At 41.2% G+C, this 72,089-nt stretch overlaps 1 protein-coding gene and 2 non-coding genes across 3 annotated transcripts; 2 read left to right on the top strand and 1 right to left on the bottom strand.

Annotated features, from left to right (window-relative positions):
• Positions 1 to 18,129: 18,129 nt before the first annotated feature.
• On the bottom strand, positions 18,130 to 18,927 carry LOC141587982 (uncharacterized). The gene has a single exon (XM_074409442.1). The coding sequence runs from the start codon at positions 18,925 to 18,927 to the stop codon at positions 18,130 to 18,132; it is 798 nt and encodes a 265-aa protein (XP_074265543.1).
• An 18,045-nt stretch (positions 18,928 to 36,972) lies between these two features.
• Positions 36,973 to 37,079, top strand: LOC141589489 (small nucleolar RNA R71). The gene has a single exon (XR_012520426.1). It is a non-coding gene; the product is annotated as a small nucleolar RNA R71 (small nucleolar RNA).
• A 17,790-nt stretch (positions 37,080 to 54,869) lies between these two features.
• LOC141589000 (small nucleolar RNA R71) lies at positions 54,870 to 54,976 on the top strand. The gene has a single exon (XR_012519961.1). It is a non-coding gene; the product is annotated as a small nucleolar RNA R71 (small nucleolar RNA).
• Positions 54,977 to 72,089: the final 17,113 nt, after the last annotated feature.

Raw genomic sequence — 72,089 nt, 5'->3', positions numbered from 1 at the left:
ACCCGGCCGATGCCAAGAAATCCCGATTTTGGAACCCCAACGCCTACTGCCAGTATCATCGAGGGAAAGGGCATGATACCGAAAATTGTTTCAAACTCAAGCACCTCATTCAAGACATGATTGAGAAGGGAGATTTGCCTATACCCCCACCAACTAAGCCGAACAACAAGACGAATCCTCCGGGGAATTCACGCCATCTCTGACGATGAGCCGACCCTAGACTGCTCTCATCTCATCTTGCCAATTGACGACGAGGTGAATGTTCTGGAAAAGGACCCTTCAGACGGAGTGTTCGTGTTCAGTGTTGCCACAATGCTCACTATATTTCAGCAAGTTGAAGAGGCCATAGCCAGCCTCTTTGAGAGAATCACCCGACTCGACGACGCCTACCGTCGACTCATCTTCAATCCCCCAACACCGCGTCCGAGGGAGAATTCCCCAAGCATTCAAAACTACCCACCCCAGGATGGATTGCTCCCGCGACCATTCTGGCATAGACCTCACGAAAATCACCCTCAAAATAACTACCCTCAAAATAATTACCCTCAAAATAACTACCCCCATAAAAATCGCCCTCACAAAAATATTCCCCACAAGAACTACCCACCGAGGAATACCCCTCCAAGGTATCCTCGAGACCCTGAAATTAACGGCATATGGCGGGATGATGTTGAGGATGTATATGTCATCCCGGGGAAGGAAAAGCGGATGAAGGAAATCGGACATCTCACCCGATCCGGACGTCCCTATCATAATCCGAGCAACCTAGCGGTCGTTTCAACAACGAATGACCAAATCGTCCCGGAAGCGGACACTCAACCAAGGCTCCCGAGAACTCAATCCTGAGACAACTCCAGAAGGCAAAGGCCGAAATCTCAATTTGGCAACTGATCGCAACGTCTTTTGAGCATCGACAGGCCTTACTGCAGCCTTGGGGAAATTAACCATGCCCTCCACCTCTTCCCCAGAAGAAATAGTGGCACACATGATGAGAGACGCCCCTAATCTGAGTAACCAGGTCATCTTCTCCGACGAGGATATCCCCCTGTTCGGAGCCAATCATAATCTGGCTCTGTACATCACCGTACAATGCCTCCAGAAAAATATACCAATGGTCCTCGTGGATGACGGTTCCGCCGTGAATGTCATTCCTCTCAAAACTGCCCACAGGCTGGGTATCAAGGAATCTGATTTAATCCCAATAAATCAAGGAGTACGCGCCTACGACGGCACTTGTCGCAAGGTCGCTGGGCTAGTCACTTTAACCGTTGCAACCGGGCACTAGAAAGGCAAACCAGTTTTCAAGTGGTCGACATCGACGCGTCCTTCAACATGCTCCTGGGACGTCCCTGGATTCACGCAGTCAAGGCGGTCACATCAACGCTCCACCAAAAGATCAGGTTCCCCTTCAACGGGAAAACGATCACGATCCCCGCTTCCCCAATCAAAGCAGTTATGAGGAGGGGGATAGCCTCCCAAGCCAATGAGGAGGACGACAATGAAATGTGGGGTTTCCAAGCCGTAAACGCCATAACTGATGAATCGGCGACCTCTGAGTGTAACTCGTTCACCAACCTCACGGTCAACCGTATTATGATGCGCCAGGGTTACTTCCCGGGTTTGCCGCTCAATCCACTAAAGGACCCTTTGCCTCCCTTGAAACAGGATAAGGTCCCCAACATTCCCTTTGGGCTGGGATACGAACCCACTGACAAAGATATCCAGGAGATGAACCTCCTAGTCGAAAACGCAAGAAGCATGGGGTTATCCTCCGTCCCCACCGCCTGACTCTCAACGGATACTTTGTCCCCGAGGGAGAGTCTGAACTCTACCACGGCTTTCCAGAGCCAATCTATGACTCTGTGGCCAGGGCTAGATACCCGGGAGTGGAAGTCTTCCAGGACTGCTACTTTATCCCCGACAACATCGAAGCTGCGTCAACTGAGTCCAAACCGTCACCATGCCTCGACGGACAAGCTGTCACACTCCTCTTCGGGGAAGATAACATCAAACACCTCGACTATGAGGACATCATCAACATTGTCCTGAAAGACAATCAGTTTGATCCAACCGCCTTGATCTCCGATCTCGACCGGAGAAAGCTACCCGTATCGGGAGGAAAACCATCAAGTGGACCGATCGCCAAGGCCGCATTCTCAAGATAACAACTGGAGAAGGCCCTATGTTCAAGGAGGGAAGTGAGAAAGAGTCTGAGTCAGAGTCAGAGTCTGAGTCTATCATAGCTCCTAACACTCCGGATGTCCCAGTCAAGGTCCCCTTCCCACTGTTTTATCACAAAGTCGTGGCTGATTCAGAGGCTGAGTCTACTAAGGTCACCCCCACTCCCATGAAAGGTGACAACCTGGAGCCTGTTCCAGGGGCCACTTCCTCTGTTGTGTCGCCTCTGACTGACCATGAGATGTCTGTACTTTCCGAGCTTTTCGCTCGTGTCAACTTAATGAACGTTAAGTTTGCTTATGACTCGTCTCAATTTAACTGCAATGCAATTCTGAATGATTATGAGGAATTTGACTTGAGTGATTATCCAACTCACTTAGCCAAAGAACTTGACAAGCGGGAAACCAGAACCCCCATCATTGAGGAAACCGAGCCTATTAACGTAGGGACCGACAACACAACTCAAGAACTTAGGATATGGACAACCCTGGACCCCTCGGAAAGACAACAGTTCATTGACCTCCTCCACGAATACAAGGACGTGTTCGCCTGGTCTTACAGAGATATGCCTGGGATTGACAGCGAAATTGCAGAGCACCGGATACCCATTAAACCCGGAGCTAAACCTGTGCAACAGAAGCTACGCCGAATGCGTCCTGAGTGGGCCCTAAAAATCAAAGAAGAAGTGGACAAATAGTTCAAGGCTGGATTCATCAAAGTGTCTGAATACTCTGATTGGGTGGCCAACATTGTGCCAGTACCAAAGAAAGATGGAAGAATTCGGGTTTGCGTCGACTTCAGAGATCTGAATCAGGCGAGTCCAAAAGACGACTTCCCTTTGCCACATGTTGACATTCTGGTAGACAACACCGCCGAACATGCTTTCCTATCATTCATGGAAGGGTATGTCGGGTACAACCAGATTAAAATGGCTGAGGAAGACATGCACAAAACTGCGTTCACTACACAGTGGGGTACATATTGCTACACGGTCATGCCTTTCGGACTCATCAACGCCGGAGCAACCTATCAGAGAACCGCTACCACTCTCCTACATGATATGATGCACAAGGAGGTAGAGGTATATGTCGATGACATGATCGTCAAATCAAAAGAACAAGACGGCCACATCAATGCCCTCCGGAAATTCTTCGCTCGTCTGCGGAAATATAACATGAGACTAAATCCTCAGAAGTGTGCATTCGGGGTCACCTCCGGAAAACTCTTGGGACATGTCGTCAGCAAAAGAGGCATTGAGATTGATCCAACCAAAATCAAAGCCCTACAACAAATGCCTCGGCCTAAGAACGAGAAGGAGATTCGGGGATTTCTCGGTCAGGTCCAGTTCATCAGCCGGTTCATTGCCAAGCTCACTATGATTTGTGAACCAATATTCAAGAAGCTTCGGGCCTCCGATCACACCGATTGGGACGAGGACTGTCAGAAGGCGTTCGACAGGATAAAGGAGATCCTATCCAAACCTCCTGTCCTCATGTCACCTCAACCGGGGATTCCTCTATCCCTAACTGTTACCAACACAGCCATGGGAGCAATGCTAGCACAAAAAGTTGGCAACGAAGAGCGAGCCATCTACTACATCAGCAAAAAGTTCATTGAGTACGAGACGAGGTATACCCAACTGGAAAAGACATGCCTTGCCCTAGTATGGTCAACAAAGAAGCTGCGGCATTACATGCTCAGCTACTCAGTCCACATCTACTCCAAGATGGACCCGGTTAAATACATCTTCGAAAAACCCGTACTAAACGGAAGGCTGTCTAGATGGACACTCATGCTGTCCGGATTTGACCTCAAGTTCGTACCCCTCAAGGTTATCAAGGGAAGAGCAGTCGCTGATTTCCTAGCAGAAAATCCCGTCAACGAGGATCCAACGACCGACACATGGTCACTTCCTGACGAAGACATCCTTTATGCCGACTCCGACGCATGGGACCTATACTTTGATGGTGCATCTAATATGAGAGGCTTCGGGGTAGGAACCCTTCTAATATCACCAGAGGGAGAACATGTTCCGATCTCGGTCAAGCAAGACTTCGCCGTCACCAACAATGCCGCTGAATATGAAGTATGTCTCATCGGCCTACAAGCAGCCATCACACTTGGCATCAAGAGATTGAGGGTCCATAGCGATTCCTCACTCATCATCAATCAGGTATCCCGATCATGGAAAATCCGATCTGACATCCTAGCTCCTTACCAAGCGAAGATCAATCAAGAGGCCGAGTTCTTCGACCAAGTCGACTACTTCCACTTGCCGCGAGAGGATAATCAATTTGCTGATGCCCTGGCAAAGCTTGCCGCGCTCGTCAACATACCCGACGACATGACATCGATGCCCCTATGTGTCGAAAGACGGAGCAAGCCAGCTCACATTTGTGCCATTATCGACGACGAGGAAAGCCATGATGAACCTTGGTACCAAGCCATTCTCAATTACAAAACCAAAAACGAATTCCCTCCCAACTCTGATCAAAGAGGACAAAGAGCCATCCATTTACTTGCATCACAATTCGTGATAAACCAAAATCAACTTTACAAAAGAACACCCCAAGGAATTCTCCTCCTTTGCATTGACCATCACAAAGCCAAAAAAGTCACGGGAGAGGTTCACGACGGAGAATGTGGCCCTCACATGAGTGCAATGATGCTTACACGGAAAATCATGCGGCTAGGTTACTACTGGACAACCATGGAAGCCGATTGCCGTAACTACGTCAAACATTGCCACAATTGCCAAATCTTCGCCAACATACAACACATACCACCATCCCTTTTATACACCATGACATCACCTTGGCCATTCTCAACCTGGGGCATCGACATCATCGGGAAAGTCAACCCGGTAGGCACCAAGGGGCATTGCTTCGTCCTCGTCGCCATCGACTACTTCACCAAATGGGTGGAAGTGCAGTCATATGCAGTCTTGACCGCCAAACAAGTGGCCAAGTTCATTCAAAACAACATCATCTGCCGATATGGGGTACCCCATGAAATTATCAGCGATCAAGGCTCTCACTTCTGGGCAGAAACTCAAACCTTGTTGGACAAGTACAAGATCAAACGACATCGATCATCCCCCTACCGTCCCCAAACCAACGGAGCGGTGGAGGCAGCGAACAAAACTCTTGTTACCATTATCAAGAAAATGCAAGACAACTACCGCGATTGGCCGAGCAAACTCCCATTCGCACTCTGGGGATACCGAACCTCCCTTAGAACACCGACAGGCGCCACACCCTTCTACCTAGCAGACGGTATGGAGGCGGTTCAACCGGTAGAGTTAGAGGTCCCTTCTCTACGCATCCTACTAGAGAGTCAAGTCCCTGAGGCGGAATGGACCCGTCGAAGGTACGAACAACTCACTCTTCTAGACGAACGGCGACTCAACGCCTTGCACAACGTCCAGCTATACCAACGACGGATACAACAGGCATTCAACAAGAAGGTCAAACCCAGAAACATCCAGGAGGGCGACTTGGTCCTCAAGTCAGTTCGAGCACCATTACCCGTCGATCCGAGGGGAAAATTCAAACCCAACTGGGCCAGGCCATACCTGGTCAAGAAAATACTTTCGGGGGGCGCAGTGAGACTGAGTGACCTAGACGGGGAGGACTTTACAAACCCGACCAACCTAAACCAACTCAATAAATACTACCCTTGAGCCCTATCAACCAACAACCTAGCCTAGTTTTGCAACTAGCAACCACCTCAACCCTTTTCAAGTCAAGTTCCTCAATGTGTTCTGATTTGAAATTGCATGTTTTATCGAGTCTAAGCTGCGGCACCTTGCCCGTTTCGAATGTCCTTTGATCCGTCAAAGGCAACATCCATTTGCACTATAAAAACAAACCCCCTGAACTACGACCATGGTTTGATTTCACCTCTTCAGGTGAATACGTAGGCTGTCCCTCTTATGCCTGAGGGATACAACCACAAAACCCAATTCAAAATTCACAAAACATTTCGAACTACGATCATGGTTTGATTTCACCTCTTCAAGTTGATATGTAGGCAGTCCTTCCTTACACAAGGAGGATACAACCATTCCCACAATAAAAAAAAACATCCCCATCAAAAAAGAGAAAGGGAAAACCATTCCCTTTCCCACAAAAATACAAAAATGAGCCTTTCTCCCTTTCCAAAAAATACCACTTTCCCAAGTGCAGTTGTTTAGGACGATTCAAATTGAATTGCCTTCACCAAATGGATGGAAGAAACAAGCGTTCACAATTTTCGACACGAGCAATCCTCTTATTTAATTAATAATGGGAGGGATTAGAATTTCAACAACAAATAGAGCTCGACGAGTCTACAACTTATCAAAGCTAAGATGTCAACTAACGCACCTCACATAATAAAACTAGCACAAAACACACAACAACTAGCTAGTACAACATAATAAAAACTCACAACAATAATACAACATAATAATAGAACGGGTAATGGAGGTCTTCACTCTTCCATTCTACCGTTGCGTTTTCCTTCGGGGTACATCTTCCCCTTGTTCTTCTTGTTGGCCCGCCTAGCATGGACTTCTCCCTCGGAATGGATCCTAAACGGATCTAAGACGGCGACGGCCTCCGGTCTGGCACAAGACCCCATATTCGACCCAAGACTGGCCAATGCACGGCCCACCATATTCTTGAGGCCGGAACTCCTCCTCTTCGGTGGTCTCATCACATCGGAGGTAGATCCATCAACATACTCCTCAACGAAGGCACGGTTGGCCTTGCCAACCTCTCGGTATTTCAAGTCGACAACCTCGTCCTTACGAAATTTGGATCTCTCTTCCAAGGACGGAGCACGTGACCACTTGACATAAGCAGGGGTCACCCATGTCGTGGCAACGGGGTTTGGCACCTCCCAAAGCAGCCGAGTGGCCCACCACCTTTCAAAGAACTCCACAAGCTCGGAGTTCCGAAACGCATTCTCTTGGACAAGAATATCTTGAGCGGGCACCTTTTGTTGACGCCCCATTTGCCTCATGAGCCTTTCGGGATATATGAAGGAAACAACCTTCAAACCCACCACCATCAAATAACGAGGACTAGCACCCGAAGCGGGCAACCCCGTGAAGGACCTCAAGTGCTACCACGGCACCACCCAACGGATATGAGGACCACCCTCCTCCGCCAATCTTGCGGCCCAATAGGCCTCGGTGGAAGCAAAGCTATCCGGGTACAACTTCTTCCTCATGGTAAGATGACGGAAGGAATAAGAAGAAGGATTAACCGGAGGCTCCACATACCTTAGCCTCTCCAATAGCCACACTTGAAGGATCCTTGGCGATCCGAAAGAGGGAGCTTCTCCACAAGAGCCTTCCTTGTCCAAAGCTTGGATAATCTCTCCAAGCACCAACCATGATGGATCTCTACCATGCTTCATTTGCTCAATCACATGGATAAGGGTCATGCTACCATGGCATTTCGGCCCCTCCTTCTTCAAGACATCAACGAAGAGGTACACATGGACAAGGCAAAATGCAAGAGCCCTTCTCCTAGCCACCTCCGAGACATTAGCATCTAATCGATTTGAAAAGATGTTGATAAGAGCCAACATATCCACACCATGTGGGGCAAGAAGAAAGTTGACTTGGCTTGTGGACAAGCCCAACATGGAACGAAATTTCTCCTTGTAGCACAACCGATTCGGAGGAAGCACCGGAACACAACCCGGCCACCCACCAATGGCTCCAACTTCTTCGGCAAGAGGACAAATTTCACCTTTCGGGAAAACGAAAACATGATGTTTCGAATCCCAAAACCGAGAACACGCTTCAAGAAACGAAGGTTGCACCTTGACTTGACGAAGCACCAACAATTGACCAACTCCCATGCAATCGAGTTGATACTTCTCGGGAGGCGACAAATCCCGGCACCATTGTCGCAATGCATTCTCGAAAGCATCCATGAAATATTTTTGTGAAAGAGGAAGAGGTTTTGTAGAGATGTTTTTGTGTTTCGGATGATGAAAGAATGAAGCACAAACGTCCCTATTTATACAAAATGATCAGCGCATTTTTCAGAAAAAGAGGAGAGCCGGCTTCCATCGCCAAGCTGCTCGCGCCTCTTTGAGGCTTCTCAAGGATTCCCGCTGTTGACTTGTCTCTTTCAACATGTGTTTTCTCCTGACACCTCAAACCTCCTGCCAGGAACCTCGCGCCTCTTCGGGATGATCCGGGAAATTTTGTGTTTCTTCACACTCACATTTCCTTGTTTTCGCGTTTTACGAAATCCGACACGGTTTCCATGACGCAGCTTTAAACATACGGATTTTGCTTTCTTTTTTTAAAGGGGGGAAGGGCTAGTCGCCCCGATCCGCGATGGATCGTTTCCACGTCAGTCGAAATTCCAAAAATTTTTCGCTTTTTCGCAAATCATAAATCGAAATCGAAAATTGATAACACGACATCAATTTTCCTCAAAAATTCAAGCGCTCACTAATTCGAGTCTTGACCTCAAAAGCCCAATATACTCGCAAAAAAATCCTTTTCTAAAAATTCGTTCCTGACGGTTTGAGTTTTTATATTTTTTTCTCGAGTCAATTTTCAAAATTTCAATGCAAATTAATTCACGACACGAGTTAATTGCTCAAATTTTCAAATCAATTCCTTTTGAATTCCAAACGCGACGATTTGTCACGGAATTTTTTAAATTTGAATTTTAACTTCAAGTCATCTTGGTTAATTTTGGTTTTCAATCAAATGCTTTTACGTGTTTACGTTTGTGCGTATGTGCTATCTGCTGCTTGTTTTTCTATGCTAACAATGCAAGAACTAGTGCAAAACAAAAGGAAAATCAACAGCCGACAATCGCTCCTCCGAAACACAACACAAAAAAAGCCAAAAATCACAAAACAAACCACAATCCAAAAACACATATATACAAACCACCTTACGCAAAATACATCAACAAACGTCTATCATACAGACACTAGGCCTAAAACAAACGTCTGTCATACAGACACTAGGCCTAAAACAAATGTCTATCATACAGACACTGGCCTAAAACAAACGTCTATCATACAGACACTGGCCTAAAACAAACGTCTATCATACAGACGCTGGCCTAAGACAACGAACTGGGGGCTATCTGCCACCTACCGAACTAAACACTCTCTATCCCCTCAAACGGAAAAGAAAGAGAGCAACAGGGGAAACAGAGGAGCAACAGCGAAAGCAGAGGAGGTTACCATGACGATAACCCTCCGCTCCTGCTCCATGACAAAAAAGAAGACAGTGTCTTGTAGACTTCGGATGATGAGGAGGCCAAGAACCATGATGCAATGCACCATTCCGATACTGAACCCCACTCATCAGCCACCCTGTCTATGAGCCACAACGAAAAGAACAAACCGGCCATGTCAGCCGCCTATCCTCTTCTACGGAAGCATCCTCCACCACTGCCTCGAATACGGAAGCCTCCTCGGCCGCTACAGCTCCTCCAGGATCGACTTCCCCCTCAAAAGCCTCAACAACGGACCCCATCGGTCCCAGACGATACCCTGCGATCAATAAAAAAAAAACAACAAACAAAAAACATCAGCCGAAATTTCGGCATTACGACGGCATGAAATGGATAAACCCAAAAACCAAAAAACAACCTGCAATACAAAAACAAGGGGCAATCACGCCCCCAAACCACTCACAAAAAAAACACAAAAATGACTCGCCCCTCTTTTCAAGCAAAAGACGAGTCAAAACCACAAAAAATGGCATTTCAAGACCCATACAAGGTCTGCTAACAACCCAAAATACATTCCCGACACAATGGGGATTTTTCTACGGTTCAAAAAGGCAATTCATGCGCTAATTTGAGCCCAAACCGGTCAAAATTCAAAGACGACCGCAAAAAGGCAAACGTGATTTTATCACGCTCCAAGGTGACCTAAAATACCAATAAAGTCCTTTTCAAGGCAAACTGACTCAATTCAAGCCCAAACAGACGCTTATTTTGTCAGACGTAAGACCGTCGCAAAAGGCAAAAATCCAATTTTGCCCACAAACACCCAACGAAGGTCCTTAAATGGCAAACACGGGTTTTCCCAACTACAATGCAACCTAGTGGGACCCACTACCCAAGAAAGTAAACTTGGCATTGTGAAATGAGGCGGTTTCTCGCCTCACTCACGTTTTTCGAGCATAGGGAGCGGGAACGGAGACCAAAATGCAAACTAAAAGCACCCCTATACTCCTAAACAGGTTTCTAACCTAATGCAAACATCAATTTCACTCGAAATTGGCTCAATCAAAAACGCCCAATTCGATTTTTTAGGGCAAAATTTCGCCCTAATTCAATCAAGCTAAAATTGACAAATTTGAAAGGATTCAAGAGGGAATACTTACCTTGAGATGACATTTGTTGATAATGGCACAAGCAAAAGCAAGCTAGAAGGTCCTTTAATGGCGATTTTGGCGAGATTTTGAGGTTGAAGATGAATAATCATCCGCAGCTCAACCTCGCGTCTTTTTAACAGAAAATAGGGAAGCCGGCTTCTATCGCCAGATGGCTCGCGCCTAAACCAGGCCTCCCATTTTCTTTATCAGCGAAATTTGGGCTTTGGTCCAATTTCCCATAACAAACCTCAAAATTTTCGTTGACGATATTGAATATTGTCATTTCCTCGAAAACAAACAAAACCAGATAGTGAAAATTCAAATTCGCTATTTTCAAAAACTTCAAGCAAACGGCGATCGAAACCGCCAACTTCAAAAACAATAGCGAAAATTCAAAATCGCTAATTTCCCCCAACTTCAAAATAATAGTGAAGATTCCAAATTCACTATTTCTTTCAAATGTCAACGGCGGCACATAAACCGTCACTTCAATCAATAGTGAAGATTCCAAATTCACTATTTCCATCAAATGTCAACGGCGGCACATAAACCGTCACTTCAATCAATAGTGAAGATTCCAAATTCACTATTTCCATCAAATGTCAACGGCGGCACATAAACCGTCACTTCAATCAATAGTGAAGATTCCAAATTCACTATTTCCATCAAATGTCAACGGCGGCAAATAAACCGTCACTTCAATCAATAGTGAAGATTCCAAATTCACTATTTCCATCAAATGTCAACGGCGGCACATAAACCGTCACTTCAATCAATAGTGAAGATTCCAAATTCACTATTTCCATCAAATGTCAACGGCGGCACATAAACCGTCACTTCAATCAATAGTGAAGATTCCAAATTCACTATTTCCATCAAATGTAAACGGCGGCACATAAACCGCCACTTCAATCAATAGTGAAGATTCCAAATTCATTATTTCTTTCAAATGTCAACGGCGGCACATAAACCGTCACTTCAATCAATAGTGAAGATTCCAAATTCACTATTTCCATCAAATGTCAACGGCGGCACATAAACCGTCACTTCAATCAATAGTGAAGATTCCAAATTCACTATTTCCATCAAATGTCAACGGCGGCACATAAACCGTCACTTCAATCAATAGTGAAGATTCCAAATTCACTATTTCCATCAAATGTTAATGGCGGTACATAAACCGTCACTTCAAACGCTATAGCAAACTCAAATTTGCTATTTTATTTCAAAATTAGAACAAACGACGATCAAAACCGCCACTGCAAGTTCGAGCCGACGAATGATGAAGATGCCAAATTCATTATTCTTTCAAATACCAGCAGGGGGCTTCCTCGCGGAACCCGTTCATTCTAAAAATAGTGATAGTGAGAACCCATACTCACTATTTCCCCAGCGACATCATGAGTTTGCTATTCTCAAAACAAGCCCAATCGACGCGGCTACTCCCATGGTCCATTAACCGACCTCACCACGGCTGGCGAGCCTTTGTCCGCACCCTTCCAAGGACAGATCCCGAAGATGCCTCGGGTACATTTCCTTGTCTCGGCTGGCGAGCCTTACAACGCATCGCGGCTGGCGAGCCCTCCTCACATACGCACCGCGACTGGCGAGCCTTTGTCCGCACCCTTTCAAGGACAGATTCCGAAGATGCCTCGGGTACATTTCCTTGTCTCGGCTGGCGAGCCTTACAACGCATCGCGGCTGGCGAGCCCTCCTCACATACGCACCACGGCTGGCGAGCCTTTGTCCGCACCCTTCCAAGAACACATCCCGAAGATGCCTCGGGTACATTTCCTTGTCTCGGCTGGCGAGCCTTACAACGCATCGCGGCTGGCGAGCCCTCCTCACATACGCACCATGGCTGGCGAGCCTTTATCCTTAACCTTCCAAGGACACATCCCAAAGATGCCTCGGGTACATTTCCTTGTCTCGGCTGGCGAGCCTTACAACGCATCACGGCTGGCGAGCCCTCCTCACATACGCACCGCAGCTGGCGAGCATTTATCCGCGACCATGCAAGGACATATCCGAAGATGCCTCAGGTATGACTCCTTCTTATGGTTGGCGAGCCTTTGTACGTAGTCTAACGGACTTTAAACGACCCGCACGGACAGTCGACAGACTCTAAAATGTTCCCGACAACAGATCTTTGACTCGTACCCTCGAGTCGCCTTGGCGTCGCCCTTCCCGGCGGCAGGTCCTTGGCTCGAATCCTTTCGAGCCGCCTCGATGTCGCTTGGGTCTTCAGGTTGTAATCTTCGATTGACCTGGGGACTCTACTTTGACTTTCGCCCTGTCCAAGCCTCAGTAAAAGTGGGGCTCAGAGATACCCGATCTGCCGAGACTCCAACAAACACCCGATGATTATCGGACTACAACATGTTTTGGGATCGCAGCGTTTGATCAACAGTTTGTGTACAACTTTACGTCGGAAAACTTAAAACGATTTCGAAAACAAAACATTTCAAAACATTTCAAAAATACATGGTGTGTTTAATGCACGGCGACAGGGTCGCAATGACACTAACTAAAGTCAAAACCGACACCGGACCAAAAACCGACTCAAAAATTCAAATCCCGACTCCAACAACGAGTCAAACACAAAAAGAAAATATCTCAAAGCCTTCTACGCAAAGTTTTCCCGGAGTCATGTTGGTCAAGTACCAAACATGTGACTACAAAACCTAGGATAGAACAAATCATGATTGCGTTTGTTGTGATAGTGACAACACAACTCGAAGTGCCGCGACGTGGCTCGCGCCTCTTTGAGCAGCCCAGGTGGCCACGTCGCTCAAAACTCACACAACCACTCATTCTTCTATAAATACCCCTCAAATGCCACCCATTTTCGAGTTACGCGAGTGTCCGCCCCCTCTTTCTCCCTTAAAATTCTCGACTCGACTTCTAAAGTCACAATCCGACGCGTGTTTACGATCTACCGATCGTAAACACGAGCCTTACACATTTTTTGGTACCGTCATCGTGCATTAAACCACTTGAACTACCACTTCGACCACTACACCATCACTAAACTTTTAAAACACTCTTTTTACTTACCAAAACGGTTTTAAACCGAGTTTTTTCCGATCAAACGAGTTGTTACACTTACGTCGGTCACTCGCCATAACCAAACATGTAAGTATGAGGGTGTAAAAATCCTCTTTTATTATGTTTTCATTTGTTTCATGACTTTAACATGCTAAAACATGCATAACATGAACCAAAACATGGGATAAACGAGCCAAAACCGATTTTTGGTCTGAGGCAGAAGCCCCTTAGGTCGCCAAATGGCTCGCGCCTAAATGGGGTGCTCAGACCAGAGATCAACCGTGTTTGTTCTCGTCATTTCCCTCAACCCATTTTTCATATTTGTAATCGGTTTTTACCATTTCAAGTATTTTCGAAACCTTTTGTTTCATTTCACATATTTTAACCATAAAGCATTTTTCACCCTTGGTTCTTCATACCATGACGGTTAAATCCGTGTTTCGGTGATAATATTTGGTTAATGACATTTAAAAGGTATTTTAAAGCTTTTTATTTCATTTCTTTACATTTTCAAACAAACATATTAGTCACCAACACAAAATCATCCTTGGTTCTACATACCATGCCGGATTTTAACCCGGGTACGATGACGAGTATCGACTAATTACATTCAAAATGGACTTAAAACAATTAGTCCATAATCATTTTCAAAACTATTCATGTCAAGTTTGTCAAATCGAACCCGGCACCGAATATTATCAAACAATGATGATTATTCGTGTCTAGTTCTTCAAATCAACAAATGCGGTCTAAACGACCCTTTCAAAACCAAACCGGGTTCAAAAACCCATTTTTAACACGTTTTATAACGTTTTCTAAACAGTCAGAACACGGCATACAACCGTTGGCTAACCCGCGCCTCAAGCAGGCCTTTTCCTTTTCATTTCAAAACCAGAGGGAGGCCCCTTACACCGCCGGCTGGCTCGCGCCTCTTATAGCCGTCTGGTACAGGGCCTGTTCCCTTCCAGCATTAGTCTAGGACGATCTGGACTCCGGTTAACCCGGATATAGGACGGATCAGATGACTATTCGATTATTCCAAACCATATTTGCAAAATGCCTTACTAAGACAAATGGATCATGTTATGCACCCTAAACCTAATACGGTAAATGGATGTTTAATTTCCGTCTTGCATGCAAATCAATCATTAATCCAACTCGACATCTTATACTTGATACGTGGATTAAATCAACCGACTTAGAAAGCTCTCACATGTTAGGTTTAAATTATTGGATGCGCATTCATGCATTTAAACCGTTTTATCAACTTTTGCATTCAACCAACCAAGATCGATCAGTAGAGGCCTCTAAACGTGGGCGGGATTGGGTGTCTGATTAAAGGGCTTCCCAATACGTACCTTCACCTCTTACTCAGAAACTTTGGATAGTGGACGACCTTATCCAGGGCGTACGAGAGTCATTCTAGAGATAGGATGCTAAAGAGGGACGATTTCCTTATCTTTAGTACCTATGTCAAACGCTGCTTTGTGCTTCGATTTGACCGAGGTATAAAGTGGAATTCGAACGGGTTTCAAGCATCCCACAAATGCTTGGTGACGACTCCGAACATCTCTAATCGTTTCGAGACCCTTACCGATACGAAACCGACCGATCTAAAACGATCCGGTCGAAGGCATTTTTACGCCGCCGAGCGTGACTTTCAAAAGACCGCTATACGTCCACAGATTTGTTGGGCGTGTAGGTGGGCCATGTTCCACAACTCCCTAATTCTATCTCAACCAACCTATATTGACAACACGGGGTGCCTAAGAAACAAATTCTAGGCGGGAAAGGGGAAGTATGTAGCTATACTCCCAAGAATAACACGACACACACAAGATTCGACCTAAAATCAAACCTTTGACCAAAAGGAGACACAAGACCGACTCTCACGGGTTTCACTAGTCACTAATTGAAGAACCGGGTGATTTTTGTGACAAAAAGTAACCAAAATCACTCTCCTAACTCGACTTGCGAAGCATGCCCGCAATCTAATATGGTACTATTTCCAATATCCGCAAGATAAATGCCAAATGATGCACATACAAGAGACAATCGGGTTGTAATGGGGCTTGGGTTAGGTGAAAAGGGATCGGTACAAACACCGTTTTATGACATGTGAGGCTATCGGATTGAGTAGTCGACACATCTAACCGATTCACTAAACTTAACCAATGCAAATGAATTCCTTCACAAAATATGACAAGATTGTCATTTCCAAAAATTATTCAATCCTCTTCAAAACAAACTCAATTGGCAAATTACCAACCCTTTATTTGAGACAAAAATATACATTCTTTTCTTTTTGCTTTTTCATTTCATTTTTCTCTTTTTCTATTTGTATTTCTTCTTCATTTTTTGTTTTTCTATTTGATTTTCTTTCTTGCATTTTTCACGACTTGTTCACCTCTTATTAGACAAAAGTAGCCAAAGTTGCATTTCACTCATGTGGCATTAAGATCATACACCCCAAGGAGAGTCAAAGTTTCAACCCAAATATACTCCACAAAAGAACCACAATGACGAACTACTCAACCAAGGCGAGTTGTTTATGGGATGTAGTTATTTTGTTGGCAATAGAAATGATAAGGCTTAGGCTCAAAATGGGTTGAAAAAAGGAAACAATTGACTCAAGGGCATAACAAAAGCTTATTTGGGCTATTGTGAGGTTACTTTAATTGAACAAAATAGTCTCAACATGCACAGCGACACTTCTACGGTAAGGAATGAGCACCATACTTATGCGTTTTGACATGACATACCACGTAAGGAGAACTACTCTCATGACCTAGACGGGACCAGTTTGATGGACCGGCCATATGGAGGCTCTATCCTCATATTTTAGTAGCTATGTCGAGCCTAGGTCAAGTCTCGGGCCTAATATGGTCTCACAAGGTGGTGGCAACTTGGTTGTTAAGCTAGACTTTCGGGTTTTTGCAAGCAAAAACCCTAACATGTGTCATCAAGAGGTACGAGCTATCAAGAGGGAAATGACATGGGCAAAACAAATTATCATCATTGGCAACATATGCCCTCCACATTTAGACTCCCTATACAAAAATTTACAAACGAAATGCAACGTGTATGAATGTAAACTACACATATGAACAAGCTATGTGAATGCAAGAGTGAACACATATATACATTTCTAGTCTAAATGCAAACAATATCTAGTCCTAACAACACACCAACAACACACACATATCCAAAACGGTTCCCAAAGGGAACATCCACATCAAATATCCCGTCCTCCTCCATGCTTATATATACAAAAAGAAAAGGAAGGAGAAAGGAGAAAGGATTGGAAGAATTTTACCAAACGTCTTCTCCGATGCTTGCATGTGTTGTCAATCAAATTGGTTAGAACAAATGCAATATATATAATGTAAACGATGCAAATTTTTTGAAATCTTTGAAATTTTTTCAATTTTTAGGCATTTTGTATTTTTCACAAATTAACAAGCAAATATATACAAATATAAACAATATGCACAAAGTGGATATTTCCCTCCCCACACTTGAAATTTACATTATCTCAATGGAACAAAGTATAGGGAGAGAATAGAAAAAATAAATAACATATTTTTGTTGGTTTTTGAATTTTCCAAAATGTAAGAACATGTTTTTGATTTTTTTGAATATTTGAAAATAAATAACATGTTTTTGGTATTTTTTAAATGATGGAATTTCCTCGCCACACTTATTTATTTACATATTTCAAATGGAAATAAATGTGTGGAGGAAATTTCGAAATAAAATACATGTTTTTGAAGAATTTTTTAATTTTTTCAAATTTTTAGTGGTTTTTGGTTAATGAATGTAATGCATGAATTATTCTATATGCTAAATTTAAAGGACAATGCAAACTACACTACATGAATGTAAAGAAAGCTAATTTAGATTAACTTCTATTCGATTAAGTAAACTATATGCAAATGCAAGCAAAACATAAATAAAGCAAGGGAAGAGAATACTAACAATATGGTGGTTCTTAAGGGACTCCACCAAACCTCTCATCCAAAATTTTGTTGTTTGAATCCTTTGGTGATGTGTTCCATGTCACACAAAGCTCATAGTAACCGGTCAAAGGCCATAGCAAAAGCCTCAAACAAGCAATAGTAGCACCAAGCTATAGCATACCACAACCAACTTCTTTTCCAACACTTCTTTTCATAGTTCCTTTTACCCTCCTTGGCTCCCTTTCTTGGGTCCCTTTGATAGTTAGACCTCTTAAACTTGGAATGGTAGTTAGGTGGTAGGAGGAACGGAATCTCATAAGTTTCACGTATTTGAAAACTCTCTTCTTGGTCACCAAGGTAAGGAGATTGGTTGGAAATAGTAGGTGGAGGAGTCAACTTCTCAACATTGAGGTTCATGATATTATCATTTTTATCCCCATTTTCTTGACTCTCCTTTTGAACCGAACTATTTCCATTGAAGGCCGCCTCCAAGGCATCAATTTGAGCTTCCCAATCACTTGAAGAGTTATCCAACCAAGGTGCATCTTCTAAAGGGCTTGGATTATATGAATCCGGGGAGTTTAAGAATTATTCAATCTCATCATTAATTTGTTCTTCAAATTCATCTTTTTTTGAGTCATCTTTACCCAAGTCTTCCTTTACATCATCAACTCCCAACACACCATCAACTCCATCCCCCTCCTTGGTTTGACAAACTTCCAATGGGTCCAAATATGAAGGCTCAAGATTATGCTCATTCAAGTAATCCTCCAACACATCCACTCTACAACAAGAGCCACTTATAGAAGGAGATTTCATGGATTTTTCCAACGAGAATTCCATCTTGTCATCACCAACTTGAAGGGAAAGCTTCCCATTCTTAACATCAATCATTACACCCTCGGTAGCAAGGCATGGGCGCCCTAGGATGATTGGAATTTTGGAATCCTCGGGAATATCCATCACATAAAAGTCGCAAGGTATCACAAGTTTTTCCACTTTGAGTGGTACATCTTCCACTAGGCCAATTTGATAACTCACTGATCTATCCGCAAGCTGCAAAGATACTCTTGTAGGTGAGAACTCAAATCCCTTCAACTTCTTGAAAATCTTGAGAGGCATTAGGCTAATGCTAGCTCCCAAATCACATAGGGCCCTCTCTATTTGAATGGAGCCAATTGTGCATGGGATAGAAAAACTACCCGGATCTTCAAGCTTTTGGGGCAACTCATTTATTAAGATTGCACAACATTCCCTAGACAAATTCACCGTTGTTGGACTAAAGGAATTTTTGTTGGAAATCAACTCCTTTAAGAATTTTCCGTATGCGGGTATCTCCTTGATGGCATAAAATAAAGGCATGGTGATGTTCACACCTTTCATCATCTATATGAATTTTCCATACTTTTGCTCAAGCTTTGCTCTTGCCAACCTTTGGGGAAAAGGGATTGGTGGCACATATGTTCTCACGACTTGTTGCTTGGGTTCTTCAACAATCTTGGTAGGTTCATCAACTACCATGGGAGTCTTGTGACACCCCCATATACCAAGGAGCCTTTATAAGACCTTCCCTAGCATATAAGGACATCACCATCTCGGTTTCCCGAGGAAAGTAATCATCAAAGGTCAATAAAAGAACATTTATAGTTATTTTACAAGCGGTACAACCAAACTACTAATACAAGAGCTACTACTCGTCAAAACTATATAAACTACTCCGGTCATTACTCGTGAAGACTTAACCTGCCAAGACTCCAGCTACCATCCAAGACAGCACCTACTAAGACTGACTGCTCACCATAAGGGATCACGACAGACACAACAGAAACAGACAAAAGACAAACCACACAAGGTCAGCAACTGAAGAGACACACTAACCACTGGCAAAACATTACAGTACAACAACATGCACACAAGCCACAACTCCACCAATCAATCACCATCACCGACTGTCTACTGGACCAGCCCTGCCAGTGGGGGACCGCAACCCTACCCACCAAATCCCCGCTTATCATACCGGGCGATAAACCCTGTCCCATTAATGTGCACATCCCCTCCCAAGGCGGGTTCCACGGAGGGCGAAACTAGAGCGTGAAGCCACTCCCGCAAGTGACTCCACTCAGCCGAGGACGCACCTCGAGAACCACAGACGATCAAACAACAACAGCTGCAACACTGTAACAACGACAACAACAACAACAACAACAACAACAACAACAACGACAACAACAACGACGACAACAACAACAACAACAACAACAACAACAACCCACCCCATGACAACCAACAGAAAATGAGTAGGCGAACCTACCTCTAGCCAACCGCAGCAACTCCTCGATCAAACACAGGACATCAACCATGCAAGTAATCCCTATACAAATCGCATAAAAGCCTATTACTACCATTTAAATCCTACAAGGAACAACAATGACAAAGATGATGATGGTGACATACCTACGCATCTCACAATGGCGTTAAGACCGCTACCCGATTCAAGCAACTCATCCTCAAGGCACTAGCATCCTCAAAGCTCCCATGGAAGGAATTATGGTGAAGGGAAAGGAGGGAGGCGACATCTAGGTCTGAGGGAAGGAGGCAGAAATGATTTGCGATTCTAACAAAACACGATTATAACCCTCGCTGAAAAGACGCTACTCGATCCAGTAACTAACTTACTCGATCGAGTACCCAAGCTACTCGATCGAGTACCACTCATCCTCATATTCTAACAAGACACTAGGCATCTCTGGCACGCACTTCTAAAGACCATCACTTGCTCCCAAAGGTCGGTCAACGGGTCCCTAAAAGGGCGGGTGTTATAGTCTTCCCCCCTTACAAAGAACTTTATCCCCGAAGTTCGACTCATCCCCCCCAACCTACACGACAAGAAACCCAAGGTCGACACCACCGTTCTCCCGACACAGGTCCACTACTCTCTAGAGGCATTATTCCACTATGTCATCATCATCAACTGTCCAACACACACCACATACTCGAGCTTCTGCAAACCACTACTTGAATTAAAAATTCACAACATGCACCAACACGACCAACTCGACTAACGTTTATACTACTGTGTCGAACTCTTCAGACACGCATTAACCTAACCACGAGACTATACTTTCACCGGCCAACAACTACCAACATAAAACATGTCACACAACGATCCTATTATAGATTCCCAACAATGTATGATTCATAGTCGCACAACGCAAAACTACCGATGACAACTCATTGTAAATTACTCATCTTTTATGAACATCATCTCATTGTAAATTACTCATGTTTTACTTAAACATACAATTTACTCATCAAAACGATTAAAACAATTATAAACTCGTACTTGAAATGTAACAGCGACATTATAAAACATTACAAACATACGGTAAAACATTACAAATAAACGGTAAAAATTGTTATAATTTCGGCTTTTTCTTTTGCGACATTACTCTTTCCTCTAAAAAGGAACTTCGTCCCCGAAGTTCACCATCAAAAAACTTTTCTGCCACTTAACCTGACACATACTGCACCTTGCCGACATTACTCACTAATCACGATTAACATTGACTTATATACACCTGCTACTTTATGAGAATGATTATCAACAACCATGAAGCACATGCAAACCTTACTATGGAAAGTCCATAAAGTAACTAACAATTATTTTTGGTAATAAATAAGTGAGACTCTCTTGTAGACGTTGAGGATGTAAAATGAATGCATAAAGAACAAACCAATATTTTTCACAAAACATCATTCATAAGTCAAGAACGCATCCAAGCAGAACTAATAAATCGACCCAAACATGTTACTAACCTTCAATAACCATGATAGATATCGAAATATGCAAAAATAAAAGCATTCAAACAATTTAATTTTTGAAAAGGGCCTGTAACAGTGCTACTCGATCGAGTGGATTAGGCACTCAATCGAGCTGGCCCTACTCGATCGAGTATCTTAGCTACTCGATCGAGTAGCCCGAGATCAGAATACCCCCTAACTGCCACACCTGCAGCTACTCGATCGAGTGAGGGGCATTCGGTCGAGTGGCCACAGGTCAAAATATCTCCATATCAACGAGACACAAGATAGATGACCACATAACTGCGAGTCGGGATGAATATCTGACCACAAATCCTGTAGAACAAGTCTAGAAAAAGCAAGTACGGCCTTATGGCCACCAATACAAACCAAATATGATAAGTACGAAGCAAAACAAACTAATATCCAACACAACCGCCAAACATAACAAAAGGAAAAAGGAGTATCACTCCTGCTACTGCTGCTCATCCATGACATAATCCTCATCTCCACCACCACCACCACCACCACCCGAGGTGCCTGCTCCTGATGCACCCAGACCCGCATCACCACCGGCTCCAACATCTGGTCTCACGTACCAAGGGGTCAAGCCGTCATAGGGGTATGACTGAGGTGCTCCCCATGTGGACGCATCCACCCCGTAGGAGTGGAAAACCACGTTGTAATCCCCAACTCCCCTCCACCAAACCAGATGCGGTCCCACGGTCCCAATACCCTAAGTATACGCCATCTCATTCATGTTCCGGAGCGTCAAGGTAGAGGACACTATCTCTGCCAGGTAGCTCTCACGTGTCTCCGGGGTATCAAGGTAAGGGTAACAAGGAAACGGGTGCTGTTGTGGTGCTGCCGGCTGTGGCTGTGTCTCAGCCATCCTCTCCCGCACTCGGCATGGCCCTCTCCCTATCCAAGGTCGATCCTCCTCATCTCTCACATTCTCCCCCTTCCTCGGCTCAGGCATGACTCGGAGGATCTCCGGGTCGATGAAGTACGTCTCCTCGCATGACGTGTATCCTCATCCTCCTCCTCCTCATCAGAATCGGCAGCTATCACTGCCGCGGGTAAAGGCTCCGTCGGTGGGAGGTGCTCAGGATCGGGTATCTTCATCCAACTCATCCCCCACACCCTCCATGCTAGACTACCATCCTCTAAAGTTCTCAACCATTTCAGGTCGAGGAAATAATCTCTGTCCATGGTAGGCACCGGGGTGGCCAAAGGAATGTACTCCGAGGAAGCCTCAAAAGGAGTTAGCTTCTCAGCTAAACGGGTGGCAATAGCACCGCAACTCAGAAACCTAGTGCTAGAGGAGGCCATCAAAGCAAGACTGGCACACACGATAGCGGGAGCACTAAAGATCACTCTCTTAGTGCACTCAGGGTTGGGGTATGCCATCAAAAGCAACAGCTCGTGGGAGTTCAACTTGCTCATATCCGATCTCTGGTAAAGAAGGCACGACATAGCACGTAGAAAGATCCTTAAGGTGATATGTTGCACATCATTGATTAACATGTTACTAGCAGTGGGATCTGATTTCCCGGTGATACAGGGCATAAGGCGGCAAACTCCACACTAAGACGGTACGTCACGAAGGGCTCCCTCGACAGGCTTAGCCAAGCCAAGGTGAGAGGCAAACAGGTCTATGGTCAAGACAAAACTGGTGTTCATGAGGCTGAACTGCACAGTCTGTTCCACCGGCTCGTATTTAAACGAGCTCATGAACTCAAGGGTCATAAAAGCATACGAATGCTTCCGTAAACGGTATAGCCCGGTGAACCCCAAGGTCTAAAAAATCTGACGGACATCCGTCTCAATACCCAGATCCTCTAAGATGGTCGTGTCAACACAACGGGTCGGTCTCATTTGATGGGACTGTAAGGCCACGAATTTGTCCCGTTGGGTGTAGTCTACAAATACCGCAGACGGGTATTCAGGAACAGGTGGAACTACCGGCCCACTCCCTTCCCCAACTTCTGGCTGGGAGGCCCTACCCCTCTTGCTCTGTCTGGTCCCTACTGTTGTTCTCGGCATCTGTTTCAACATACAATCTCAATATACCAGCACACATACACTAAAACATACAAAGCATACATGTTTGGTCATGAAAGAATCATCTAAGTACACACTATCACCGACAATCCCCAAATTACGAGTAAAATTTCCAATTCTTATAGCTCAAACGGTCTCTACAGCTGTGAAAATTTTAACATAATTACATGAATTAACTCAACCACAACTATTTTTAGAACTCAAACTTTCAAAGCATATTCATATTCCACCCAAATTTGCAATTATATGAGACGAATTTCAGTCTGGGCACTTTTAAAACGGAGTTTTAGGACCAAATTTGGGGTGAATCACAAAAATCAACCCTATCCATGATACATACAACATACATCACCCAATTTTTATCCTTTTTCATGTAATAGACAACCAAAAATCAATTCAATTTACCAAACCCTAAAAATTTCGGTCACAATTACATGCAATTTCAATTTGATTTTTGCATTCTTAACAATAATAATCATCAAGGGAAGCATCTAGATCACATTACAACAATTAAAAGCAAGTTTTCTCACATATAAATCGATTTTTCAACATGTTCTATCATCCTATGTGATTTCAATTAACCAAAAACATTGAAATAGAGTAAGCATTCATACCTTAATCAAATAGAAAGTAAAAGAACAAATAGAAGCAAGAAAATCAATGGATTAAAGTACCACAAGTATCAAGAGGCAAGGAATTTGAGAGGAAAAGAGGTTAGGGTTTGCGAAAATATGAGAAAGAATGAGGGGATTGAACAAAGAAAAGGGTTTTGAACCCACAAACTCTCCGGTACTGTAGCCTTACTTGATCGAGTAAGTAGGGTACTCGATCGAGTGGCCTCTACTCGATCGAGTAGGCGCTACTCGATCGAGTTTTCGTAGGGAATTCCTACTTCCTCGATGTTATAGCCACCTAACTAGATTGAATGAGGTCTACTCGGTCTAGTAGGCACTTATACTCGGTCAAGCAAGGTTAGGTACATGGTCAGAATTACGAGATCTACTAAGATTCCTGCAGAACAACAACACGTGTCGATTCCAAACCAAATTTGGGAATCGTCACATGTTATTATAATCATTCACAGCACACTACTACTACCCATAACGCAACGGTTTCACCCAACTAAGATATATACCATTCCATTATATAGCGAATGTCACACAAAACAATTTATCACGCTAGTAAATCATTTACGCATACGTTTAACGCATTATTTCTTTTCTAAACCTTTGTCTACGACTTCACTAATGGAACATATAACCATATTTCTAAGCACTCATTCAACATTAAATTTCCATGTATCATCCGAGTCTACTAGAAATGTAACTATGCCTCAACATAAACAAATTAGTCTACTCAAATTAATCATGTCACAAGCGGAAGCTTTCAACCACGCATATATCACATTCATCCATTACTATCTTGATAATTATCATCACAAATTCACAACATAATAACTATCATTATTATTACTATTATAAGACTTGTAAACTCTTATAGGAACTACTTTACTAACAACTTGAAATAACCACGACCATCATCACATTCTATACACTACCCCGTACTTCTATTCTTTCACACACATTTATATTTGTGTACACACTTTCATGTTTCTCATTATCATCACACACATATATTAGCTCCATTAGGAACTTCATCATACACGATTCTAACATAACCATTACACACATGCTAATTTTAGCAAAAACTTTACCACGAATAATTCTAGTATGACCACTATACACATTAGGCACATAATTGTCGACTCAATATTCCCATACCCAGTGACTGGCTTAAGCACAATGGGGCCATGATTTTGAAATGAGGGCACCTTGATCGGGACAACAGTTGGTCGTCACACATCCAATCAAACACATTTATAATACTCAACAAACAACTAGTTAGCGGTAAGTCGAGATCGATCCATGGGACTGTGTGCTTTGGGTTCTAACTCCATCTATCTCAATTTATGCTAGTGTCACAATTGATTTGGGTTTGTAGTTGTGTCTAGACTAATGCAAGAAATAAAGTAAAATAAGCAATAACAGGTGTTCATAAATAATAAAGGGTACTAGGATGTCATGGGTTCATAGGGGATTCATGGGAGTTAACCATACAAACATGTTCACAAAGTTGCAAGCAATTTATGTTGTAAAGGAGCCGAGTTGGTTTATGTCTTATGGTTCTTAGGAAGAATTGGGTCCCGGAGTCGAATTGATTAGATTGTACAACACCTACAAGTCAACTTAATTTCCTCCTAATCACTTCTATGCATGGTCTAACAAGACTCGAGTTGGTTTATATCTTACAAGTCAAGTTGAATAGATAAAAGATGGTTGTAAATGCAAGGATTCATAGGCTTAGCATTTCATCAAACATAACATGTGCATAGGTTGACATCACAACAAGCAAGCAAATTTATTATGAAAACATATTAGATTAAGCATGAATCGTCCCCCATGTTGGTTTCCCCTAATTACCCACTAATCCTAGTTTAGTAACTACTCACTCATTATCATAGGAAACATGTCAACAAGATTGTCAATCATATTAACAAGTATAAACATGATAAGAGAATGAGGAAAACAACAATAAAGAGTAAAGAGTAAGGGAATTATACCAAACTTGATCCAAATAATAAAGCAAAGAATAAAAGAAGAGAACTTGATTGATTGATAAACGGTTGTCTATCCTCCAATAATAACCCAATAATCTTCAATTACCCAAAAGTAAGAACTTGAACAATAATTAAGAAGCGATTAATGTGAAATTTGTGGAAAGATTAAAGAGTAATCTAATCTAATCTACTCCTAATCTATTCTAAGAGGATTTTCTAATGTGTAAGCCCCCTTTGATTATCATCAAAATGGGGTATTTATAGTAGTGCCTCCTTAGGTCAACTAAGGCTAAACTAGTAATTAACAATTCTAAGTTCTTAGCAGGGAATCGCAAGTATTTCGGAGAGATTGGCATCTTTGCTGAGGACGCCACGATTCGCTCTTCCAAGAGGTAGGATGCTCAGATTGCTGCATGGAGGGATGAGCGGCTGCAATGTTGGGACGCTCGGATTGTTGGCTTCTTGGACGAGCGTCTTAGCTTCTTGGACGCTCGGATTCCTCTTCAGAATCCTTTCCTTTGCAAATTTCTTATTCTTGTAATGTTGGTCTTTGGTTCTTGCCCTTCCTTCAATACCCGTTCAACTAGATCACCAATGTCCTTCCGAATAGGCTCAAGAGACGGGAATTTTCCGCCTAATTGTCTCCTTTCCTACAAATCAAACACAAAGCAATAGGAAAGCAAAATAAGAAGCATTTGACGGGTAAAGTGGCTATGAGACGCTATAATAATATGCAAAATAGGTTCAAGTAGGGGACTAAATGTGCGCAAATATGAGTCACATCAAATGTCCCCAAACCAAACCTTTACTCGTCCCGAGTAAATAGGTGGCAAAAACTAGACCTTTATTTAAACTATTCTAATAACATAGCCGATGTGAGACAATTAGCGGGTCTCACTCCGCCCCTTCAACTCACAACAAGACAACCATGAGGTAGGATGCCTTCTTTCAAGGCAAGGTGGGTCTTGCCAAAATGGCGATGCATCCAATCATTAAAGCACACAAAATCAAGTAATGGATGCATCTACAAAAAGAATAGCCACTTTCCTCATCTAAGTGGTGGAAATTATCTACAAGGGAAGTAATTCAAGGGTACACACTCCTTCATAGATGCAATTTCTTCAAACTACTAAGCCTAGAAGGATACCAATAAATCACCTCCAAGTCGTGTCAAGCTAGGGTACCTTTGTCCTCAATCATTAAATGCTTTTGTTAAGAATAGACTCCCTATGGTGTTAGAAACACTGGAGGATCGCGGAATTCCCCCTCTTGCCTAGACAAGAAGAAGGGTCGTACCCTCTCTACCATGCACAAAAGTGGATACGATGGATAAAAGGATTGAAAGTATTTGAGTTTCATTTGGGAGTTTGCTTGTGTTGTTTGTTTTTTTCCCCCCAATTTCTTGTGGCATTTGACATTTTAGAACACTTTATTTTTGCCATTTCTTTTGATGTTTGGCATTTCAATACTTGATAACTTTCAACTTTTTGCATTTTCTTTTGAACATTTTCAAAGTCACCCCAATTAGTAACGAGGGTGTCTTATATTTGAAGCATAGGAGTTTTTATTTTTGTTACTCCTCTTTTATTTTGATGCAATTGCAAACTTTTTCTTTTCTTTTCATTTCAATTCTTGAACTCAAATTTTTGAACAATTTCTTTTTGTGCCCATTCCCTTTTGATGACAAAAATATGGTAGAACATGGATGAATGATGGTTGCATGGTTTCAAGGGTCACCTTGGAATAAACGGTAGCCAAGGAGTTATCACACCACAAGGTACTGTTAACTAGGCCTTAATCCATGGGTCAAAGGATACTAGCATGACACATCCTAAGGTGTTTTACAAGTATTCTAACAAGCAAAGTCTCAAGAAGAAAAAGCATCTACTAGGGCCTATATATACTTGTCAAGCTTCCCAAATAGACGGTTTAACAAAATTTTCCTAACATGCAATCTATATGCCATGATGCAACTAACATATATACATCCTAATGCATATGCTTCTACCAACTAGTATGCCAAATAATCTAAATGCAATCCTAAATTCACATTGTTTATACCGCATCAATCAAAATAAAGCCACATAGTCATTAACATAAAGAGGAAAAAGGAGATTAGAAAGATCATACCATGCGGTCTTCAATATCCTCATGTCTCGGATGTGGCGTAGTCAATCAATGTGAAAAAGGATGAACAAACACAATATATACAAACAATATATACAAAACTACACTACAAAGGAAAAGAACATATTTTTGGATTTTGGATTTTTCAATTTTTATGGTTTATGAAACAAAAAGACATGTTTTTGTATTTTTCAAAAATTTTCAATTTTTATGTGTTTTTGGAATATAAATTCCCACCCCCCACTTTATTTTGGACATTGTCCTCAATGTACATGTAGGAGTAGGAAAAAAAAAATACATGTTTTTGATTTTTGATTTTTGGAAATAAAGTACAAATGCAATGATATGATATGAATGAATGCATGCTCTAACTAAATGCAATTCTATATGACCTATATAACAAATGAATGCAATCTAAACTATAATATATGATATATGTTTTCTATTAAACTATGGTCACCTATGATCAAACCTCCCCAAACCGATTTAAACATTATTTCTAGTGTAGAAATGAATAGGTTTGGTCATTAGTGATTATGCACGAATTCTAGTTTATATGCAACTATCTACATGGGGTATATCACAATGCAAACTATACTTTATGAAAATGCAATATGAAATATAATGCAAGTGAACGTGAAGGCTAAGCTAAATGCAATGCACTATACAAAAGAGAGGGGGAGAGAAGAGTATCATACAAATGGAGGTGGTGAGGTAGGTATCTCTCACTCGTCATCATCATCTTGGTGGTAGCCATACCTACTAGAGCTTCCTTATTGGTCATACCCTCCTCCTTGACCATCAAAGTTCCCGGCTTGGTTCCCTTGATTAGGGAACAAAAGATGTGGTTGAAACCAAGATGGTCGAGGGCCATTAGGGTCGATATACCCTTGTTGTGCCATTTGGTAGTACTGAGGATAAAGGGCCATGTAGTTATCGACCCTCCCTTCATGCACCCCAAGATCAACTCTATTCATAATTTTCATCAAGTCATGCATATCCGGAGCATCGGGGATTTGTGGTGTGAATGGCGTATGAGGAGTAGGGTACGGTGGGATAGGCACATAGGATGGTGGGGGAATGGGCTTTGCCAGTATCCCACGAGGTTGTGGAGGTTGGCGGGGTACTTCTTATCTTTGAGGGGGGTTGGCGAGGATTTGGATATCGAGAAGGTAGCTCGGCCTAGGCGAATACAGGCTCAACCTTGGGTCGGTAGCGGGTATATTCCACCTCGAAAGAACAATATAGGTGCACCCTTTTGTGAACCATTCTACACTCCCATTTTTAGTGTAGGCACACCACCGGTGGTGGTTGAAGACGGCGTCCTCATCAATCAAAGTACTACCCTCAAGAGGTGTATAAGTCCCATGGGTGTTGAACCCGGGACAAAGGTAGTTTGCCAAGATAGTAATTAGACCTCCCATCACGAAGGTCTTAAGTTGGGTGTTCCCTTGAGAGAAATCATAGAATCTCGTAAGCATCTCAAGAGGGGTGTTGAAGTTATACCTCCTTGTCCCCCAGACATTTAGATAGGACTCAAGGAATGTCAAATTGAGGAGAGTGCACCTATCTTGCGCATATCTCCCATTAATTGTGCCGGCTACGAAACGTTCGGTGATCCGAATCACCGGGTGTTGAATAGCAAAGGTGTAGCATTGTTTTTGGTGAATGAAATCCCTCCCGGAAATAGCATTCCATACTAGGTCCACATCAAAATCGGAGGGTTTATTGATGTTGTTTGTTGGTACAATAAGACCAAAAGTATGAGCAAATTGGTCAAGTGATAGGCTATTGTCAATGTTGCACAACCGAAACTCCATACCAACATTCACCCTCGTGTTCGAAACAATACGAAGGCTACTCAAAAATTCCAAGGTGAGGCTAAGGTACGTCTCTTCATGGGCATGGAATAATTTCCCTATCCCTAGACCGTCAAAGAACATTTCGGTCTGGTACCTTATCCCTAGGGTTTCTAACACCCTAGTATCAATAAACTGAGTCGGTTCGTAATGCTTACCTAGCAACTTGACGAATTTGGTACGATGGGCATCGGATGTGAAGAGTACCTCCGGAAAGTACTCAAGTTGCTTCACCCCTCCTCTTATCACGGGATGAAAGTTTCTTGGTACCATCATTTTATGAGGGGATGAAGAAGATGAGCCCTTGCGTTTCTTGGTAGCGGCTTCAACAAGCTTCTTGGCTTTTCCCTTGAGGTTCATCATTTTCGATTTGGGAAAGTTAGGGTTTTGTTGGTTTTTGTTGAGAATGGAGTGTTTGAAGATGAAGATGAGTGGATTTTGTTTAGATAAGATGAGGAAATGAGGCATGGTGGGGGTATTTTTATAGAAAAGAGGGGTGGGACGAGCGGCTTTGGGTGAGGCCTGGGCGGATAATCTGAGGAAAACGCAGGAATCCGAGCGTCTTCTTCAGGTGGTCCGAGCGTCGAATGAAAAATCCGCTCGGATTTCGTTACAGGATCCTGCTTCTTCTGGGAGGAACAAAAGACGAGCGTCCGTGCTTTGGGACGAGCGGCTAAAATGGGACGGGCGTCCTCTTTTGAATCCGCTCAGATTCTAGTTCAGTCCCCAAATTTTCTTCAGGTATCAAGCACGACGAGCGTCCACCTTGGAATACGAGCGTCTTTCCCATGACGAGCGTCTTGGTCTATAATCCGCTCGGATTTCGTGTCAGAACTGAACATCACCTGGAGGGAGGCTGAGGACGAGCGTCCAGGCCTGGGGACGAGCGTCTTCCGCTGCTCTTCAGACTTTTCTTTCTTTTCTTTTGCAAGTTCGTACCCTTACACCCTTTTGATATTCCTCCTTATCTTTCTCTGAAATTTTGCTCAATAAGAATGTAAGAAAACTCTCTCTCACTACTCTCATGTAAGAAATTGTAAATAAAAATGCGAATATGTACAATATTATACAAGGTAAAGGTCCTAGAAATATCTTACAAATGGTGGTTTGAGATAGGACTCCACCAAACTAGTTCAAATTGTAGAGATTCTTGTCCATAGAGCTCAAGGCTCTTAGAACGTGATCGAAAGCTTGTGAACAAGCTCCAAATAAGCATAAGTATGGTTTGCTTAACTTCAAGACGAAGCTTGGCCAAGGGAATTTGTCATTCATTCTTGTTTTCTTTCTCTTCTTGGCACTTGAATATTCACGACGCTTCAAACCAATTAACCCATGATTCTTGTTAGCGTAAGGTATGAGGTATGGTTCAAGGTTGTCCGGAGACTTCCACTCATTACCTTCTTTTTCAACTTTGGTGACGATGATAGCATTCGAATTTATCAATCCTTCAAGAGTAGAAGGAGAATTCTCATAACATTGACGACGGGGTACCTTTGGAGTTGATGTTGTGGGTACCAAATTTCCACAAGTAGCTTCATGTGCAAGTTTCTTTTTGAGATTTTCCACCAAGTACCCTTTGTATGATACTTTGACCTTTTGAAGAAGGCCCACCATATCATCTCCAACAATCATTGGCTCCATGGTGGGTGCTAAGTAATCTTCATGGGCAATAGGGAAGGGACATTCATCCTCATGATAAGATATCTCGAATATCTCAAGGATAGGCTCCTCAAGAAAGGTGACATCACAAGTCCATTCCTCTCCTCTATTCCAAAAGTCCTTGTAAGACACGCATTCTTCATGGGCCTCTTTTATGGTCTTGTCATCATCGCTATCTTCATATGAATCATAAGTGGGGGCTTTATGCAATTCTTTCTCCAACATCTCAAAGTTCACATCAAAAGCTACACTTTCATACTCACAAAGGCTAAGAGTATTTGGCTTACTCAACCTCACGTCTTCTTCATCAAATACCACACTTTCATACTCACAAGAGCTCAAAGATGTTGGCTCTTCCCACTTCTCATTTTCTATATCAAAGGTTACTACTTCAAATTCCCATTCATGATCAATGTCCAAAGAACGGTGGAGAGTGATTGCTTGGGATTCTTTCATTTGGGAGATTTGAATCTCCAATTCCTCACCTTGGGTAACAATGCCTTGAAGAACATTGTCCCTCTTTTGGCTCTCCTCTATCATTTGTTTGAAGAAGTTTTGTTGATCTCCCCTCATTTGGAGAATCACATTTTGAATGGGTTCATCTTCTTGTTGTGGACATGTGTGAAAGTGGTTGTATTGTGGCAATTGAAATCCATTATAAAGTGGGTATTGAGTGGGTGGTTGTTGTGGATATTGGATGTGGTGATTTTGGTGGGAAAAATTGGGGTGATTTTCATTTTATGAATAATAAGGTAGGTTTGTGTTGACTTGCTTCCCAAACTACCCATACCCATAGTCATACTCAAAAGATCCACCACATACTCCATATGTCAAGTCTTGAGCCATCATAGCTAAGACAAGGAAACAATTACAAGTATGGAAACTACACAAAAATGGTAAGAACAATCCTCGAGGAACAAGTTACTCAAGGTGAAAGCAAAATCAAAATAGACAAACAAGTAAGAACTTAATCACATAGCACCATCCCCGGCAACGGCGTCATTTTGATCGGGACAAGAGTTGGTCGTCACACATCCAATCAAACACATTTATAATACTCAACAAATAACTAGTTAGCGGTAAGTCGAGGTCGATCCATGGGACGGTGTGCTTTGGGTTCTAAGTCCATCTATCTCAATTTATGCTAGTGTCACAATTGATTTGGGTTTGTAGTTGTGTCTAGACTAATGCAAGCAATAAAGTAAAACAAGCAATAACAGGTGTTCATAAATAATAAAGGGTACTAGGATGTCATGGGTTCATAGGGGATTCATGGGAGTTAACCATACAAACATGTTCACAAAGTTGCAAGCAATTTATGTTGTAAAGTAGCCGAGTTGGTTTATATCTTACGGTTATAAGGAAGAATTGGGTCCCGGAGCCGAATCGATTAGATTGTACAACACCTACAAGTCAACTTAATTTCCTCCTAATCACTTCTATGCATGGTCTAACAAGACTCGAGTTGGTTTATATCTTACAAGTCAAGTTGAATAGATAAGAGAGGGTTGTAAATGCAAGGATTCATAGGCTTAGCATTTCATCAAACATAACATGTGCATAGGTTGACATCACAACAAGCAAGCAAATTTATTATGAAAACATATTAGATTAAGCATGAATCGTCCCCCATGTTGGTTTCCCCTAATTACCCACTAATCCTAGTTTAGTAACTACTCACTCATTATCATAGGAAACATGTCAACAAGATTGTCAATCATATTAACAAGTATAAACATGATAAGAAAATGAGGAAATAAATAATAAAGAGTAAAGAGTAAGGGAATTATACCAAACTTGATCCAAATAATAAAGCAAAGAATAAAAGAAGAGAACTTGATTGATTGATGAAGGGTTGTCAATCCTCCAATAATAACCCAATAATCTTCAATTACCCAAAAGTAAGAACTTGAACAATAATTAAGAAGCGATTAATGTGAAATTTGTGGAAAGATTAAAGAGTAATGTAATCTAATCTACTCCTAATCTATTCTAAGAGGATTTTCTAATGTGTAAGCCCCCTTTGATTATCATCAAAATGGGGTATTTATAGTAGTGCCTCCTTAGGTCAACTAAGGCTAAACTAGTAATTAACAATTCTAAGTTCTTAGCAGGGAATCGCAAGTATTTCGGAGAGATGGGCATCTTTGCTGAGGACGCCACGATTCGCTCGTCCAAGAGGTAGGATGCTCAGATTGCTGCATGGAGGGATGAGCGGCTGCAATGTTGGGATGCTCGGATTGTTTGCTTCTTGGACGAGCGTCTTAGCTTCTTGGACGCTCGGATTCCTCTTCAGAATCCTTTCCTTCGCAAATTTCTTATTCTTGCAATGTTGGTCTTTGGTTCTTGCCCTTCCTTCAATACCCGTTCAACCAAGATCGTCAATGTCCTTCCGAATAGGCTCAAGAGACGGGAATTTTCCGCCTAATTGTCTCCTTTCCTACAAATCAAACACAAAGCAATAGGAAAGCAAAATAAGAAGCATTTGACCGGTAAAGTGGCTATGAGACGCTATAATAATATGCAAAATAGGTTCAAGTAGGGGACTAAATGTGCGCAAATATGAGTCACATCATGCCTACTCACCCAAAATCAAGCATCAGCTGGGGCTCCCAATATACATACACCATGTTCATTATATTAGACTCACTACGTTCATTAGGCTCATTTGTTACAGGTTCCAAAATCGTCGCTCTGATACCACTTTGTGACACCCCCATATACAAAAGAGCCTTCATAATACCTTCCCTAGCATATAAGGACGTCACCATCTCGGTTGCCCGAGGAAAGTAATCATCAAAGGTCAATAAAAGAACATTTATAGTTATTTTACAAGCGGTACAACCAAACTACTAATACAAGAGCTATTACTCGTCAAAACTATATAAACTACTCCTGTCATTACTCGTGAAGACTCAACCCGCCAAGACTCCATCTACCATCCAAGACAGCACCTGCTAAGACTGACTGCTCACCATAAGGGATTACGGCAGACACAACATAAATAGACAAAAGACAAACCACACAAGGTTAGTAACTGAAGAGACACACTAACCACTGGCAAAACATTACAGTACAACAACATACACACAAGCCACAACTCCACCAATCAATCACCGTCACCGATTGTCCATTGAACCAGCCCTGCCAGTGGGGGACTGCAGCCATACCCACTAAATCCCCGCTCATCATATCGAGCGATAAATCCTGTCCCATTAATGTGCACATCCCCTCCCGTGGCGGATTCCACGGAGGGCAAAACTAGGGCGTGAAGCCACTCCTGCAAGTGACTCCACTCAGCCGAGGACGCACCTTGAGAACCACAGACGATCAAACAACAACAGCTGCAACACACTAACAACGACAACAACAACAACAACAACGACGACGACAACAACAACTACAACAACAACAACAACAACAACAACAACAACAACAAAAACAACAACAACAACAACAACAACAACAACAACAACAACAACAACAACAACAACAATAACAACAATAACAACAACAACAACAACAACAACAACAACAACAACAACAACAACAACAACAACAACAACAACAACAACAACAACAACAACAACAACAACAACAACAACAACAACAACAACAACAACAACAACGACACCCTAAACAACCAACAGAAACTAAGTAGGCGAACCTACCTTTAGCCAACCGCAACAACTCCTCGATTAAACACAGGACATCAACCATGCAATTAATCCCTATACAAATCGCATAACATCCTATTACTACCATTACAATCCTACAAGGAACAACAATGACAAATATGATGATATCACCTACGTATCTCATAACGGCGTTAAGACCGCTACCCGATTCAAGCAACTCATCCTCAAGGCACTAGCATCCTCAAAGCTCCCATGGAAGGAATTATGGTGAAGGGAAAGGAGGGAGGCGACATCTAGGTCTGAGGGAAGGAGGCGGAAATAATTTGCGATTCTAACAAAACACGATTATAACCTTCGCTGAAAAGACGCTACTAGATCGAGTAACTAACTTACTTGATCGAGTGGCCCCTACTCGATCGAGTACCCAAGCTACTCGATCGAGTACCACTCATCCTCATATTATAACAAGACACTAGGCATCTCTGGCACGCACTCCTAAAGACCATCATTTGCCCCCAAAGGTCGGTCAACGTCGGTCAACGGGTCCCTAAAAGGGTAGGTATTACAAGTCTCCACAACAACCTCTTCAAGATCATCTTCAACCACTTTTTCTTCAATCGCCTTGGGAGGTTCAACCAAAACATCTGGTTTGCTACTCTTTCGTTTCTTGATGAATACTCGGTCCTCCAACTCTCTCCTGCTCCTCAAATGAATAGCATTTATGGTTTTAGGATTCTCCTCGGTTTTACCCGGAAATTTCCCACTTGAGGCTTGTAATTGACTCACTTGAGAAGCCAATTGAGAGATTTGATTGTCCGTCATTCGTTGAGAAGCTTGCATTTGGGTCCTAAGTTGGTTGATGGATGAGGTTGTCTCCTCTTGTTTTTGAGTGGAATGGTTGATGAATTGGGTTTGAGAACTCATCAATTGCTCTATCATAAGCTCCACATTTGACTTTGGTTGGGTGGATTGTTGAAAGGGTTGAGAATTTTGTTGAAAGGGTTGGGAATTTTGTTGGAAAGGTGGGTTGTTTGGTTGATTGAGTGGTTGAAATTGTTGTCTTGGTTGGAAGGATCGTCCTTGGAAACCCGGTGGTCCTTGGTTGAATGTTGTATTTGGCTTTTGATCTTAGAAGTTTTGTGTAAATTGTGATTTTTGTTGGAAGGTGGGGTTTTGGACATTTTGGGAGCCATAGGAAAAATTTGGGTGGGCTCTCATTCCGAGGTGATATTGGTTGTTGTTAAATGCTTGCTTTGCCAGACTAGACTCCCACACTCCATTAACTTGCTCCATGCAATTGCCCTCTCTTACCATCAAAGGACACTCATTAGGTGGATGTCCTTGATCTCCACAAATTTCACAAGAATACACTTGGTTTCTAATAGAAGAAGTGTTGTTTGAACTCATCAAGGCAACTTGTTGCTTGAGCTCTTCTATTAACCCTTTAACCTCAACATTATTGGCCGACTCAACAGTTGACTCTCCCTTCCTCTTGTGCCTATCATTATTCTAATGAAATGTTCGGGAAGCCATTTTCTCAATAAGTTCCTTGGCCGTCTTGTGATCAATTTTGTCTAATGCCCCCTTTCCCGAGGCGGAATCTAAGTTCATTTTCATTTCATTGCTCAACCCCTCATAAAAGTTATTGATCAACTTATCATCTCCAATCCCGTGGTGAGGACACAACCTTTGGAGTCCCTTATATCTTTCCCATACCTCGTAAAAGGTCTCATCATCTTGTTGAGTGAAGCCTTGAAGCTCACTCTTGATCCTTGCGGTTCTTTGTGGTGGGAAGTATTTGTTTAGGAAGGCCTTGGAGACATCATCCCAAGTCCGAAGAGAATCGGGCTCACAACTCTTTATCCACTCTGGCCTTAGCACTCCCCCTCAAGGAATAAGGAAAGAGCCTAAGGCGGATGGCATCCTCCGACACTCCATTTGCCTTGAACATGTCCTAACTATCCAAGAATTCATTAAGATGTTCATTGGGGTTTTTGGTAGCTCCCCCTCCGAATTGGTTTCCTTGGATTAGTTGTAACAAAGTAGCCTTCACATCAAAGTTGTTGGCTTGAATAGGTGGCTTGACAATACTTGGGTTCACCACCTTCTTCGGAGCCAAATTATCCCTCATAGGAACCGGATCACCCATGATGTTAGATTCTTCTAATACTCCAAAAGGGTTCTCAAATTCCTCAATAGTTTATTGTCGATCGCTTTCTTCTACCGGTGGTGTGTCTAGAAAACCCCTTCTTCTTAGAGAATTAAGTCTTCTTGCCGTAGCCTCAATTTCAAGATCAATAGGATATGTTGGTTGACCTCTTCTTTGTCGCCTACTCATGCAAAAGACCTAAGCACTCGAAAGAAAGGATTAGTAACAAAGGACCTAGTCTAAACTAGAATGAAAACGATTAATATCTAGCCGTACTCCCCGACAACGGCGCCAAAAACTTGATGGTATCAAATTATACCTCGCAAGTGCACGATTGTCGTTGTACACTATTGAGGGTCTATCACACGAGGAGTTAGGAAGAGTATTAATCGTTCTAATCCTTAAGCTTAGCTAAGTCGAGCAATAATAAGGTAAGGGTAATATTCTAACAACTAATCTAAACAAAATAAAATGCAATTTAACAAGAGAGGTGAAAATGAGCAAGATAAGACTAAGGTGTAATTCAAATGATTAAAAAGGCCTAGAACTCGGTTCTCCCACAACAATTTGTAATTCCACATCACGATTCCCTAGGCCAATCATAAGGATAGACAAGTAAGGGGGACATGGCTCTAATTCGCCTACTAACTCCCTCTCGGGCTCATAATAGGACATTAGCTCTACCCACCAACCCCCCTCTCGGGTTCGAAGGTTGGAATCCCTAACCTAATACCCGGCTACCCTAAGAACATGCATTTTTCCAAGGTGGCTTAGTAATGGCTAAGGTCGTTAAGCCCTCATCGTTTTCCAGGTCATCCAACTCCTTCTCTCGAAGGCCGAATTCAAACACTAGCTTAGAGGTACCCTCCCTCGGTTCTCCCTTTCGGTCTCAACCTAGGTTAGCAAAAGGTCCAAATTCCGGGTACCCGGTTCACAACCTAACCAACTCACGTTGGTGGACAAGGGTCACAAATCGACAATTCCCAAAATCGGTCCATAAACCAAATCAATCCTCTAAACTACCCTCACCAATCTCCCTCAACAATTAGCCCTTATGAAAATCAATTAATGGAATTACTCATGTCGGGTCAAACCGAGTCCTAGTAGAAGACTACTCACTAACCATGGTTCTTAAGAGAAAAGAGACAATAAAGATGGATTCTTTAATCATGAACATGATGTGAAAATGGATTCTACAACTAATCATGCAATTACCCAACAAATCTAAGAGGAAATGCTAATTTAACTAAGAAGAGCAAGGATTAAGACAAAAAGACTCAAACATTAACACAATCACCCAAAGGTTCAACCTTTAGATGAGAAACAACAATGGTGAACATGAATAAGATGAACAAGATAGAGACAATAACAATCTAACAACAAAAGAGAAGAATTCAAGCATAAACAATTAACAAAACTTGAATGAAAGTAAATGTAAACAAATGAAATTAAGGGAGAGAATTATACCAACTTAATTGCAAAAGGTGGGAACTTGGATTGAAAATAAAAGAATGAATCTCTTCTTCCCTCTAATTACAACCCCTAATCTAAATGTAAATAATTGAACTAGTGTAGATCTTGAATAAACTAAAGAGAAATTAAATTCATGATGAAGAAAGATTACAACTTGGATTAAAGAGAAATTAATAAGAGAAGAAAATTAGGGTTCTTATTACAATAATGAGAGAGTATGAGAGACTAATTTCTAATCTAATTTAGAGAGTATTCTAATCTAAGGTAGTGTGTAAGGTAAGATGGTCTAATAATAATAATGAAAGTGTGTGTATTTATACTACTAATCTAATACTACTAATAATAATAATAATAATAATAATAATAATAATAATAATAATAATAATAATAATAATAATAATAATAATGATAAATATAATAATGATAATAATGATAATAATGATAATAATAATAATGATAATAATGATAATAATAATAACAACAATAATAATAACAACAACAATAATAACAACAACAACAACAATAATAATAATAATAATAATAATAATAATAATAATAATAATAATAATAATAATAATAATAATAATAATAATAATAATAATAATAATAATAATAATAATAATAATAATAATAATAATAATAATAATAATAATAATAATAATAGACAACGATAATCATAAAGGGGAGGGGGAATCTTTGTCGGACAAAAACAAGTCAAAACAAGCGTGAAACAAAACCAATAAAACCAAATCAAAACGCAAAGACGGGTGCGTGTGCTGAGCCGAGTCGGCCGTCAATCGGGTAGGTGACCTATTGGGGAGGTTCCTAGAAACTGGAGCGAAATCAATTGTATTCCCAGCCGGCATGAGGGGGCGTTAGACGGTCACCCGTCTGGGAGAGGAAATTGCTGTTTGTTATGCGTTGGGAGCCGAGTAGGCAACCGGCTGGGAAGTTTCTGGAGAAATTCCCAGCTGGTAGGGGAGTCGTCGGTCGGTTGACCGACTGGGAATCACTTGCTTCCAATTGGTGATGTTGATATGGTGATGCAGGCCTGTTGATTGCTGATGTTGGTGATGTCGGGTTCGGGTGAGCTGAGATGTCGCAGGTAGAGGTGAATGAAGGTGATGATGAAAGTGGTGTTCATGGTGATAGTGTTGAATTGTGAGCTCGGTGGGTTACTGGGAATTGATTGGTGAGTGGTGGTTGATGGTGAGTGACGAGTTTGGTGATGATGATGGAGCTCGGATGCGGCTGTTGTCTTGGTTGTTGGTTGTACTCGGGTTTCGGATTCCGAGTTCCTGTGTGGTGATCCATTTAATGGTGCGATTTGATGCAGGTGATGGAGTGATGACGAAGGAGAAGCGGACTCGGGTTTGGCTTGATTGGTGGCTGAAGGTTGAATTGGGACGGCTGGTGGTTGAAGCTTTGAGTGACAATGGTATATGAAATGATGAATCATGAATGGTAAATTGATAGTGAAGATGGTGGAAGAATGAGACAACGAAGGAACAAGGTGACTTGATTATTTTGGTGAATTGGATTGAATTGGTCAAAGGTGGGTTGACCTTGACTCTACAATATGGGGTCACCTCTATTTTGCATCTCGTTAACCCGTTGATGCCCGTCGTTGTGTGCACCAAAAATAATATTTATAATACCTATTAAAACTAACAGAAGCTAGTGGTAACAGGGCCGAACCACAGGGAGGCGATGCAATTATTAGTTGTCTAATTTTAAGTCCAAGGTAACAAGTGTGGGGGTTTGATTTAATTTGGTCTAAAACTAATGGCAACAAATGAAAAGTAAACTAAATAAACGGATAAAATCAATAATTAAAAGGGTGCTAAGATGGTCGGTTTACTATAGTTTCGGCGGCAATGTACTAGGTAGGTCTAAAACAAATACGTGAGACGGAAAAATAAGAAGTCCTCTCGGTCTATTCTTACAGGTAGCATCTTTCGATCTCGCTACAGGTCCCTAATATCACTAATACTAACTTTCGTCCTGAAAAGTGACTAAAAAGGCTAAATTAACTCATCTCTCGATCTTATTAATTTAGTCGTCTCAATTAAGTAGGCTATCTCCCTTCCCTATCTTTCGATCTTTATCGGGTCGGTCAAATCCTAGGCATTCAACTAGTCGTGTGCACTCGATTCGTCAAACATAGCAATTTAATTAATTAAAACGAAGGTGATCTCACGTGGCCGGTCGATCGACCAGGTAGGCCAGTCGATCGACCAAGGCGCGATTCGGGTCTACTATTCTAATGCCGCCTACTTCTACAGATTCCCTACATCCTAGCACAAGGGACTTGGCCACTCATACTGGAAATAATGACAGCAATAAACTTAACAATTAAAACATTCGAATTCATGCTTAAATTAATTAAACGAACAATTAACATAAAATAATAATTTTGCTTCGGGAGATCTAACCTAGCAATTCTATACTACGAACGAAAGCAATAAAACTAAATATCAAAACAGAAGAATACCGTGTAGAGGAATTGCAGAAGAAAGAACAAAACCGAATATGAAACGAAACTTTATTGACGGAAATAGTCTAACTAACGAATGTTGAATTGTATCTAAGACTGAATGATAAAAACTGAATTAAAGCTTGATGATTATTCTGAATAACCTAGGTTACGTTATATAGAATATCGCGTAACACTTATTCCTAAACCTAATATACAATGGGCTTTGGAAATCTCGTTCTATTAATTCACGTCAGAATTAACGATATGGTCGATCGACCATAGCAGCCGATCGATCGACTGAACTATGCTGAACAGTAGCTTCTGTAAGTCGTGGGTTGGTCGATCGACCATGGAGGCCAGTCGATCGACTGCTTTAGCTGATAGTCCGCTTCTAATTCTTCATAAAATTATCTTTCAGGCCTCGAAATGCGCACCAAGCTTGTTCCTTAAGTAAATAATTCACGTCAAATGCAATGCAAGATACTCGGGGACGGATTTAGCTCAATATCTACTCATTTTCGCATAAATATGCAAAATTACATAAAAATACGAAAGTAGACGAAATGGGGCAAATAGTAGCTTTAAACTACATAATTGAGCTCTGAAATGCGTGTAAAATAGGGTGTAAAACATCATATAAAAGACACGCATCAAACTTCCCCAAATCAAACCATTGCTTGTCCCCAAGCAAGAACTAGACTCGATCCTAAAAACCTAATGGAACGAGTTCAATCTCAGAGCGAAATGCAACATGTAAAGCCTAAACCAATTTAATGCAATAACCAACAATCAATTAGCAATGTGAATCATGCAAACGAGTTATGTAGTCGTTAAAAACTGCTGAACCGTCAACTGTAGAGACTTATCAATTCGGACTCTCACGGGTCGCTCATATCACTCAATAAATACAGGTGAGTATATGTGAAGATAGAAGGAATTGATATTGTAGTGACTCTCACCTAACTATGACCTATAAGAACATGCCTGCAATCTAATATGAAAATAATCTCTACAACCGTACATATGCATTCCAACCAAACAGATGACCATGACACATGCCGAGGTAAATATGGATATGTGAGGTATGGGTAAGAAGAGGCTAAAATGAATTTGGATAAAAACAGAGTTAAAAGCCAAGCTAGTAACTAAGGGAACCAAATTATGACAACATCCAACTTCTTGCTCAAAATTCCAATAAAACGAGTGCCAATAGCAAGCACAAATCTCACAATCTCCATAGATAATCAACTCCCCATAAGATATGAATGCAACATGGGAGCAAAAATCGTCATTTAATAAAGACTTTGAATTATGCGAATCTTCTTTTCTTCTCGGGCTTCGGTCGATCGACCAAGATGGGCAGTCGATTGACCAAGATGGGCAGTCGATCGACCGAATTATACAGTACAGCACGCATTTCTTTTTTTCTTTTTTCTTTTCTTCTCTTTTTTTTTCTTTTCCAATTCTGTTTTTTTCTTTCTTTCCTTCCTTTTTCAATTTTCCAACAACACCTCAAAATGAGCATTAACTACCAAAAACGAAGTGACAATCCCAAGAACATAAACTACTAGCTTGACAAGGGCAGACTAAGTGTAGGATGTAGTAACGGGACAAAAAGGCTATTTTTGGCAGTGTGGAGTTTATGGGCAAAATGAATAAAGGGATGACCTCTTCCACATGTGTCAACAAACCACGAACCGAATGCATACAGGTATTAAGCAGATTAAGTTCATATTTATGCATATTAATGTAATATGTCTCATAAGGAGTAACTACTCACAATCTAGATAAACCGATCATGAATGTCACCAGTTATAAGCTCTAAACCTCAGAAAATGATGTAGTTTGCCAAAGATCAAAGTCAAGTCTCAAGTCCAGCAAGAAATTTAACGAAAACTCGTAGACTATGCAAATGATTATACTAATAACATGTCAATTTGCAAGGCTTAGGCATAAACAGCTGAAAATGCAATGTCATCATTGAAATACTACCGTTCCGACTCGACCTATATGCTAAAATAAACGTGAAATTTTTTTGAATTTTCAAATTTTTCAATCAATTTTTTTCAATTTTGTATATATATAGGAAATGAAATAAACAATACAAGACAAAAACTAAACGTGAATGCAAAACATAATGAATGCAACGCAAAACCCTTCCCCAAACCAAATCACACAATGTCCCCATTGTGCAAAATCATATAATGAAATAAAAGGGAAACGGGAATTTGCGTTAAATTAATTAAATAAGACATGAAGTAAGGACTCGGAAACTCACAAGACTTTAAGCGCAGCAAAAGGAAACCTCCCCTAACCAGCGTGAGCTAGGAGGTTTCGGTAGCCAGCAGTGCTACCAATAAGTACCTGAAAAGACAGAAAATACCGCGCATAAAACGAGAAAACAATTTATGAAACGCGACATTATGTGTAAAATAAAGAAATGGAAGAAAACAGAAACGAAACGGAGAATAAAGTGGGGAAAAGACTCCCTCAACTTCCGCAAAGCGACCAAACACAGCAGGGGAATGATCGAAAACAGGTACAGCAGCGAACATGGTCGATCGACCACATCACCCAGTCGATCGACCAAGGTGAACAGGAACAGAAGCTCCTGGAATTCGTAGCTCAGTCGATCGACCATAGGAGGCAGTTGATCGACTGAAATACCTGCTGTAAGTTCTGATTTCTTCGAATTAGCTCAATAAATTGAGCTATCAAGGTCTATAAACCTGCAAATACACACAATAACGCGCCCAAAATTGCGCAAAACCCAAAGCAATAGTCTAAAGTGTTCGAAATCCTAAGCAAACTTATTAAAATGCGAAGTCTCGCGCACACGAAAAACGATAAATAGTCTTAAAAGGCAATAAAATGTTGTAAAGTCTCAATCAACTAATAGTTGATCAAGAACGGCCACGGAATGGCCCACTTGCTCGGCTTCTGGTTACAAGAAGTAGCCTCTACAGTGCTCATCTTCTTAGCTGCACTCTTCTCAACTCCAGCATCCGCGGAACTCAACGGATCAACGGCTTCAACATCTTCCCAATCAATGACTTCTTCTGGCTCATCAGAATCCAGATCAGACTCCCTCACTTTGACTGGTTCCTCATCAGGCTCCTCATCAGTGCCATAGCTAAGACATCCTAGACCGCCTCTTTGAACGATTAGCTCCTTCACAGTTGGAGCAACATGCGGCTCTTCCTTCCCCAAACCAGCTCCTGCAACATCCCAAACAGAAGAATCTTCCTCCAATTTGCTCCCAATCTGGGGCGGAGGTGTTATAGCTGTAACACCCCGGTTTATGAAGGAGCCTTTAGCAAGACGTTCCCTAATAAACCGGACTGTTACCATCTCGGTTTCCCGAGGTAGTGAATAACAAGGTACAACGACACCAAAGTACTTTAAATTAAAACTTAACGATTACATGTTTATTACAAATTATCCAACCAAACTTAAGATAAATAAATACAACTCGCAATGAAAATAAATTAAGTGATAAAATCTTCTATGTGGTCTAGACTTCTAGGTAGATTGGCCAAGTCCTCACGCATCCCATAGCTCCCAAGTCAGCTAATCTTTAGTACCTGTCAAATCTGCTCCCCATTATGGTTCATCACAGGTGTTCACGAATACACAGGGTCAACCACGAGGTTGAGTAGGGAAAACAATGAAACAACAAAATATGCTATGCATGCTCCTCCGTCACCTCCATCTCCACCTCAACTCCTATATCATAACTCATTTCTCGTAACTCATATCTCATAACTCATAACCCGGACAACCCAGCCATACCGATCCCCGGTAGACTATATACATCGACCGTAGCCGATCTGCCAGCTCGCAGCTGAGGACACCAGGGCAAGTCCTGCAGAACCCGCCTGGGCCTTATCACAACCTCATCATCACCACACCATATCACATCATCATCCTCCACCTCCAATGCATATGAAATGCTCAACAGTAATCAAAGCAACTTAATATGTATACCAATGAATGAAATCATGCCAGCTATCAAAATGATGAGATAACATAGTCAACACGAACAGTTCAGTCCACCACACTCCAGTATAAGAAACATAACATAATCACAACCACGAACGAGTCAACGATCACAGCTTGGTCACTTAAAACACAACAATCAACACAATTTAACAACACCGGTAAGTCAAGTGTATTTCCCTACCTCGAATCGAAAAATAGTCGGAAGCTCGGTGATAATCCACAATAATTCGCCCTCTGAAAGATAATGAAATGATAACCAATTACTTAACTATTCCCGTTCCCAAAATAGAAGTTACTAAAAATAGAATTTCTTAAAATGGAAACTTTCCCGATATAGTAACTTTTCTCTTTAACAAACCCGACTCAAAACCCGTCTCTAATTATTTTAAATAACTCGGGGATTAAATTAAATAAATTATTTAAAGGACTCGGGAATAAAATTAAATACGAATATGATACATAAAAGATTAAACGAATTAGACGATTTAGAAAACCCGAATCAAACATAAAACAACTCACAACCCAACTTAAACCCGTCTTTAATTATTTAAAAGACTCAGAAACAAATTAATTAAATAAGGATACGATAACTTAAATAATAAGGACACAAAACAAACCCGCTAAATAACACGCCCCAACCACGGTTTCCAGCCCATTTCCCGACTCCACACGCCACCCAACCACCGTGACAACCACCAGCCGTGTCCCCCACTTCGACCCAGCCACCAACCACCGACCCCAAGGTGGTCGATCGCCGCCGGCGAGTTGAACCGGGTCCGTCATTTGGCCTGGTTCACCGCCAAGCCTCACCAAGCACCCCTTTTTCCCTACGCACCACCACCGCACCCATCACTCATCCCCGCCAAACCACCACCTACCCGCTCGCCGTCGACCCACAACCACGACACCGTGGCACCACCATTTCGACCTCCCCCGAGTCCACGGTGGTGCCACCCCAACCTAACCATCTAAAACACCTTAAAACCGCTGCTTAAACCCGATTACTACCCCCATGTCGATGCCGCCTTACACAGCCACAACCACCACCCATAACCACCCTAACCACCACCACAACACTCGTCACCAACCACCCTACTCCCTTACCCTGGTAACAACCACCATCAACACCCTTATAAGACACGAAACAACCACCAATAACTCGACAGCAAACTGAAAACAGAGGAAAGGGGTTGACTCTTACCTGTTTCCGCCACCACAACCGCCACCAGGGCCACCCACGGCCGTCGACAACAGTCCCTATCTCTTCCTTGCTTCGCTGACAACACCCACGACCACTCTCTCTCCCTCTCTATGCGCGAAATCAGATGTTTTGGTGTTGGTGAAGGAGGGAGGCGGGTTGAGGTGTTGCTAGGGTAAAATTAGGTTAAAACTTAGGTTAGAGAAAGATGTTGGGTGTTGGGTTAATTGGGTTAAACACGATATTGGGTAAACCCAAATGGGTCGAGGGTAAATGGTCTAGCTCACGTCTCGAATACCATATAAACCCGTCTCAGATAACTTATGCAACAACTCGATTTTACGATATCCACACGACTAAACAATTAACTCGACTCAACTATTATCCCGACATAATTGGTAATATAAAAAAAAATACATAATAATTAATATATAAAAATATCCGTTTACTCGATTATATAAAATACGGGGTATTACAGTCTTCCCCCCTTAAAATGAACTTCGTCCCGAAGTTCGCTCCCGTACTCAAACCTCAGAAGGGTACACTATATCATACATACGGACGTCACGCATTTCTAACACAGTTAACACACACTTTTGACACATCAATTAAACATAACAGACACGAAATGTTACATTCTGCCCTCCTAAAAATAAACTTCGTCCCGAAGTTTAACTCATTTTCACTTAACCCAACTAACTACAACTAATAACTACCTGAGAACACAAATGCATAACAACTAAATAATCGTCTGAGAACACCGTCGTCTTCCATCTAAATTCTGATCTCGAACTCAAGTAACTCAATAACCATGATCACACTGGACCGTAAACATAACTCGGCACAAAGGCCCCACAACTCATAACTCAATACCAGTAGTTTGACTTATATTCCCCTTTTTCACCTCAACCAACTAACAGAAGTATGAATAAAACGTATAGAACTCATTTGCATAGATACCCCACAACGATACCCCACAACGAAACATCTACTTGGTCAAAACTACCATCTACAAACAAGTGCAACATAAACATTAAGATTTTACAATCCTACCCGACTAGAAACATGGTTACGTCCTCGTAACCTCTTTTCAATTTTCATATACCTATACAACAAAATCATTATCAACCACATGTGACAGGAAAGAATACATGATAAGAGATTGCGCATCAACATTAAAGTCGAAACGAGGTTTTATTAAGGAATTAACTGATTGTCAACAAGTAGCATTCATTACTAGCTCATGCTTAACTTAAAACACAACCTCAAACTAAAAGAACAACAAGAAAGGAACCAAGGTTTACACGGTTTCACCACTAAACAAGTTTGATGATCAATTATAGACTATGAACGAGCGAGAGCAAAATCAACAAAACAATTTAAGAACTTCTCACATTTGTAAACATACCACAGAAATAGATCTACCACTATTATCTATCACAATCACAGGATCTTATTGACACGTCCATTCAACCCTTTATTCACTCATTGGTTTAGGTCACGAATTAGGTCGATGAATTTAAGCAATCACCAACATACCCATAATTCATACTTTAAATTATAAAAATTGTTTGCACGATATCAATTCTGAAAACATGTTTCTCAATAAGAGTAACTACATATGATCTATGACAACGACAATATTACTTCCATATCACACCTATGTTTCACATTTTAGCAACCATATCATTCAATTGTGTCCAGCAACTTGGTAGAATTCATTCTCAGCAAAACAAGAGATATTGTATAAATAGTTTAAACATATACATTTGCCATCATATACTTTGTAGAACACTAGCTATGATAAAAGATTAGCAACTTGAACAACTTCTCTGATTTGCATGATTGAATAATTAGGCAACTCGTAGGCTCAATTAAATGTAACTATAATGACTATCATTTAAACCCATGCATATCATGTGAATCATCAAAAGAGTTATCCCATTATAATTGCCAACATAGTTATCATGACAATTTTTATTTTAATATAATTGATAGTAACGATTCGAGAATATAAATATGCCAACTGTCGTGTTATATCAAACAGTTTCCTTTATAACGAACATATTCAATAAGAAATAACAACACTGTTTATTATCATGTTATAGGTTTAGGTTCAACTGAAATACTTTATGGCAATGAAAGTACTAAGCATAACTAGAGGCGCACAAATTCGCATAGAAGACATTGGAACTCAGATGACACCCTACACGTGTGAACATTTAGACACAATTATTATAATTATTCATGCGTGTATATTAGAACGATCAATTAACTTTTAACACCATCAACTTACCAAGATATGACAATATAGTTTTATATTTATATATATACCCGACCACTATGCAAATAGGATGGACATACTAGAGATATTACAACATGCCAAACATACATAAAATATGCAACAACCGGACTCTTTTAAAATATTTCACCCTTGATTAAGAGCCAATTTAAGCTATCCAATTTTACTCACGCTATCATGCCAACAATGTTATCAACTAGACTTTAAGTTTATCGCCTGTTAAGATACATAACTACTGAACATGCGTGCTACTATCATCATATAAAACATTATAAGATCACATTAATAAGGCTCATGATATAACCAAACAATTATATGAAAACTCATATAGTACGCACATTTTACAAGTCATGATTCACGTTGTAACTTTCAAAAATCACAAATAAATAACCGTCCAACGAATACTTGAGTTAGATTACTTTTTATAACATACCGAGAGTTAAAAACACAGGGGAAAAAGAATTATGTCTAAAGCACAAGGATTTCATTTTTAAAGCATTTTACGACTCAGTTGTTCCAAATAAGTATGTGACGGCAATTGGTTCGAAACTTGGGTCAGTTTGCAAAACGTACCATTTAATATAGAAACATCAAGAATTTTCGTGGCTTAACAATTTGAAAACATATGCGAATCTTCTGATCGATGGAGTTGGAATTATGCAAAAATTATCAATACAATTTAAATGAGAATTTTTACAAAATCATTGGTCAAAACTTCACTGCACAGGAACTCCCTGACCACAGCCCACTAAAATATTTATTACTCCTAATCCGTATATCATATAAGTATGAAACTAACGCCAAATGAACACTAACTCACGAGGCTATATCTCACAAAATTTTCATCCATAGGGGATTAACAGAAAAGAAATGACAGCAAGATCAATTAGGGAGTAAAATCAAACAACGTGTTTCAGCACTAGGTCATTCACCTACTATGTTCCAAGCTCTTACAACCACACTATCGGTACCAACTCATCCTAACTTAAATCTCACACTGTATACCTTCGTAACATCTACCCCATAGAATCCTGTTGCATCTCGATCTACTCCTTAAATCTAATCACGATTGCTATAACTAGAAACATGCAATTCAATAGTGTTTCTTATTACTATCACAAGACTATACTAGCATGGCTTTGGGATCACATAACCGCATATCACTAGACATAATAGTACTATCAGCACATCATTCAACATCCACCTAGGTAAATATCATAATTTCGTAATTATTTTCACGCTCACGATTACCACATTCCAACACTTCATTGATTATCAATCTGAACACGAAGATTTATTTCTCATTTCCACAACATCATATGATCACATCATCATTCATACAAAATACTTACCTTAACGTTGTCCTGTAGTATGGCTAGAACATATGGGTCTCAAGGTATACATCAACCCGCTTATATCCAAGGTTTTCCTTCTAACTACCCCATTCACTCGTTTTCTCTTGGGTTGCACAGTTCAAAACCGAGAGGGCAAAAGAGCACGCATTAAGGGCGCCTTCTTAACCGCACCGTGAGCTCCTAGCGTTTATTCCCAGGGTTCATTTTATTTAGACACATCCTACGTTCATTGGGTTCATTGGTTTAGGCCCGAGGATCGTTCTCTCTGATACCACTTTGTAACACCCCGGTTTATGAAGGAGCCTTTAGCAAGACGTTCCCTAATAAACCGGACTGTTACCATCTCGGTTTCCCGAGGTAGTGAATAACAAGGTACAACGACACCAAAGTACTTTAAATTAAAACTTAACGATTACATGTTTATTACAAATTATCCAACCAAACTTAAGATAAATAAATACAACTCGCAGCGGAAAATAAATTAAGTGATAAAATTCTTCTATGTGGTCTAGACTTCTAGGTAGATTGGCCAAGTCCTCACGCATCCCATAGCTCCCAAGTCAATTAATCTTTAGTACCTGTCAAATCTGCTCCCCATTATGGTTCATCACAGGTGTTCACGAATACACAGGGTCAACCACGAGGTTGAGTAGGGAAAACAATGAAACAACAAAAATATGCTATGCATGCTCCTCCGTCACCTCCATCTCCACCTCAACTCCTATATCATAACTCATTTCTCGTAACTCATATCTCATAACTCATAACCCGGACAACCCAGCCATACCGATCCCCGGTAGACTATATACATCGACCGTAGCCGATCTGCCAGCTCGCAGCTGAGGACACCAGGGCAAGTCCTGCAGAACCCGCCTGGGCCTTATCACAACCTCATCATCACCACACCATATCACATCATCATCCTCCACCTCCAATGCATATGAAATGCTCAACAAAGAATCAAAGCAACTTAATATGTATACCAATGAATGAAATCATGCCACTATCAAAATGATGAGATAACATAGTCAACACGAACATTCATCCACCACACTCCGAAGATAAGAAACATAACATAATCACAACCACGAACGAGTCAACGATCACAGCTTGGTCACTTAAAACACAACAATCAACACAATTTAACAACACCGGTAAGTCAAGTGTATTTCCCTACCTCAGAACTGCAGTCAAATAGTCGGAAGCTCGGTGATAATCCACAATAATTAAGCCCTACGAAAGATAATGAAATGATAACCAATTACTTAACTATTCCCGTTCCCAAAATAGAAGTTACTAAAAATAGAATTTCTTAAAATGGAAACTTTCCCGATATAGTAACTTTTCTCTTTAACAAACCCGACTCAAAACCCGTCTCTAATTATTTTAAATAACTCGGGGATTAAATTAAATAAATTATTTAAAGGACTCGGGAATAAAATTAAATACGAATATGATACATAAAAGATTAAACGAATTAGACGATTTAGAAAACCCGAATCAAACATAAAACAACTCACAACCCAACTTAAACCCGTCTTTAATTATTTAAAAGACTCAGAAACAAATTAATTAAATAAGGATACGATAACTTAAATAATAAGGACACAAAACAAACCCGCTAAATAACACGCCCCAACCACGGTTTCCAGCCCATTTCCCGACTCCACACGCCACCCAACCACCGTGACAACCACCAGCCGTGTCCCCCACTTCGACCCAGCCACCAACCACCGACCCCAAGGTGGTCGACTGCCGCCGGCGAGTTGAACCAGGGCCGTCATTTGGCCTGGTTCACCGCCAAGCCTCACCAAGCACCCCTTTTTCCCTACGCACCACCACCGCACCCATCACTCATCCCCTGCCAAACCACCACCTACCTGCTCGCCGTCAGCCCACAACCACAGACACCGTGGCACCACCATTTCGACCTCCCCCGAGTCCACGGTGGTGCCACCCCAACCTAACCATCTAAAACACCTTAAAACCGCTGCTTAAACCCGATTACTACCCCCATGTCGATGCCGCCTTACACAGCCACAACCACCACCCATAACCACCCTAACCACCACCACAACACTCGTCACCAACCACCCTACTCCCTTACCCTGGTAACAACCACCATCAACACCCTTATAAGACACGAAACAACCACCAATAACTCGACAAAGAAATCGAAAACGAGGAAAGGGGTTGACTCTTACCTGTTTCCGCCACCACAACCGCCACCAGGGCCACCCACGGCCGTCGACAACAGTCCCTATCTCTTCCTTGCTTGTGACAACACCCACGGCCACTCTCTCTCCCTCTCTATGCGCGAAATCAGATGTTTTGGTGTTGGTGAAGGAGGGAGGCGGGTTGAGGTGTTGCTAGGGTAAAATTAGGTTAAAACTTAGGTTAGAGAAAGATGTTGGGTGTTGGGTTAATTGGGTTAAACACGATATTGGGTAAACCCAAATGGGTCGAGGGTAAATGGTCTAGCTCACGTCTCGAATACCATATAAACCCGTCTCAGATAACTTATGCAACAACTCGATTTTACGATATCCACACGACTAAACAATTAACTCGACTCAACTATTATCCCGACATAATTGGTAATATAAAAAAAAATACATAATAATTAATATATAAAAATATCCGTTTACTCGATTATATAAAATACGGGGTATTACAATAGCAGAAACAGGCATAGAAACAGGCATGTCAGAAAGCACAAAATAAGATTTCTTTTCAGAAACCGTATTACAAGTGACTGGCTACATGGGGTCTTTCTTCTTAGCTGTCTGGGCAAAGACAATGGAATGTTTCCCTACTTTGAAGGTTAAAGCCCCTGAACCAACATCAATAACTGCACCAGCAGTGTGCAGAAATGGTCTACCCAATATGATAGGAATGTGGGCATCCTCGGGCATATCTAGTACAACGAAGTCAACAGGGAAAAAGAACTTTCCTATTTGCACATGAATGTCTTCCAAGACTCCTATAGGCTTGACCGCAGATCGATCAGCCATATGTACTGTCATGTTCGTGACTGCAAACCTAGTTAATTTCAACTTCCTAGCAAGACTCAAAGGCATGACACTAATACTGGCTCATAGGTCACACAAGGCCTTCTCAATAGAAAAGGTGCCAATACTCCATGGGACTGAAAAACTACCTGGGTCTTCTAGCTTATGGGGTGCAGTGTGGGTCAGATAAGAACATGACTCCTTAGTTAGTGCGACAGAATGCACAGTTTCAAGTGACTTCTTTTTAGACAACAGTTGCTTCATAAATTTCATGTAAGAAGGCACTTGATTAACTAATTCAAGAAAAGGAACTTGTACGTTTAAGCTACGAATAACATTTTCAAATTTATTAAACGATACCTGTTCCTTCGTCGGCACTAATCTCTCCGGATAAGGGGCTGAAAGAAGTAACTTAGCCCTCTCCTCTAGGTCTCTCATGCCGGCATCGGTGGACTTAGGCTGAAAATCCACTACCTTCTCCTTGTTGAAGCTCGAACCCTCTTCAGACCGTCTCAAAAATGAACCATTAATCGTCATCGGGTCGTACTTCGGAACCGGAACCCGACCCATCAAAGATTTGGGTCTTGCCTCAATATTTTCGGAGTAGTCGTACCCAAAAACAAGTGGTCCCTCAAGTTATTTGGCATTGGAGGATGAAAAGACTCACCATCAGCGCGTTGTCGGTCGATCGACCATGCATGTCGGTCGATCGACCCGACTTCTACAGACCACAGTTGTTTCACTTCGCGCTTCAGTCGATCGACCGGGTATGTCAGTCGATCGACTGACATACCTGGCAAACGTCTTTTTCTTGCCACTGTTTACCACGGCCTTTGTCTTGCTCGGTTCCACCACATCTTTTCCAGCGACATCCTCAACCATAGCGGGCCCATCAAGGGTAGACCCACTCCTCAAAGTAATAGCATTAAGGGTCTCCTTTTGATCAGTTTGCGTCGGTAAATGTCCCGGAGCTTGAGTTGTATTCTTGCTAGCCAATTGAGCAATTTGGCTCTCCAACATCTTCATTCCGGCCTCTCTAGCTTGAGACTCTTTCAGCAACAAATTTTTCAATTCGGCAAATTCGGAGCCTTGGGACTGTTGCTGCTGCTGCGGAACATACGGAGGCTTTCGGATTCTTGACATTCTGGCTAGTCCACCTAAAGTTTGGATGGACATTCGGCTCAAAATTATTGTTTGTCTGCCTATAATGTTGAAAGGCAGCACAAGACTCATAGGGATTAGGACAGTTGTCTGAAACATGTCCTTCTCCTCCACATATCTTGCTGGCGAAAGGACCATCTGAAACAGCATTCACATGATAGATCCCTTCTTTTGAAGCTCCTCCCAACTCGTACTTATCAAATCTCGCCGTAAGAGCCTCTAATGCAGCTACAGAAGGGATTCAGCACTTCTCCTTTGATTTCCCCTGGAATTCCCATACTCAGCTTTATGGGTGGCCAAATCATCAATAATTTTCCACACCTTAGTCTCTCCAACATTCTCCTGGAATCTGCCACTAGCTGCCGCATCCAGGATAGCCATCTGATCGTCATAAAGCCCATTATAAAATTGATTGCATAGGCTCCATTTCTCAAACCCATGATGCGGAATGGTTCGCACCGGCTTCTTGAAACGGACCCACGCCTCATGAAAGTTCTCATCAGGACCCTGTTTAAAGCTCGTGATCTGGGTTCTAATGGCATTAGTCTTCGAGGCAGAGAAATATTTCTTGTAGAATGCTAGGGCCAAAGAATTCCAGTCAGTGATCCCATTAGCAGCTCGATCCAGGTCTCTGTACCACTCCCTAGCAGCATCACGAAGAGAGAATATAAACATAGTTTCCTTCACCGGGTCCTGGGTCACACCAGTTGGTGGGGGTATGGAACAGTAATAATCAATGAATGTCTCCGTATGCTTGGCTGCATCTTCATTTGCAGCTCCCCCGAATTGGTTTCTCTCAACCAAATTAATATAAAAAGGCTTCGGCTCGAATTTTTTGTCCTCCGAAGGTAATGAGAATCCCTTATAAAGATTCGCAGCTGTCGGCTCCGAGTGACTGGCTATACTTGCTTCTTCAGCCATGTCTGGAAAATCTGGAGATGTGACGGTCTCAGCTGAAGAAGTGGAAATAGGAGATGAATGTGGATCCTCCTCAAATAGCTCGTTCTCATAGTAACTTGACAGAGTACTCAGCTCTTCCCTTGTCGGCAATACTCTAGATGATCGTCTCAACTCACGCAAAGTCTTCTCAATCTCGGGATTGAACGGTAGTAATTCACCACTCTGTGACCTGCGCATAAGAAGAAACTACAAATAGAATATGAGAATAGTTTAAGGAACAGATGTCCCTTAAACTAAGAAAAAGACTAAAAAAACAAAACAACTAAAAATTTTAAACAATTGCCTCCCCGGCAATGGCGCCAAAATTTGATGCTCGTCGTTGTGTGCACCAAAAATAATATTTATAATACCTATTAAAACTAACATAAGCTAGTGGTAACAGGGTCGAACCACAGGGAGGCGATGCAATTATTAGTTGTCTAATTTTAAGTCCAAGGTAACAAGTGTAGGGGTTTGATTTAATTTGGTCTAAAACTAATGGCAACAAATGAAAAGTAAACTAAATAAACGGATGAAATCAATAATTAAAAGGGTGCTAAGATGGTCGGTTTACTATAGTTTCGGCGGCAATGTACTAAGTAGGTCTAAAACAAACACGTGAGACGGGAAAATAAGAAGTCCTCTCGGTCCATTCTTACAGGTAGCATCTTTCGATCTCGCTACAGGTCCCTAATATCACTAATACTAACTTTCGTCCTGAAAAGTGACTAAAAAGGCTAAATTAACTCATCTCTCGATCTTATTAATTTAGTCGTCTCAATTAAGTAGGCTATCTCCCTTCCCTATCTTTCGATCTTTATCGGGTCGGTCAAATCCTAGGCATTCAACTAGTCGTGTGCACTCGATTCGTCAAACATACCAATTTAATTAATTAAAACGAAGGTGATCTCACGTGGTCGGTCGATCGACCAGGTAGGCCAGTCGATCGACCAAGGCGCGATTCGGGTCTACTATTCTAATGCCACCTACTTCTACAGATTCCCTACATCCTAGCACAAGGGACTTAGCTACCCATACTGGAAATAATGACAGCAATAAACTTAACAATTAAAACATTTGAATTCATGCTTAAATTAATTAAACGAACAATTAACATAAAATAATAATTTTGCTTCGGGAGATCTAACCTAGCGATTCTATACTACGAACGAAAGCAATAAAACTAAATATCTAAACAGAAGAATACCGTGTAGAGGAATTGCAGAAGAAAGATCAAAACCGAATACGAAACGAAACTTTATTGACGGAAATAGTCTAACTAACGAATGTTGAATTGTATCTAAGACTGAATGATAAAAACTGAATTAAAGCTTGATGATTATTCTGAATAACCTAGGTTACGTTATATAGAATATCGCGTAACACTTATTCCTAAACCTAATATACAATGGGCTTTGGAAATCTCGTTATATTAATTCACGTCAGAATTAACGATATGGTCGATCGACCATAGCAGCAGGTCGATCGACTGAACTATGCTGAACAGTAGCTTCTGTAAGTCGTGGGTTGGTCGATCGACCATGGAGGCCAGTCGATCGACTGCTTTAGCTGATAGTCCACTTCTAATTCTTCATAAAATTATTTTTCAGGCCTCGAAATGTGCACCAAGCTCGTTCCTTAAGTAAATACTTCACGTCAAATGCAATGCAAGATACTCGGGGACGGATTTAGCTCAATATCTACTCATTTCCGCATAAATCTGTAAAATTACATAAAAATACGAAAGTAGACGAAATGGGGCAAATAGTAGCCTTAAACTACATAATTGAGCTCTGAAATGCGTGTAAAATAGGGTGTAAAACATCATATAAAAGACACGCATCACCCGTCTCGACTTATCTCGATCCATCTTGTTCACTCATTTTTCCGTCTCATTATTCCTCCTTACTTACACATTATTATAATAAAGTAATATTAATACTAATATTATACATGAATCCGACAATTATTAATTCCAACTAAGACGATTAATTATTATAAATTAGTAATTAAATTAGCTATTTAATCATTTAAGCACGCAAAATTGAGTCGGGGTAAGGTATAAATGAGGGCTAAAATGCGACTAAAATTCAACTTATCAGTTTCTTTCTTTTGTATAATTTTTCAATGCAATTCTCGACGCATTTTTTACTTTGGGTCATTTAGAAAAAACCTTGTTGAGTTTATGGATCCAGTACATAAGCGGAGGAGTGTAGCACCCATAATTACCCGGCCAAGGTAACTAAGGGTGCTACCATCTCGGTTGCCCGAGGCAGTGCATCAAAACTACAATTAAGAAACATTTATTATAATTTACAAATTTAAATGTCATTACAAAATGAATTATACATGTTGTGAATTTTAGAAATACAACGTTTAATAACTCTAAAGGTGATCTACGTCATCTCTAAGCAGATAACTCAACTAAACTTCAACAAGTCCATGCTCGTCCCATGTCCCACTCGTAGACCAAACGCAAACCTGTTATACATTGCTCCCATATGATGGAAAATATCATATGGAACAACACAGTTCACTGCAATTAAATTCGGTGAGATACACACGTCAGTTCAATAATATAATTGATCACATAAATCGCAAATGACAATTAACACTCAAGTATCCATAATATGACTCATCACATATCCAACTGTTAGAACCCTTTTGTTGATGATGACATGCCTACTTTAATCTTGTTTTAAGATGTTTCATTTCAGGATTAAGTCCAACCTCCGGATCAAGAGATTATCAAATGTTTATGGTCGAAACGTGTTGAACAAGCTACCCAAGAAATGTATTGTAATAAGAGTCACTTATGTAAGGGTTAAAGAGTGTAGTACTAAGGCAACAGTAAGCAAGACTGTTGTTCAACAATGGTCTGCTTACTAAGGCAACAGTCAGCAAGCATGTTGCTTTAACTCGTGTCACTTGGAAGAAGTCTTCAATTTCAAAAATACTCATTTTCCAAATACAAACTTCTATTATTAGAATACTCATTTCTGATATTTGAGTTTTGTGAAAGGTTGTTGTTTAAGAAAAGGATATTCCAATGGCATCTTTTAAAAGGTTTTAACTCAAAATGGCAATGCATTTTTTCATGGCTTTTGGAAAGAAGAACTTGTTTCTTTCTAAATTTGCTCCTCTAAAAATGTCCTCACCTTGTTGTCAACCTTGCCTTGACTGATTTTCAAAGGCCCTTTAAAGATAATAACAAAGCTCATTTTCTTCTTCAACCTTTGGAAGCATGCTCTCTTTTGTGCAAACTTGGCTAAGTCAAAATTATTTGTTTTCTACCTTATGTCTTGACCTCTAAAACCCTAGTTCGCTTTCCTATAAAAGGAGCACTTTTCTCCTTCATTTCCTAAGAATTTCCTGAGAATTTCAAAGTGTTTTGCAAATTTTTTTTTAAGAACTCAAAGCTTTTTACTTTCTTTGCAAAATATTTCTAAGTCTTCCAGTGACAACAGTCTTCACTACTGTTGCCTTAAGTATTGCATTCTCTTACCTAGAATTGTTTGATCAATAAGTTGTCCTTATCAATTCTTTCATGGAATCAGTTTGAGGAAACTTGATCTTTGTAAACATTCTAGTTAGAGTCTTGAGTTTCTAGACGGAGTAGTCTTGGAACTCGTGTCGCAACCGGAGTAGATTGTTGGTCCTTTTATTGTAAGTGTTTAAGTAGTCGGAGTAGATCACTTAACTTATTAATAAAAGAAGATTGGGCGCATGCCCTTAGAGTGTTGGCCGAACCAATTCAAAAGCATTGTGTTAATCTTTCGTTACTTTAATTTCCGCTGCATTTATCTTACTCGTTGTTCACTCACGTTTTTATCTAACAACAGTTGCTGATACTTTTGTTTTTGGTCAGTAGCCTTATCTCATGTGCTAAGACAAACAAGCAACAGTCAGATCAACCGTTGCCTTACAACAATCTTCTTAACAACGTGATACACTCTTAATGAATCAATTTACTTATTGTATCCACTTGTTATTCATATTATCAATCAACTTGCTTTAATTCAATAAAGACTAAGTTGAAATTTTAAAATAGTACCTAATTCACCCCCTCCCCCTCTTAGGTACTTAGAATCCTAAACTCTTCACCAACTCACCCCACAACCTCTACAATCCCCTCCACCACATCACACACTCGGTGATGGCATCACAACACAGTCACCATGTGACACCCACATATACCAAGGAGCCTTAAGAAGACCTTCCCTAGCATATAAGGGCATCACCATCCCGGTTGCCCGAGGTAAGTAGTCATCAAAAGTCGATAAAAGAACAATTAAAGTTATGTTACAAGTGTTACATCTAAACTATAACAAAGGTACAACTCGTCCAAGCTTGAGAATTACTTCTGACATTATCGTGAGGACTAATCCCAACCCGGACTCCAGCTAGCATCCAAGACAGCACTTGTTAAGACGGACTGCTCACCATAAGGGATCACGGCAGACACACAAGACAAACAAGACAACCACACAAGGTCAGTACTGAGGTGAGACACAGCAATCAACTGTCTCATAAAACAAACACAACCAAACACACACACACAGTCACACCCAATCCAATCAATCTCCATCACCGACTGTCCACTGGACCAGCCCTGCCAGTTGGGGACCGCAGCCGTACCCACCAAATCCTTGCTCATCATACTGAGCGATAACCCTGTCCCATTAATGTGCACATCCCCTCCCATGGCGGGTTCCACGGAGGGCGAATCTAGGGCATCAAGCCACTCCCGCAAGTGACTCCACTCAGCCGAGGACGCACCTCGAGAACCACAGATCATCAGTCATAAGCAGTTGTATCACCACAACGACAACCACAACAATAACAACAACCACAGCAACGACAACAACAATCAACAACAACAACTGACACACTAATAACCAACAGAGACTGAGTAGGCGAACCTACCTTTAACAAAAAGCATCGATTCCTCTGTAATACCCGGCCTTTTAGAGACCCTTTGACCAGCATTGACTGACCTTGGGAGCGGTAATAGTCCTTAGAAGTGCGTGCCAAAGTTACCTTGGGCTGCGAGTTATGTGTGGTACTCGATAGAGTAGAGGCTACTCGATCGAGTAGCTTGGATACTCGATCGAGTAGAGGGACACTCGATCGAGTATGTGGGCCACTCGATCGAGTAACGGGTTTTCAGCGAGGGTTTATAATCACGTTTTGTTAAATCCGCAAATCATTTCCGCCTCATTCTTTCAGATCCTAAGGTCGCCTCTTTCCCTTCCCTTCACCATATAACCTCCATGGAAGCCTTTGAAGGTTCTTGTGCCTTAGGAGAGCATAGCTTGAGTCAGGTAGCAATCTTTTGCCAGGTTCCTTCTTGTAGGTATGTCGTCATCATCATCAGTATCCTTGTCTTTGCAGTTAGGGTTTGCTTGGTAGTGATAGATGATTGTGTTATGGATATAGGTGTTGCTTGATTGCTGGATATTTCGTATGTTGGCATGGAGTGATTGCAGTTGCTTAAAGGTAGGTTCGCCTACTCAGTTTCTGTGGATAGTCTAGTGTCTCGATTGTCGTGTCATTGTTGTTGTATTGTGGTTGTGTTTGTGTGGCAGCGTATATGCGGTAGTCAGTTGGTATATACAGTTTGTTGGTTGTGGTTGTATTGCAGCTGTCTGTGATTGTTTGTCTCTGGTTCTCGAGGTGCGTCCTCGGCTGAGTGGAGTCACTTGCGGGAGTGGCTTCACGTCCTAGTTTCGCCCTCCGTGGAACCCGCCACAGGAGGGGATGTGCACATTAATGGGACAGGGTTATCGCTCGGTATGATGAGCGGGGATTTGGTGGGTACCGCTGCGGTCCCCCACTGGCAGGGCCGGTCCAGTGGACAGTCGGTGACGGAGATTGATTGGAGTGGGTGTGCTTGTATGTGTGACTGATTGTGTGGTGTCGTGTTGATAAATGTTGTTGGTTTTGTCACGTCTTATCTCAGTACTGACCTTGTGTGGTTGTCTTGTTGTTTTATGTGTCTGCCGTGATCCCTTATGGTGAGCAGTCTGTCTTAGCAGGTGTTGATGTCGTTGATAGCGGGAGTCCGGGCAGGGATGAGTCTTCACGAGATTTGATAGTAATAGAGTGTAGCCAATGAGTTGTACCTTTATTTTGTTAAGTTGGTTGTAACGCTTGTAATATAACTATAATTGTTCTTTTATCGACTTTTGATGATTACTTACCTCGGGCAACCGAGATGGTAACGCGCTTATATGCCAAGGAAGGCCTAGTTAAGGCTCATATGGATATGGGGGTGTTACATCCTCGATCAACCATACGACATCAACCAAGCAAGCAATCCCTATACAAACAATACACAAGCCTATTACTACCAATACAACCTTATAAGGAACAACAAAGGCAAAGACGATGACGACGACGTACCTACGCATCTCACAACGGCGTTAAGACCGCTACCCGACTCAAGAAACGCATCCCCAAGGCACTAACATCCTCAAAGGCTCCCATGGAAGGTATTTGGTGAAAGGAAGGGAAGGAGGCGGCCTATAGATCTGAAGGAAGGAGGCGGAAATGATTTGCGGTTTTAGCAAAACACGATTATAAACCCTCGCTGAAAAGACGCTACTCGATCGAGTAACCCACTTACTCGATCGAGTGGCCCCTACTCGACCGAGTACACAAGCTACTCGATCGAGTAGCCTCTACTCTATTGAGTACCACTCACTTCTAAAGGTAATCAAGGCACCAGGTAACTCCGGCACGCATCACTAAGGGCTATTGCCTGCCCCCAAAGGTCGGTCAACGTTGGTCAACGGGTCCCTAAAAGAACGGGTATTACAGTCTTCCCCCCTTAAAAAGAACTTCGTCCACGAAGTTCAACTCATCCACCCTCACTCATAAGACAAGGAACCAAGGTCGACACCACTGTTCTCCCAACACAGGCCATTATTCTCTAGAAGCATTACCCCACTACGTCATCATCATCACGCCCGACACACCACATACACCAACTTCTACAACCCACAACTTGAATTATCAACTCACAACATGTACCAACACGACCAACAACTATACTATTACTCCAAGCATTTAGCCACGCAACTACGAGATTATACTTTCACTTGCACACAACTACCAATATCAAACATGTCACACAACGATCCTATTACACTGCGTGATTCAAACATTCTATTACCGTTCTCGACATATTTATCTCTTTTATGACTATCTTGTCATTATAAATTACTCAACTTTTACTTAAACATACAGATTACTCATCAAACGATCAAAACAATTACAACTTCATGCTAGCAATATAACCGGGATAATAGAAAATATTACGAACATGCAACAAAATTATTATAATATCGGTCCTTTTTTTTATTTTTATTTTATTTTGCGACATTACTCTTCCCCTCAAAAAGGAACTTCGTCCCCGAAGTTCACCATCAAACAATTTTCGTATACTTAAAGCACCTTGTCGACATTACTCACTAATCACGACGAACATAGTCCTATATATATATATATATATATATATATATATATATATATATATATATATATATATATATATATATATATATATATATATATATATATATATATATATATATATATATATACATCTCGCTACCTTACTAGAATAATTATCAAGAATCATAAAAGACATGCACATATCAATTGTACATAATGTAGTTATAGAAATTCTGCGCAATAAGTAACAAGTCTTTTCGATAATAAATAAGTTAGGCTTGCTAGTAAAAGCAATAAAATAAACCTTTATGTCACATCTATTCCCACAAAACATCATTTATAAGTCGAGCATGGACCCAAGCATAACTAATAAGTCGACCCAAACATGTTACTAACCTTCAATAACCATTAGAAATATCCAAACATGCAAAAATAGACACATTCAAACAATTTTATTTTCGAAAAAGTTCCTGTAACAGTGCTAGTCGATCGAGTGGGTTAGGCACTCAGTCGAGCTGGCCTTACTCGATCGAGTAGCTAAGATACTCGATCGAGTAGCCCAAAATCAAATTACTCTTTTAGCTGCCATACCTGCAGCTACTCGATCGAGTGAGGGGCACTCGGTCGAGTGGCCACAGGTTTAATGCTACTCGAAAAATTCTCTAACATCACACAAAGTATATATATACACAATCACATAACCACGAGCCGGATGATAACCCGACCATAAATCCTGCAAGCAAGTCTAGGAAAGCAAATACGGCCTTAAGGCCACCAATACAAACCGAACATAAAAGGTACGAAATGTAACAACTAATATCCAACATAACCAACATCCATAATCAAAAGCGAAAGAAAGGAGTATCACTCCTGCTGCTGTTGCTGCTCATCCATAACATAATTCTCATCTCCACCACCACATGAGGTGTCAGCTCCTGAAGTCCCAAGTCCCGCATCATCCCCTGCTCCAACCTCTGGACTCACGTACCATGGGGTCAAACTGCCGTAAGGGTAAGACTGAGGTGCTCCCCATGTGGACGCATCCGCCCCGTAAGAGTGGAAAACCCCGTTGTAGTCCCCAACTCCCATCCACCAAATTGGATGCGGTCCCGAGGTCCCAATACCCTGAGCATATGCCATCTCGTGCATGTTCTGGAGCGTCAAGGTAGAGGTCACTCTCTCTGCCAGGTAGCTGTCACGCGTCGCCGGGGTATCAAGGTAAGGGTAACAAGGAAATGGGTGTTGTGGTGGTGTTGCCGGCTGTGGTTGGGTCTCAGCCATCCGCTCTCTTACGCGGCGTGGTCCCCTTCCTATCCTAGGTCTGTCCTCCGCAGCTCTCATATTCTCCCCCTTCCTCAGCTCGGGCATGACCTGAAGGATCGTCTGGTCAATGAAATACGTCTGTCTCGCCGGAGGTGCATCCTCATCCTCCTCCTCATCAGAATCGGCAGCTACCACAGTCGCAGCTAGGGGCTCAGTCAGTGGGAGGTGCTCAGGAGCCGGTATCCTCATCCAGATTATGCCCCACACTCTCCATCCTAGGCTACCATCCGCCAAGATTCTCAACCATTTCAGGTCGAGGAAATAATCTCTATCCATGGTAGGAACCGGGGTGGCTATGGGAACGTACTCGGAGGAAGCCTCAAAAGAAGTTAGCTTTTCAGCTAACCGGGTAGCAATAGCACCACAACTCAAGATCCTAGTACTAGAGGAGGCCATCAAAGCAAGACTGGCACAAACCATAGCGGGAGCATTAAAGACCACTATCTCCGTCCGCTCAGGGTTAAGATAAGCCATCAGAAGCAACAACTCGTGGGAGTTTAACGTACTCATATCAGACCTCTCGTAAAGGAGACACGACACAGCACGAAGAAAGATCCTCAAGATAACATGTTGCACATCGTTGATCAACATGTTACTAGCGGTGGGAGCAGATTTCCCGGTAAAGCAGGGCATAAGGCGGCAAACCCCGCACTCAGACGGTATGTCACGGAGAGCATCCTTGGGAGGCTTAGCCAAACCAAGGTGGGAAGCAAACAGGTCCATGGTTAGCATAAAACTGGTGTTCATAAGACGGAACTGCACCGTCTGCTCAACCGGCTCGTATTTAAACGAGCTCATGAACTCAAGAGTCAGGAAAGCATAGGAATGTTTCCGTAAACGGTATAACCTTGTGAACCCCAAATTTTCAAATATGTGACGGACATCCGTCTCAATACCCAGGTTCTCTAAGATAGTCGTGTCAACACAACGGGTCGGCCTCATCTTGCGAGACTGTAAAGAAACAAACCTCTCTCGTTGGTTAAAGTCTATGAACACCACTGATGGGTACTCAGTTACCGCTGGGACTACTGGTCCACTACCCTCCCCAACTTCGGGCTGAGAAGCCCTACCCCTTTTGCTTTGTCTGGTCCCTAAGTTTAGTCTCGGCATCTGTTTCAACATACCACGTAAATATGCCAACACATATTAACCATAACATGCAAAGTACACATATTAAATCATGAAATATTCATCTAAGTACACACTATCACCAACAATTCCCAATTGCCAAGTAAAATTCCAACTTTCAAAGTTCAGACGGTCTTTACAGCTGTGAAAATTTGGCATGATTAACATAAATTAACTCAGCTATTACAACTTTTAGGACTCAAATATTCACATTCCATTCTTGTACTACTCAAATTTTCAATTATATGAGACGAATTTCTGGTTAAGGCACTTTTAAGACGGAGTTTTAAGACAAATTTTGAGGTGAAAATCACAAAAATCAACTCCCAACATGACATATACAACATACATTACTCAATTTTCATCCTTCAACATGTAAAAGACAACCAAAACTCAATTTAATTTCTCAAACCCTAGAAAATTCGGCCCCAAATATATGCAATTTCTACTTGAGTTTTGTATCATAAGCAACAATAATCATAAAAGGGAAGCATCTAGATTATACTACAACAATCACAAGCAAATTTTCTTCCATATAAATCGAAATTTCGGATTTTTCTACCATTCTAATTGTTCCTAATTAATGAAAAGCATTAAAATAGGGAAGAGATTTATACCTTAATCAAATAGGAAGTGAAAGAACAAGTAATAGCAAAGAGAATCACCAAATAAATCACCACAAGCACAAGGATTCAAGAATTTGAGGGGGATATGTAGGTTAGGGTTTGCGAGATGTGAGAAAGAAATAAGAAGAATGAGGAAGAAAAGGGGTTTACGAACCCGTGAAAATTCCGGTACTGTAGCTTACTCGATCGAGTGTCTCGGGTACTCGATCGAGTAGGCGCTATTTGATCGAGTATTCGTAAGAAATTCCTACTCCCTCGACGTCATAGCTTCCTAACTAGATCGAGTGAGGTCTACTCGGTGTAGTAGGCACTCACACTCGGTCAAGTAAGGTTGGGTACACGGTCAGGATTTCGAAATTAACTGAAGGTTTCTGCAAAACACTATCACGTGTCGATTCCCAAACTAAGTTCGGAAGTCGTCACTGGTTATCATGCTCATTCACATTATTCTATTACTACTTAAATATTATCGTACGGTTTCATCAACTAAGATTCATATCACCTTATACTATTGGGAACCTCACACAACATGGTTTACCTACTACTGAGTCATTCATGTATGCAATTAATTCATTATATTGTGTCTAAACTTGTTTTACCACATCGCTAACAAACTTATATTCACATTACTCGAAACACATATCTAACGATAAATTTCCATGTGTCATCCAAGTGCATTAGCGACATATTCATGCTTCAACACAAATGAATTAATCTACCCAAATAATGTACGTCACATGAGGAAACTTTCAACCATTCATACATTACATGTACCCACTACTATTTTGATAATTCTCATAATAATTCGACAATTCTTTAACTATCATTATTATCACTACTGTAAGACTTATAAACCCGTATAGAACTATCACTACTAACAACCCGAAACAACACAGACATTACCACATTCCTTATCACAGCACACATTCCTACTCTTTTCACATACTTCTATCGTATAAAACCTTTCACGTTCCTCATTATCATTGCATACACACACTAACTCTATTAAAACTTCACCATACATGATTCTAACGCAACTATTGTGCCTACGTTAACATCAACAGAGACTCAACCGCAATCACTCCTTGCATAACCACCCTACACATTGAACACATATTTGCCGACTCCACATTCCCATACCCAGTGACTGGCTTAAGCACAATGGGGCCAGGATTTTGAAATGAGGGCGCATACTCACCCAAAATCTAGCATCAGCTGGGGCTCCCATTATACATACACCAGGTTCATTTTATTAGACTCACTACGTTCATTAGATTCATTTGTTACAGGTTCCAAAATCGTCGCTCTGATACCACTTTGTGACACCCCTATATACCAAGGAGCCTTAAGAAGACCTTCCCTAGCATATAAGGGCATCACCATCCTGGTTGCCCGAGGTAAGTAGTCATCAAAAGTCGATAAAAGGACAATTACAGTTATGTTACAAGTGTTACATCTAAACTATTAAACAAAGGTACAACTCGTCCAAGCTAGAGAATTACTTCTGACATTATCGTGAGGACTCATCCCAACCCGGACTCCAGCTAGCATCCAAGACAGCACCTGCTAAGACAGACTGCTCACCATAAGGGATCACGGCAGACACACAAGACAAACAAGACAACCACACAAGGTCAGTACTGAGGTGAGACACAACAATCAACTGTCTCATAAAACAAACACAACCAAACACACACACACACACACAGTCACACCCACTCCAATCAATCTCATCACACCGACGTCCACTGAATGTACCACGCCGGTGGGGGTCGCATCGTACCACTCAAATCCCCGCTCATCATACTGAGCGATAACCCTATCCCATTAATGTGCACATCTCCTTCTGTGGCGGGTTCCACGGAGGGTGAAACTAAGGCGTGAAGCCACTCCCGCAAGTGACTCCACTCAGCCGAGGACGCACCTCGAGAACCACAGATCATCAATCACAAGCAGCTGTATCACAACAACAACAACAACAACCACAACAACAACCACAACCACAACAACAACAACAACAACAACAACAACAACAACAACAACAACAACAACAACAACAACAACAACAACAACAACAACAACAACAACAACAACAACAACAACAACAACAACAACAACAACAACAACAACAACAACAACACCAACAACACCACCAACAACACCACCAACACCACCAACAACACCACCAACAACAACAACACCACCACCAACACCACCAACAACACCAACAACAACAACAACACCACCACCACCAACAACAACAACAACAACAACAACAACAACAACAACAACAACAACAACAACAACAACAACAACAACAACAACAACAACAACAACAACAACAACAACAACAACAACAACAACAACAACAACAACAACAACAACAACAACAACAACAACAACAACAACAACAACAACAACCGACTGAGTAGGCGAACCTACCTTTAACCAAAAGCAGCGATTCCTCGATCAACCATACGACATCAACCAAGCAAGCAATTCCTATAAAACAGTACACAAGCTTATTACTACCAATACAACCTTACAAGGAACAATAAAGACAAAGATGATGATGACGACGTACCTACGCATCTCACAACGGCATTAAGATTAAAAGCTTTTGCAAAGAAAAAAAATACTTTGATTAAAATTTTCACAATTCTCAAAAATGATTTGCTCTAAACGTGGAGATGTGAATTTGCAAAAAGGTAGTATGCCCTGAAATACCAATCACATATTTATAGGAGAAGATATTGGTTAATAAAATCTTTATAAAATAAGCAAAGATAAAATGTTCAAAGATTTAGAAATATCTTATCCCCTTTTATCTCATACTCCCTCGTAGTCTCTATTTTCTTCCTCTTGTTTATCTGTGGACACAAGATTTAAGAAATGGAATAAAATAGAAGTAAAAGGGTTGTGTGGGGTTTGGTGATATGAGAGAGAGATGAATAATTAGGAATTAAATAAAGAATTATAGGGCTAAAACGTTAAGGAAAGTAATAAAATATGAGTAAAAGAGTTGGGTGGGGTTTGTTGATAGGAGAGAAAGATAAATAAAATAAGAGTAAAAGTTTCCAAAATAAGAAAGGGGAAAAACCCGAATAATTCGTTTTAGGAAATAACGAAGAAAATAGTGAATAGAAGGGAGTATCTTTTTATTTGTTAAAGATATTTGACTTATTCTAATGATATACGAGTATCCTTTTTGTTGTTCAAGTAAATCTTTAAACAACTTTATTGTGCCTTGTGAACTTGCTCTGAAGTGGATAGTCTTCCTGACTGTTTAGTTCAGATGAATCAAGTAGAACTCAAGCTTTTCACCTTTACATATAGCTAGACTCTAAAGATAAGAACTTGATTAACGCTTCGAGCTTCTTTCATGTAGAATGTCAATCCTTACAAACCTGTTTTAGCTTATACCTAGCCAATACACATTAGTTTAAGGGGTAAATAAAGATTAATGGACTTATCATCATCAACACATTGTAGTTCAACAAACCTCTTTGGTATAACACAAGGGTAATATTACGTATATATGACCTCTTTTAGCTTACTCACAATTTACAAGAATTAGCTAGTAAAGCAATGGGATAATATTATTGTTGTTGCCGTCATCGTCGTAGTATAACCATCACTAACAAATGAATATTCCTTAGTAAACCACGTAAACTTGTTATTGTACGTCATTTGTCTTATTCGAACACATTCTTCGTGTTTGAAGTTGATCCACCCAAACATTTATGGAAGAAGATGTTTGGATGTGAAAACTAATTTTTTTTGGTCAGAAAACGTACAATCTATACATATGCATATAGGAGGAATAAAGCTTGATTCATTTGTTATCTGTTTGTGGTTCTAAACTTTGATAGGAAGCACATGATTTGCTTTTGGAAATTAAATTTCAACACTCAACCTCAACCTTTGCCCAAGTTAGCCCCACCCACCAATATACTGTTTACCCGATTAATCGACATAACCTACCCTATCGCCTGCTTTCTTCTCTACAGATCTCCCGCGGTATCAATTCCTCCCTAACGCGTTACGTTTGATGGGATCCGTCACCAGCACCAGCCAACTTACCTATTACTCACCCCGTTCCGGTCATTTATTTAACTTTGATTTTGGGATAATGACTAGAGAAAGAGGATTGGGCCAATTAATGGATGACAAGTTCACCAAATTGAGTGCGAGTGATCAAGTTAGCCATTAAAAACATTCCTAAAATAGAAAGTTAAATAATTGACTATGACACCAAAAAACGGAATAGGTAAACAAATGACCAAGAGAAAGGTAGTATATTAGACAAAAGAAAAGAAAAATGCACTATATTTTATTTTTTCAAAATAATTAATGTTCGATACGAATATGTATAGCTTCTAGGGCTGATCAACCGAGCGGGCAGGCCGGACTAGACTTGGTTTGGGGGAGCCGGAACCAGCCCGAGATAGGGGCTGGGGGCGGGGCGGGGCGGCCGGGCCAAAGGGGGCTTGAGGAGCGGGTTTTTGGCCGGGCCTATGGCGGTCTGGGTTTGGGCGCGGGGCTGGCTTGGTTTGAGAGACTCGGAACCGGCCCAAGAAGCTAAGGAGCGCGGGTCGGGCTGGGCTGACCAACACTTTTGACCACCCCTAAATTAGCTTCTAATCTGCCTGTCAGGAAAAAAAATAGTCAATTTCACAAATTATTTAAGAAGGTTTCATCTTAATATCAATGGACAATGAGAGGGGCATTTAAAACTCGAGGGTTGGCAAATGATATTGATTAGGCAAATTGCCCTCTTACTTGTCCATCTTTGGCAGGCTACATTAGGTGCAATAGTGGATCTTAAAATAAATAATAAAAGGTTAGACCTGAACACTTAATTTCATAGGAGAAAAAGCAAATGCTAATATATTCAGTGAAATATACCTAGAATATAATTTATAGGAAGTCGAGCCCCTTTCAGCATCACTAAGATCCTCCGCCGGTTGAGTGATTCACCCATGCATATCATGGAAAAGAAGGAACCGACAATGGCTCACTCCTCAACTGAAGCCTTGTAACGCTCCCTTGCGACATTTCTAAGCCGCAGTCACAAACTCGCACATTAATTTTGAGATTTTAGTTAACAATAACTGTTATACTCCCTCCGTCCCCGTCAATTGTTATCCTTTGGTTTTGGCACACATATACCAAGGAAAGAAGATGAGGTCAATTACTAAATGACAAGTGGACAAAATTGAGCGTTGATAGCCCATCAAGTTTATTCTTAAAATTTTAAAAAGATAACAATTGACTAGACACCCAAAATAGAATAGGACGATAAATGACCGGGATAAAAGGATTATAACCATATAATATTGGTATATGTAATTAAAAAAAAGTCTCGATCAAGTTTTATACGAAGTGTTATATATTTTAACAAAAAAAAATAAAAAAAAAAAAAATTAATAATAATATATAAATTAAATTAAATATATTTTCTATTAAAGATAAATACTACTATTTCCGTTTCTAGTTATAAATGTTTCTTTACTAAATATTTGCATTTAAATTTAAATATTTATATAAGGTGAAACCGTAAGTTTTAATGCATGGATTTAAAAAAGGATCTTCAACATTTGTAAACCTTGGTCTTTGGCCGTTATATGACAATGGATTACTATGATTATCACTAATGTGTAATTAGTGCTTTTGACCACACAATTTCTACATTATTTGATTTGCTAACGTCCTTTTATGGCTTTAATGCTGAGATTTACTTGATCTTTTGAATAACGTATGTTTTGACGTTTTTAGTGGAGCTTATATATAAATATGGTAGTAAGCTCTGAGTTTGGCAATAAGAGAAAAATATACGGTGGTCTTTACATAAAAAAAGCTAACATTCTTCCAAAGTTTTTACAAATTGTCAAGTGTTCCTTGTGTGTGAGCTTCTTCTCTCTTATACGCAGATAAGAGAGTATTATTTTAGTTGGGGTTTTATCCTGGGGACGACGCGCTATTAACTCCCTGCAATATTTGGAGGGCGTGAATCGTCTTGAGGAGAGCTGATTTATTACGCGACTCTCCAACAAATTTCCAGGTGGTTTTATTATTGTACCGGTCCGTCTTCCTTATCATTCGGAATTTTTTCCAACAATCTCAAGACGAATCATGGATCCTATGGCGACTCCATTACCTACTTCCACTCCAACCGA

The sequence above is a fragment of the Silene latifolia genome, chromosome 6 (genome assembly GCF_048544455.1).
Source record: "Silene latifolia isolate original U9 population chromosome 6, ASM4854445v1, whole genome shotgun sequence".
NCBI classification, from domain to species: domain Eukaryota; kingdom Viridiplantae; phylum Streptophyta; class Magnoliopsida; order Caryophyllales; family Caryophyllaceae; genus Silene; species Silene latifolia.
The sequence above is the reverse complement of the archived record's forward strand: the minus strand, read 5'-3'. Positions and strand labels throughout refer to the sequence as shown.

Excerpts from the sequence above, each read along its gene's own strand:
- LOC141587982 (XM_074409442.1), bottom strand. The coding sequence starts at position 18,927 with ATGATGAAAGGTGTGAACATCACCATGCCTTTATTTTATGCCATCAAG.